The sequence below is a fragment of the Lycorma delicatula genome, chromosome 2 (genome assembly GCF_047948215.1).
Source record: "Lycorma delicatula isolate Av1 chromosome 2, ASM4794821v1, whole genome shotgun sequence".
Classification (NCBI taxonomy): Eukaryota; Metazoa; Arthropoda; class Insecta; order Hemiptera; family Fulgoridae; genus Lycorma; species Lycorma delicatula.
Genome location: NC_134456.1, coordinates 129528878 through 129600966, shown reverse-complemented (window position 1 = coordinate 129600966; position 72089 = coordinate 129528878).

Genomic DNA, 72089 nt, shown 5'->3' with positions numbered 1-72089 from the left:
AAGGTACAAAACGTTTGCTGCGGTTACTCTCCTACAGTGGAATGAAGAATACGATTTAGTGATTTTTGTCTGATTTATGTTTTTATTTTTTATTTATTATTGTCACTTGTCTATGTTTATTATTTATTGTTCCTGTTTCTTTATGGTTTATTTTGTTCTTTATATAATACTACATTTTAATATTACTGTAGTCGCTAATGACTATAATTGTTAATACGACTGTAAATAAAAACATTAAAAAAACAGAAGATTCTTAGATAAAAAACTGATTAGTACAATTAAAATTACTTTTAATCTGAAATTTATAAAACCTCTTAATAAAAAAATTACAGTTATAACCTTAAACCCCGAAATCCATTAAAAAATTTAATTTACCATTAATTTAAAATGCAATTAATCCAAAAACAATGAATAGAACTTGTTTTGTTGGTTTTTAGAGATATACAAACATTTTTAAACCAACAAAAAATTGATTTTTTATAATAGTATTTTTATTTAATAGTTTTATATTAGTATTAAATAGGAATAAGTAAAAATTCTTATCATTTCTCCATAAAATGTATTCATCAATCAATTTTCAGCACTGCTTGCTGCGTTTATTTATGATATTGTGTTCGAAATAAACATTATAATACAAGCTGAATTTATTTTTAAAAAAAACCTTAGTTGTAATTTAATGGTTTTACTATTAAAAGAACTGAACTATAGTTAAAAGTATATGACATAATGTATACGGCCCCAAGGGAAACTTTTACGGCATATATACGCTAAGAAACGTTTTTAAAAATCACAGCCTATCTGGACAAATGTTAGTGGTTAACGACTTTTAATTTATTAAATTCGCTACTTAAAACACAAAATAGTAAATAAATTAACGCAACATAGAAAGTTTGGTAATCAGTAATTATATTTTATGAAAAAATGACGAATATTCATTTAAATTTATTTTATAATTAAACACGGTTAATGAAAAAAAAAATACGCGCACTCTACTTTGTTCAAAAGACTTAGTTTTACAATCTGGTAAGAAATATATTAACAAATAATTTAAAGAATTCAGGATATAAACAAAGAAATATACAAGGTAAAACGAAATGTAAAAGTTATGTTAACAAACTATTCACATTAATAATTTACATAGGTCTATTTCCAAACCAACTTGCGTGAGAGCGAGTCTTCGTGGAAGCAAACACATACCAAAGAAAAAGAAACAAAATGCAATAAGCGTTTTTTTTATAAAATGTAATTTTTTATAAAATAGTTATAAGAAAATAAGTAAAACAACGCAAAAAGAAACAGAACAGAAAAAAATACTCGTAAAAATTCATACATTCAGATGATTTAAAAATTAAATAATTAAAAAGGAAATTTATAGTAAGACAAACACAGGCATTTAACTTACAAATGAATGAATTTATATATGAATGAGCAGACTTATTAATTTTTTTTTCTAACTTCCGGGACTACCGTTAGGTATTATTTCAGAGGTTGAAATGAATGAAATTTTTGTAGCGTGTGAAAATGCCAATATGCCAGCCCGGGATTCGAACCCGGGATCTCCGGATGAAAGGCCGAGACGCTACCACTCGCGCCACGGAGGGCGGCAAATTTATTTTATATTAAAACTATTTCTTTCTTTCTTTTTCCTGTTTAGCCTCCGGTAACTACAGTTTAGATAATTCTACAGAGGATGATAATATGTATGAGTGTAAATGAAGAGTATAGTCTTGTACATTCTCAGTTCGACCATTCCTGAGATGTGTGGTTAATTGAAACCCAACCACCAAAGAACACCGGTATCCACAATCTAGTATTCAAATCCGTGTAAAAATAACTGGCTTTACTAGGACTTGAACGCCGTAAGTCTCGACTTCCAAATCGGCTGATTTGGGAAAACGCGTTAACCACTACACCAACCCGGTGGGTTATATTAAAATTATTTAAAAACGCATAACATCACAATTACGTAATCAAAATATGAATATTTCAATACATTCACTAGTGATATTAATGTTTACATAAAAATCAAGTGTATAATAAAAAAGTGAACCTTTTAAAAGTTGTAATAAATAATATGATTTTATTATTTTCATTTAAGAATTCTTTTAGAAATACTTAACAGAATTACAATAGTAATAATAAAAACTATACATTTATAAATAGAATCAATCATACTTAGGAAAATAAGAAACTGTGAAGTTAATAAACCGGAAATGTAAAACGTGTCTATGATGAACATTTATACCACAATCAATATGCATTTCCTTCAAGCAATTATGTAGCAGTAATAATAATAATGGCTTACCAATAACAAACTACAATAGAAATTATAAAATTAAAATAACGTGATTAATTTACATAAGTAACTTGAATATAAAAAATTATATTACGAAGCAGGACCTGTGAGTTTGCAGATAAAAACAGTTAAATCTTACTTAACTGAGATTTAGCTCAACCCAATGCATAAATTTTTATTTTTTTATTAAATCTCCGGGACCACCGTTTGGTATTGCTTCAGAAAATGAAATGAATGATTAGTAGTGTGTGTGAAAATACCATGCCTGACCGGAATTCGAACCCGGGGACCTCCAGATGAAAGGCCGAGACGCTACCATTTGCTCCCACAGAGGACGGCTACCGAATGCATATACCGCAAAACGTTGAATACAACTAATTTTTAAAAAATAATGATAGTATACAAAAAATGTTCAATTTATCCATACGCGCGCGCACACACATACACACACACATATATATATAGATACATAATATTACAGTTTACAAGGGAAAAAATATAATGATGAACATTATTACAACTAATTATATTAGAAGGGATAAGTAGTCCAGTAATCCTACGCGCCCTACGAAAAGAAAGACTACAACTAGAATCACTATCCAATCGAACTATGTGTGTGGGATATTAGCACATAAATTGATACATTGTATTTATACGGTGAGAAAATTTCTACCGATTATTTTTTTTTTTAATTCCTACGCGTTCTATTTTCAAAAATAATAATAAAAGTAAATTAATTAACAAATTTATTTAAATTATTTTTTGATATTAATATATAAATATATAAAGATAAAGGGTAAAATTTAACAGTAGCATACAATTTAACTAATATTTTCTTTCTGAATATTTAATTTCACCAGTTTTATTATTATTATAAAAGTGGACAGAGGCTTCCCCAGAAGTTGGCAATAACAAGCGTTACAATTTGCTACAAAAGAAATTCTAAATCAATTGCTTTACGGTATTCAATAGATAATGTAAAAAAATAAAATAAAAAATTCTCTATTCATAAAATCTCACGATTATTTCTCTACTCGCAATGTAATTTAGATTTATATCTTTAAAATAACTCAGTCAATTCATTTAATTTTACAATGTAAAATTAAACCATATGAATAAAGGTACGTTAAATTGATAATACATGAAATTTATTGTAATGGAGAAAAATATAAAGCAATTAAAAAAAAACCATAAATACTGAAGAAAATAGAAATACTGTAATTACCAAATTACTTCGTAAAATTTGACTTTTCACCAAATCCCAGATTAAATAACATTAAATAAATTTAATCAAAACTTTTTTTATAATATGTTAAATCAATAAGTTTTAGTCAAAACCTAAAACTTCCAACAGAATTTGACCTTTACAAAAGTTGGCTTCGCTGTATGAATACTAAATAAAAATATATATATATATATATATATATATTACATCATGTCAACATCATCTATTGAAGCAAAGCCTCAACTTCATAACGCACACAGTAGATAAGCCTAAAGTAAAGTAACCAAGAATACTGTTGTTCCATGGAGAATGGAGGAAAAGATTTTCTTTTACAGAAAAATAATTATGAAATACAGAAAATCCGGACTCTCATTTACCATTGATTCTCGAAATATTAACCAGATTTTTCATGATTTAAGATATTCCTTAAGTTAATTGGACCAGTCTGAAGGAATTATAGTAGGATAAATAATAATAGAAATTTACTAAAGAATAAAAATGTAAACGATAATAACCAAAACGAAAATATTTTGATAACTACAACTTAAGAGTATTTATAAGTAAATAAGTAGAATAGAAACAGAAAATCTGCCTACAAAAAAAAACCTCCACATTCCATTTACTTTTGTTAAATTACGGCATGTTTATCAAAAACATAAATAAATTTGTTTCATTACAAAAAAATAAGAACATCGTAACAGAATAAAGATTACAATAGTGTAATTTTTAATATAAGAATGTCAACTTACGAACGGCATTTTACATTTTTCAAACTGTATGCATTTACCGATAATATCTTCAAAATTAATTGTCTGATAGCTTCTATGAAAATCAGTATAACCACTCTTTGTTGTAGGGATAGTTTTAATTCCTGTTTATAGCAGTATGAAAAAACAAACAATACTTCTGTAGTAGTCGGGTAAAAAAGTGAACTTCAAAAAGTACCATAACTGGTCCACCATCGTTATAGACGATCTTTTTTTTTTCTTTCCTGTTTAGCCTCCGGGAATCACCGTCAGGTATTACATCACAGGATGAAGGAGGATGATATGTATGACTGTAAGTGAAGTGTAGTCTTGTACAGTCTCAGGTCGACTATTTCTGAAATGTGTGGTTAATTGAAACCACACCACCAAACTACACCGATATCCACGATCTAGTATTCAAACTCCTATAACTGGTACCTTTACTAGGAATTGAACGTTGGAACTCACGGCTTCGAAATCAGCTGATTTGTGAAGACGCGTTCACCACTAGACCAACCCGGTGGGTTGTTATAGACGATCTGATATGAGTCAGTCACTCCTGAAAGTGACATAGCCTTTCTGAAAATAATAAGTGTCTCGCTAAGTAATAAATATGAAGAGGGAAGTAGTTGCCTTATTCACAGACACAAACTTGCTATTACATAACTCCGTGACAAGACAACCGAAATGCAAATGTTCGACTTCATTCTTCAAATCGAAACTACATTCTATTTACCACAGAGACTGAACTATATTATATACTGAACTAATATTACTCTCAGAAAAAAAAACTCTGATTATTATCTTTTACCTCAGGTGCTTTAAGTGCGCCACAGCCGTCACTAAAACAACAAATGACCCTTTACGTTGAGGAAAAATGCATTAAATATGCATCGCCTTTACTTTGTAGGAGAAAATAATTGATAATAGATAAATCAAATAGCGTTTTATTTATTTTTTATTTTTTATGACTATTCAGTCTTCTTTCGACTTAAAAAGGGCAGATTTGGGAGGATCGTTTTACCAGCTCTTACACATAAATATATTGTAACTTAACAACAGTGTTTATCATCAGGAATGTAATGTATAACCAAATCCTATGCTATTTGTAAAAACGTTTTAAATATATATAATAAATATCTGTTGCAAAAAATAATGAAATGAATGTAACAATTTAATCTTATTTAAATCAACTTGATTTTTTAACATAAAAAATTAACCCGCTAATTTTGAAAATGAAATGTTTTTATTTTTATTAAAAATATATTCAAATAGCAACATCATTACTTACATAACAAGTAGGAGGTCACGAGTTTAGGAACCACAGGGTTACATTTTATATTCTGAACAGATCTTCTGCTTAAATTCAATTCAAATAGAAAAAAACCAAGGAGAAAAGGAATTGAAAAATTCGAAGCGTTCGGATTGATGGGTTAAAAAAAAGAAAAAAGATTCGAGGTTTTTCAGTTAAAAATGTGTAGGAAGATAAGGTTGGTTAGATGGACGACGACAGACAATGAAATGTTCAGGTTAATTCGGCTAGATGAAGTGCTGTCTTGTACCTATCAGCTTTTCATTCACGGGATACAGTATGGATAAAAGCTTCGATACAATCCTCTTCTCTACCCTACACCACTACCGTACCACCCCTATACGGTTCTGTAATTTCCTTCCCTCTATTTTATTTTTTAGAATTATTCACAACCAATCCGAGGATTAGCAGATTGGAAGTTTCCTTTTAACTAAGTAATCATTATTCCTTTACACATGAACGTGAACATTTTCGTCCATTAGTATTAATCTGATTACAGTAAATAAAATGCAATTTTAAAAAGCTAATATAAAAATATTTTATTTTTACTTTTTAAATATAAATCATAATTGAAAAAAAGATATTAATTCCACGAATTGAAAAAATAAGATTATTAAAATCCTAAATGAAAAAAAAAAAAATTGAAAATAAAAATATAATAACACATGTGCTACTTTTAAAATCAACGTATTATATTAATCTATAATAATGTTTTTATTTTATCTTTTTACCTATCTTTAATAAAAGATTTTCTAATTTAATTTTTATTCAAATTATTTTAATAGCTATTATACAATTGTATAAAGATTGCAAATATATTTATATTTTATATAAAATAGAAATTGAAATTTACAATATAGTTTTATAAAATAAGTAATTATATTTATGTATAAGAATAAAACTAAATGAAATTACTTTAAACAGTTCATTTTAATAGTTGATTTTATGATCAGCGATAGAATTTTTCATCAATAATTATAATTTGAAGATAAGATCAATAATTAACCGAAAGTATTACGAAATGGATTTTTTTTTATAATAAGTTACTTTTAACTGGCTTGATTTACATTTCCTTGCCTTACTGTTCTGTGCTACTTTTACAATATTCAGACTTTTCTTACTTCCAATATCTTTCGTTGTCTGTTTAATGTATTCTAAATTTTCTTTCAAGAACTTTTATATTCGAAAATCCTGCTACTGAAAAACTAATTATATGACGTGTTTTAATATATGAAAAAACCTAAATTTTTTTCTTCAGACAAAACTCGAAAACGAGACTTTAGTTCTCAAAATCGTTTTAAAACTTCTTCAGTTTAAACTTTTTCAATCTACAGGATACGGCAAGAAAAATATATAGCAAGAATCACACGGTGCATGAGTTTTATCGTACAAGAATTTTTTTTTAATATTAATATTTCTTTAATAAGCAAGTTACTTATTAAAAATTAACTAATCAGATTATTAAACCTTAAAATATTAAATAAAAATATTAAACGCTCTATGAGAGTTCGAAAAAAATGAGGTGCGATTCCAAAATAAGACCGTGAACGTCATTTATATGGAAATTAAAATCCTTGAATTTACTAAAGTAAAAAACTATGTTTACTTTAGTTTAATTCAGATTTTAATTTCAACGTACATGACGTTCACGGTGTTATTTTGGAATCGCACCTCATTCTCTTCGAACTCCCACAGAGCGTTTAATATTTTCCATAAAATTCGGTTTAATAGTTTGGTTGGTTAATTTGTTTTTTTAACTCAACATACGCACATAAAAAAATGATAATAGAACAAAAATTAACATGCCAATTTTTTTCAAATACATTATATATATTTTAGGTTCAATTTTTTTAACATCTGGCACCGTTGATATTATACAATTTATAGAAAAACAAAGTATCCCCTTACCAATAATTGCGAGTATTGACTATCCCAGCCCTTTCGGATTATTCATAAAATATGATCTACAAAAACAAGGAGTCTTGAATGTGAAAATTGTGATTTGAAATATACTGGTATGACAATTCGTTCATTCTCAATAAGATTTAAAGAACATCAATTTAAAGATCACCAATTGCATAAATAAAAATAATAAAGATCAATCTAACTTTGCTAAACACATTATAGAGAATGGACATAATTAACGAATTTTTGAAATATTGGAATACATTAATAACAAATTCAGATTTGATAATGACATTTTATTCAAGCAAATTACACAATAATTATTAATTATTAGGTTGGCTAACTGATTCAATTTATACTGCGTAATAATTGTAAACATCTTACTGACGTTTTTCTTTTAACGTTGACTTATTTTAACTATTGGCATTCAACTGTTATGAACACAATTTTAAATTTTATTTTCATTTTAATTCCCATTTATAAAAATTTATAAGTACAACTATAAAATTCATAATTAATCAGTAATCCCTGATGAAGGAGGAATAATCTGAAAGCGCTTGGATAGTCAATGATCACAATTGTTGGTAAGTTGATACTTTATTTTTATATACATTATAAAAATTTATACATTTATACAAATCTATAAGTACAACTATAAAATTCATAATTAATCAGTAATCCCTGATGAAGTATGAATAATCCGAAAGCGCTTGGATAGTCAATGATCACAATTGTTGGTAAGTAGATACTTTATTTTTATATATATAAAACCTTTATTACGTGGATGTGCGCGATAAATCCTTAAACCATCGATGGAAAACTACCTGCTATTAATAATCTATAACTATTTTTTAAATAGACTACATATAATTACCCATTAACTTTTTTTTTAAATAAAATACAATATACCTGTATAATCAATATGCATATATATATGCAAATACCAGCAGATGTTTCCCAGGATGAAGGACGGTGTTTCGGCTTATAATTTTATTCTAACATTCGGGAAGTACTCGTATAGCGGTACAGCTGTCTCTCTTTTTCTCTCTATGCTTACATGCAAAATCTATTAGCAACTAAAACTTTTATGATACAAAATACGTTCAAATAAATTACAATACAAAAAAGGGATTAGAGTTTTCATGATGTTTGATATTTTTTAAACTGTACAATCATCTTTACGAAGCTTAGTATAAAACGTATAACATTCTACAACATTGGAAAATTTACTGATACTATATTTATAATCTTCCAATGAAATTCTAAATCGCTTTTTCATTTCTCACTTTATACTCCTGATCACGCCCTTTTATGAAGGTACAATATACAAAAACGTGAATTTGTAAGTATCAAAACAAACAAAAATACAGAAAAAACTATCCTTCAACAAAGTAAGAAACAAGTTTTATGACAAACAAGTTCATTATTAGTTAGAAGGAAAAGTTTATATGAATTTCATAACAGATTTATGTAACATAAAATATGGTATCTTTTAGATTAGAATTTCATACCCAAAATTTATTCTACGAAAAAAAATAAATTTATTATAAAAATTTATTTCGTTAAGATAAACGGCTCAACTTTTTTAGAACACCGATTATATTTGTTTTATTTTATATTTATAGCTTAATTTACTTTTTATATAAAGTCGTACATCAAAAAGAAATGCCTATTTGGAACAATAATATAGCGCGACCGAAAAAAAATTTTCCAGTACCACCGAGTTAAACGTCGTAACAAGAAACAGACACATTTTAAAAGAGGCGGAAGATATGTGTGTATTTTTTTTATTGCGCTGTTACGTTATACGTATAAGAATTGGGTGGATGTAAAAATCTTTTTTACGTTATATTCTCGATTTAGAGACCAACTCTGATTCCAACGCCCTATTTTGTATGCAACGTAGTTGCTGAGATGTAAAACCTTACCCCCCTCTCATCCTAAACAATGCCCCTGACTTTTATATTCAGATCTGTAATACAAAAACCAATAAGTCTGTGTACAGTTATAAAGACCATACTAGTAGCTACCCATACGAGCTACTAGCATCAGCTTTCTGAGATCCGTTCAACTACATCAGTTAATGTAAAATATTTCTCCGGTATCAAAGTTAAATATAATAAAAACTACATACGTATACAAAATTTATATCATAGACAGAAAGATATAAAATATTGTTACAAAAGAAAGAAAGATCGTATCTCCTCCAGCGATTTAAGAAATTTATTATACATTTCAACCTTCATATCTTTACCATCATTGCAACAAACCAACTAAATATTTAGAAAAAAGTAAGGGCATTAAACTTTCAGAAATAACAGGGACAAAATAATGTAATATAAACAAGAACCCCCATTTAGAAAACCCCTAATTAATATAAAATAAAACCAAGATAAATATAATTTAACAAAACTAAGAGTAAAAGAGAAAAATAGATTATTTTATTATTAAAAATAAACTATATGAATTTCATTTTATAAAATTTTCATCGTAGACCTCTTGTATCTAATTTAATGATGATGCTCTTTTCCTGTTAATGCGCGAACGGCATCTATCACTAAAAATTATTAAATTTTTTGTATTATTATTTTGTTATATATTATCGAAAACTTGTCTGTAAGGCCGATTATAATTCAGAATTTGATTTTTGTTCTATCATGGGCCTACAATTCCTTAATAGCAAGAACCTGAAAGAAGTGGTTAAATTAGACTGAAAAACTGATTTTGATAGCCATGTAACATAAATTAAACTACTTTTGTAAATCTAATCAAACAAATTTACAATTAAACATTTGAGGAGAATAACAGTTATTGGAATTACAGGAAATTGTTTTTCTCATTTTAGCGTGCCAGTCCATCGTCAGTTTATTCGGTTTGTAGAATTATAGTATAAGATACCAGTATTATCCACTTATTAAGTGGATGAGAGGCTATTTTGTGTGGTTTTTTTTTTGCCTGTATGATTTCACGTAAACTTAAGTGATGAAGCATTCTAAGCTAATCACTGAATGATTTTGTTGGCACGTAAGCTGATGAACTGTAACGTCTTTTTTATTAAAGCAATTGAAGCTTCATGCAATGAATGAAGATTTGTATAACCATTTACTTTACCTAGGTAAATTGTGATACATCGAAAATCATGTTTGTATTAATTTGATGTTATAATTTATAGGCTATTTCGTCTAGTTCTATATAATTAGTTTCTTTTTTTTTAATATTTAAAATATATATTTTTAAATATTCTTAATTAAATATTATTCTTTATAACTGATGAAATATGTAATTAAGCGCAGCTTATGTTAAACTGGAATATGTTACGTCCATATTAGCTATTTGCCAAAGCATATAAAATCATGTAATATTTAAAATATATTAGAAAAAACTAAGACTAATGGCTCTTCAGTGCGTAAATGTAGTATGATGCCCTTTTGTTCAACTGATTTTTAAAACAAGGTTCACGATGTAAGAGACTTTGGGTCTAAAATTGAGTTGGTTAAATTTAAAGAATCACTTTTTTGTCATCTAATGATTTGATTTGATTTAATAAGTGTATTTGATAAAAATTAAATATCTGAAACATTCGTGACATAGAATTGGAATACATTAGATGAAATATAAGGAGATTCATTGAATCGTGATGCACACTGAAGTATAGTTCATACAGGAAATACTGAACTAGTATTAACTGTATGATTATCTAAACTACGTAACTGGAAAATAACTACACTGGATTTGAACCAGGGTCCTGCATTTACACACAAGAGCAGTAGTAATCAACAAACAAAAAAATCACCCAAATGATGGGTTTGTAATATTCAGTTGAATTCATGCGAAACAGTAAATGGGGAGTCAAGAATATGATTTTAAATTATACTCATTTCAATGGTACAATATAAATCCTGTGTTTGAACAATTTTTTTTTTGTCATTTTTGTTAAGTCACAGATTTTTTTATGTGAACTTTTAAACTACGTAAAGACCAGCGCTGCATAACTGGTAATATCAGAATAAAGAAAAATACAGTAACTTTAATCCATTTCATTTATGTTTGGAATAGACGTAAACAAATCGATCCAGCAAAAGTTTTATTCTAAAATTATTTCTAACATGATCGATGCACATCTGTATGTATGTACGCCTCCTACACAACCAAACTTCAACAGCGATAAGAAAAATAGTCAATTTAAAAACATTTTTGATATTATAGGCCTGTATTACGGTAATAATTATAAATAATAATAATATTATATAATATAATATTATATGGAATATGTAAAACAAATTGCTAGGGATGTAGGATTTAAGGGGTATACTGAAATGAAACGACTAGCACTACATAGGGAATCTTGGAGAGCTGCATTAAACCAGTCAAATGACTGAAGACAAAAAAAAATATTATATCTAATAATATAGGAATATGCCGCGTTAACTATTTTCAGTGAATAAGAAGCAATCCACCAATCACCGAGTAAAGCGTTTGTTTACATCAGATTCAGACATAAAGTAGATTTACACATTTTTTAACAAAAGCTTATATATATATATACATATACGTGTGTGTGCATGTGTGCGTGCGTGCGTGCGCGCGCAGTTTCGAATTCTATTCTAATTTTAAAAAATTTACCGATCAAATTTAATGAATATTAATGTAATTAAGATATTCAAAAATTCTGATTAAAATGTTGTTAATAATGAGAAATGGTTAAAAAAGAAAAAAGAAAATTTATTATATTACAGCTAAAAGAACAAAATTGATTTCAATAAACAAAAGTAAACCATTTAAAGCTTATATTATTATATAAATTACTTAAAACGTTATACAGTGCAGCCATATTCTACCAGGTACTGTCTAAAAGTTACTTTTTTGCTCTCTTTGCAGCCACACGATGCTCATGTTTCATCACAAAATCCCCCTGAGCAATAAATTTTCATTTCTGCTAAAGGAAAATCCATTTACATTTTAGTTTTACTCTTTTTTTTATAGTATACAAGTTGATATATTCTTCAATGAATATAACGTCAAATTATAAGTGAACATAACATTAATGCAAAATATGAGTAATCTTAATAGAAAGTTTTTCATAATATTGCTTATTTTACCGAACTGCACATCATTTCATACATAGCATAACGAGCATAAAGTTCTATAATAATGAAATACATATTTAAAATGTAATAAAGTAACAAATTTTTAAATCTATCTGTAAACAGAAACTTACACTACATAATAATGAGTATTATCTTGTCTAAATCTTATCAGAAATGTGTTGTTTATGTTCTAATATTGAAAAAAAAAATCAAATATAAATTTTTATATTTTTAAAAAATTGATGAAAGTGAAGGCTAGTTAAATATTTTGAGACGTCTATAAAAATACAAACAAACGAAAATTACTGCTATCTAAATATTAAACGAGTATGTTAAGACCAAATAACTAAGTAAAACTGGACTAAATGATTCCAAGGAAAACAGTAAAATGATAAAATCTAATAGGCGTATTTTTGAAGACAATAACATAAGTTATTACTTAATTAAATTTAATTTAGTTATATTTATAAAAATAAAAAAATAAAAAAACAGATATTAACAAAATTAGACGTATAATACGTTATCGAAGAAGAAGAACACATATTCCATGGTCATTCTAAGAAATGTTAAATTATGTAATTGACGGGATAGAGAAGCTGGTGCGAGCTGATTGATTGCACGCATGCGTCGAACAATTACATTTACCTAAAAACAAACTCCTAAAAGTTTATGAGTGAGAATTTGTCTGCATGCGTACTTTTCATTGATTATCATCTATAATTTTTTTTATAACAAGTGTACTTTATCACAAGGAAAGATTGTCAGTTTATCTTACTCCGAAGAATATATATGACTTTTTCTGTTGGAATTCCTATAACTGTATGTTTATTACGGGACGTAAAATGAAATTTAAAAAAATAAAAATGTAGTGTTAAAATATGAAATTTAAAAAAAAATGTTGGAAAACATTATGAACTTTTCTTACACGGTAAAAAAATATAAATTTTTAAATAGATTATTTATTTTTATCAGTATTCATAGAAATAATTTGTTAGTTCAATCTTTCTTTCGGAATATTTACTATAGTACGGTCTAAATGAAGAAGTAACTCACTTTTTTATAATTTGTTTTTAATAAAATGTGAGCTATTGAAGATTCAATAGCTAAATAATTAAAATTATTGTCTTCAGATGAAGACAATAATTTACTTATGAAGTAGATGTAAAAATTTTTCATATGTTAGATGTCTGAACATGGAAGCTAATTGTTTATGCAAGCCACAGTTACTAAAATTATTATGGTGAACTATTAATACGTATTGCTGTTGTAGATCTTTTTTTATTCTCGTATAAGTCTTCAGCAGATTGCTATCTATAAACGGTCTTCTTAAAATAATAGGTTTCAATAAATTCCGAACGCTGTGACAAATCAGATAAATAAAATACAAAATTATTATTAATTAAATTAACAAAAATATTGACTCAAATGTAATTTTTCGAACGTTCAAATAAATAACTGCTCCAAAAAATCTTTTTAAGAACTACCCCAAAATTTCTATATAGCAGACGACCATCAACCAACCCTTAAAAAGTGAATAACATGCAGATAGTTGGAAGATAGAACACAAACATAAAAAAAGTTGACAACACAACACAGCTGTAGGACTTTACAGTCACGGGACTTTTTTTCTGATGTACGGCTTACACACACATACACGTACGACTTAATTAAAAATATTTATCATTTTATTTAAATACAATATTTTTTGTTTATTTGATTGAATGATTTTGAATTGTTTTTGAATGATAAAGCGCACGCGCATACCGGATTATATTTGGGAGGATGTGGCGGCACTAGCGGCCACTTTAAATACAATTTCATATTTTAAATATTATTAATTTATTTAATTCTACCGCTCACCTGTGACGTCACAACATAGCAGATGACTACAGCAGTAGGCCGGCCGCTAAGTAAGATATGGGGTGTGTAAGCAGGGTGGTTGGGTTAAGAGACCCCAACTTTGACGGGAAACAAATTTGTGGATCTAACGAGATGCTAATAGAAAAAAAAACTGCAACGAAAAAGACCCACTGTACTACCTTCTACAACGTTTCGAAATTATTACTGTCTTTAGAAGTTCAGGTGCAATTTAGCAAAAAAATTTTACACAAAAGATCTTTTTTATGTTCACAAAAATAATTTTAAAAATAATCAACGAAAATCACCCGTTGCCTTCTATAACTACTCAAAATTAAAACCATTTTTAGGGGGTGGGGGTGAAATTTAACTATTTTTTTGCAAAAGTTGTTTATTAATATTCATAAAAAATATATATATAGCCTTAATTATGCAAAATCTGGAGACGATTTCGTTTTTTCCCCCTGTAACCACCACCAACTGACTTTTGAAATGAAAATTTAATCGAATCAATGCTCCTACTATAGAAATATTGAAGACACGTTTGGTGAAAATCAGTCAAGCACTTCTGGCGTACAAGGCGATTTATACGCCCAACTACATACGTACATAAGTATGCACATTTTTTCACGGAAATTTCGATGACATTTTTCGATTTTATGGGGTACTTAGCGGTCAATTCTCAAGACTCGGTGAAGACCGGATATGCCCAATTTTTACCGATGCCATTTTTCGGTCTTCAGGGGTCCTTATAGGTCAATTCGTCAAGATTCGGTGAAAACCGAATATGTACAATTTTGACCGATCACCATACTTTCCCTTCTATATAACTATAGCTGCTATATAGACGGAAAAGTAAAACAGAGCAAGAGTATTCATTTTTTTAAATATTCCTTAAAGATTGATAGCATAATGAATTTATTCGGCAACTTATTACCATTTAATATTTTAACATTACCCATGAAATCAAAGAATTATTAAAAAAAAATTAACATACAGATGGCAAATAAAAATTGTAACACCTTTTTAGTTTTCTCTGACTCCTTATAGCTCAATTTATTCCACCATTGTGTTTACGTGTTATTATAAAGATAATGCTAATATATATATATATATATATATATATATATATAATAAAAATATTCGTTCATTTTTTGTACATTTTTTTTTTTTTTAAATACTTCATTCTAAAGCTTCAGTTTATAACAGATTAAGTAGTGAACATAAGGCGTTGCGCATTACAGTTTACCCAACCAGTTTAAATCAATGGTTCATTTCATTCAATTTAACACGATAAAAGAGATGTATTTTAATAACCGATTTACATCATTTCATAAGAAAATAAACGATATTTAAGGGAAGATAAAGATAGAAACAAAGTTTACCAAAAAGATCCTTTGATCTTACTTTCGTTTTGACTTTATAAATTTATAGTAAGGTCGATTAATTCTTGTACATCAAAAAGATTTCGCCATTAGGGTGCATGAGTTTATGCGTATATTCTTGTGTGTTTGTTTAACGTATCATTCAATTTATATATGCTATTCCACATTCTATTTAATTTTCTATAACGTAAAATTTTTTTAAAAGGGTTTTTTCCATAATTTTATTAATTTGTTTATCTAAAGAAGAAATGTTAAAATAAAATCAACTTTTATGTTAAACTGAAAGAATATAAATTTAATATACGTTTTCGGATAGATGAAAAGTGAATCCTAAGCTATGAAGATCTAAAAAAAAACAACAAAATTCGCTATTTGAAGGTAAAATTTTTATCTTTTTATTTTAAAACGAATTGTTTTTAACGAATGATAATTAAATTAGATTGTTATATTGCAGTAAATTAAATTAAATACGTCTTAGACAATTTTTTTTGTTAATAAAAAAAAATATTCATTTCATATCGTTGAAGTACTTAGAAAGGACTTTATTAAGCGAGAGAAGAAATTGCCATACGAATTGAAGTTCAGTTTCATTCAATTTTAATTTACTTTTAGTTTATTATATGCCAATAAAGCGGACCGTTAGCCGAATCATATTTTATCATAAATAATCTTTCTTTGATTCAAAATCTAACATTATGTGTCTTTCTAATTAATCTGTAACAGCCAAAGAACACAGCTAACATATATATTCAAATCAGTTTAAAATTAATTTTAATTTTATCTTGATTAGAACTCGAATAGCACTACAGAAGAGTTGTTAAAACTAATGATGCATAATGATCCTTACTTCTTACAAGATATCTATATTTTAAAGGGTCTTCGTAAATATTTACCAAAGCTCTGGATCGAAAATATTTAAATAAAATAATTTATAAATAAATCGAAATAAAACACCATTCACAGCACATACTGTAATAATTTATTGAATGATTATCACCAAAACTTAACGTAATAAACACAAATAAGCATCTATTTCAAAAGAAGACAGGAGATATCTCTTCATTAAATAATGAAAATTAGAAAAAAAATTGACAAAAATAAAAAAATGAAACATATTCTATTGTGCAAACCAGATGGATAGGAGAAAACATTGAGAGGGTTAGGAACAGGGGATGGAAACTAAGTCCCCTGTCATTTCCCCTCGAATTTGATGGATGATGCGAATGAAGGGACTAGTGATTTTTCACAACTCCTGTTTATTGAAACCTTCCAGTAGAATTGAAAAATTATCTAAAATTAATTACAACGCCAGTTAAATTATACTACACATTCTCTCTTTTTTATTTATTCATATCAACCTGAAATTTAAAAATGAATACATTTTTTAGACTATATAATTCATACTTTTAAAACCAATATAATCATAAACTTATAAACCATTTTAATATTATATTTATCCCTAAAATAAAGCTAAATTTATATTTATTCATACTTTACAATTTTTTAAATGCAGTAAATGGAAATTATATTTTTTTATCTTTCTTTTGAATTAAACAGCTTTGTTAATTCTGGTTAAATTTGTTAAGCTTTTCACTGTTGATCAGCTAATAACATATTATTTGCAAATTTTATTTAAGATTTTATTTTATTCTGTATAGGTAATATAGAGATGTATATTCAATAACGCGAAGTAAAGAGAAATAATGGATAAATAAGATAAGTGTATATGCGCGCAAATAACAAACACACACAAAGAGAGAGAGAGAGAGAGAGAGAGAGAAGACGAGAAAGAGATAGAGTGAAAAACAATCCTTTGCTGATTCATAATTATTTCCTCGAGATGTTCTCTAAGCATATTCCCGCTTCTGATTAATCACTACTGATTAAGTCATCACGTATGTAATATAAATCTAGGTGAAGAGGGTTTCAAGTACGGTATGCGTCATTAGCAGTTCAAATAGTAATGAACGCTTTATATTGACAGGTTATATGGAAGCAATATTGAATAAGACAACAAAAAACATTCCAATTAATAAGCTTTAGAAATCTAGAATAAATATTACTTTAAAAAATAAATAATTATACAAAAATCAAGTTAAAAGTAATAGAGACTCCATTATAAAAAAAAACTTGTACTTATTTGGCGTTATTAGTAAAAGTGTAACGTACAGATATTCTAAACAATTAAGAGTGTGTTCTAGAGGTGACTGGGATAAAAGACAAAGACTAGGATTTTTAAGGGGTTGCTAGTGTTTTACATAGATGGATTCGGGAATTCAAGAAATTAATCTATCAGGAAGTGCCTTCAACGAGACAAAGTTTTGGAATCGTACCGCAGTATTAAAAGCTTCGATTTCTTTTATTAAGCCTTTAAACTGTATAAAAACTTGCTCTGATGAATAGATCTCTTACTGGAATCATAGTACGCTATGAGTAAAGAAGATCACTGTCAGGGTTTTACTAGAAACCACCAGGAAATTCGCTAACCTTATAACACACATCTATAAGTCTTAACTCGTTTAATATTTTTGAATTTGAAACCCGTTTGAAATCATTGTATAATTTCCTCAATTATTCATTTCATCTCACATTTTATATCCTATAAATAACATCCGAACTCGATAACTAGATTACAACGGAATATGCGTTATTTCCTTTACAATATTTATGATTTTATTATTACAAATTGAAGGATGTCTAAGGATGTTTCCTTTTTGTTGTTATTATATATTATTTATTTATTTATTCATGGTAATTGTTGTAGATATATTAAAGACTGTCGTCATAAATGTGTCCACAATAAAATTATAGACAATTTTATATCCATCGAACAACAATAAAATTAGCATTAGAGAATAAATAAATAGGAAAATAAATATTAAAAACTGTTGTAGAACTTTTCTATAAAAGAATTTAATATAATTTTATTCAATAAAATAAATAAGAAAAAGAAATAAATAAATGTAATATTAAATTTATATATATATATATTATTTATGAATTTATACATAAATTCGGGATAAAATAAAAACCCTTCCTCGAATACTACAGAGTAGGTTGTAAGCGTAGGTCTGCAATGTAATGTTAAGTAAAAAAAAAAAAAAAAAACAACAGAAATCAAACACGTTCTTAATACAAACAATTTAACTACAATGAGACTATCATTAAAATATGTAAAAGTTGCTACTCAAAGTTTAATTTGATTAATTTACCATAAAACTTTAAACTAAAATTGATATAGATGATGATAATACCTTTATATATTTAAAAGTAACATTACAACATAAAATTAAATAGGAAGAAGGCATAATGGATTAATAAAATAATGCATCAAATACTTGACTACTATTTTGCGATAGATAAATGGTCACGTTCTTAAAAAGATCTTTCCCTGAATCTCGATTACGTATCTTTCATTTCTTGACTTTGTTTTTCATTTCTTTAACTTTTTAAACGACAAATTTGTAAATGAAAATACCAAGAAATATTAATTTTAGTACATGCAAATGAGGAATTCTTAGCGAGTTTTATCAGTGTGTAGATTCTGATGATATTACATAAAATGTAACGTAACAACATGAAACGACCGCTTATCAATTAAATGGCTATGTTTCATCTTAGAAGTTTTTTTTTCTAAATTATTTCAATCTATGACAAAATAAGTTCGTTCAAAAGTTCCAAAAACAATCTAACAGTCCACATTTTGAATTTCATCTTAATTAAAAATATATATAGTTAGTTATATTCTTTACTTAGGTTCGGTTTAAACGTTTTTAAGGTAAGTTTAATCAGTTTAACTTTATATTAACGCAGATTGTATAAATTTATAATCTTGCAGGTTATACAATACAAGAGTTAATAACAGTATCCACGAGAAAGCTTTTTATGTATTCGGTTAATACGAATGTACGTTGCAAAACACAATTATTTCAGTTGTAAACACCAACCGTTTTGTACGTACGTGGCCAAGTTACAGAACCAAATGATGAGAGGGTAAGGTGACTAGCTGAAGCGTAGTGACTAGCGTCGAGTGGTTCTTTAGCTCTGTAACAGGGTGGCAATAAATTACAGCGCTTTAATAAGAAGCGTTGTCGCCCAACGTCCAATTCTCGACCACAGCGTTATACCCTTCCCTGAATCACCCTGTAACCCCGTAGTACATGGGCTCGTTATGACCCTCAGATATACTTGTGGTAAATACGAGATGTCACCGTCTATCTTTAACCACAAACATTGACACACACACACATACAGTCGTATACGTACAAAGAGCAAAAGTTCCTTCACAAAATTGCCCGCATTTATCATTAAAAAAAAAAACTTAATAAAAATCTACTGATCCGTAGTAATTTAAAAAAATAATAAATGTGATATACTCCGTGGTAATTTAAGCAAATGATTTTTTTTTAATTACGAAAAATGTAGTTTACATAGCATTGTGCAATTATAAAGTTAATAAAACTTACCTGACTAAACAAATAATACAAAATATTATTAAAATTTCCATTATACTTATGTACACTAATAACAAACAACAAATTTTTTTTTTTTGTTCATTTAAAGATAATGCTCTGATGACAATTCCAAAGAATTTATTTCATGTAATAGAATGAAAAAATTAGAAAATTTAACGTGATTCTAAAACATATTGGATTTAGTACAATTAGAAAACTATAACTGTCCGTCCACACTATACTTCTACGCTCAATGCAATACTAGTATGTCGTCTATTTGATCAATGCTTGGCTCTTTCTTACAATTAATTTTTAGCTAAAAATGCCATTTACTTCCTTTAATGTTGTTTACAAGACTAAACTGACGCTCAAGATGAAATAAATACAAGGGATGAGCTTCAATAAATAGTTGTTAAAATAAAGTAGCAAAGATAAAAATTCAAGTCTTGATAAAATATAAATTAAAAATATACCATAAGATTACGCGCACATTTCGGATCTTAAACAATAATAATCAGTTGATACAGAAAAAGTAGAAATACAAATAAAAAAACATACAATAATTAAATATAAAATAAATAAGGTAAGGAATAAACAAAAGAAAAATTCAATAATTCTAAAACTCTATTAACACTATTAAAACCGTGCTTTAAATTGGATTTAAAAAAAAAAGACGTTATTTATAAAAAAATACCTGTCTGATTAGTTTTTTACTTTTGACCTGACCTATCAGTCGCCATATTGCTCAATTTCTATTTTCGGCTGATGTTTTCTTTCGCAAATATTGATTTTTTGATTTAATATTTTTAATTATTTTAACTAAATTTCAATAATAATTAGAAATTACACTTTGAGTTTTATAATTATTTTCTAAACAGTTAATATTTATTTTACAACTGCTTATTATTTTAGGTTGTTTCTGCATTAATATTTGCTTTTATTAATACCTCTTTATTTAACGAAGATAATAATTGTTATTAAATCGACTTATGGATGGATCTAATTTTATATTTTATTTTTTTATAAATGGTTCTTAACCGTTTTTCTTTGCGATTTTATATAAAATATACTTCTAAAGAAGTAATTAATTAAGAAAATTTATCGAATCTGAGTAAAAAGAACTCCTTTTTAAATTTTTTCCTTGTAATTTTACAATTTATAAATTGACATGATTTGAGTATAAATACTATAAATATTATCGATTAATTTAGTCCTAATGATTTATAAAACAAAATGAAAGACCATACATCAATTCCGTTTAATTTTTTTATTATTATCAAGTAAAGACACACCAACTAATCATTCCGATTGACCATTTACAAGTTTGTTCCACGTAATACCATATCACAATATGCATAACGACTAAACTGACGATAGAGCAAGATTTACTAAGAAAATAATACACCATTCACGTTCTGGGCATTCAACTAACTACTTAATTAAAAAATATATAAGCTAAACACCTATCGCTGGATAAAAGTTTACTATTAAAAATCTAAACCATTTGCAACTATTATATTTAGTAGCTTGTAAACCTACAAGTAAATTAATAAAGTAAAAGAAAAAATCCGAAGTGCATGATTATCAATTTTTTTTTTGTATAATTTCGAGTTTCTTTCCTTAGTATGACCGGTAACTAAACTAAATTTAATATTTATATTAAGGCGATAAACCACCAAAGACTTTTCTACTCAAAATTATATCGTTATATTTTTAAATGAAATAATATCGTCGGTAAATTCGTATAAAGTTGTTGAGTAAAGAGTTAATAACCGTGAGTAGTTATAAAAGGATACAGAAAGAAAATGAGAGAGAATGTGAGCGAGGGAAAGACAGAGACAGTGAGAATTGATTGACTGCTCATCACTTCGCTGTGCAGTCACGTTGACTGCAAAAAGAAAAAAAGGTGGATTAGAGGATGTGAGCAGGAACTTCGAGGGAAGGAAGAGGTTTCACGAGTGTTCGGCAAACTCTCATCAATCACAGCCAACGGACCAAGAAATCTGGAAGAGTGTGAAACTACGAAGTAAACTGGATTTTCACCGTCGCATACAGAATAAAACCTATACTACATACAAAAGCAAAGCAGCACATTTTCCTTTTTTAGTAAGAATTCGCTTAAAACTACGTTTGTATTCTACATGAGAAACTAACTTCACATTTAACCTTCTCAACAAGAAGCCTGTAAAGAGCTAAAGAAAAACTTAAATCATGTTTTTGCAACAATATAACGGTGGGTGACACAGAATCATTCGTCACATTTTCTACACAACATTTACAAGTTCCCTAATGCAAAGTTTATTCACAGTAAATTCAAACAGCAGTAGAATCTGAAGACTTACACTGTACGGACGATAGAATTAGGAACCATTCCTTTACATACAAAGACCTTAATATTGCATAAGATAATAAAAACTACTCGGTCCAAAAATCTTACTTAAAAATCAGATAAAGGAAATTCAATTAGCTTAACCATGTAACTGTAACGCTTCATCCCGACTCTATTCTTGTGCTATTTATACACGACATAAAATACTCATATCTTGTTATAAAAAAGGCAGTATTCAGTAATAAAAGTTATAAAAATTTTAAACTTTAAAATTATTTGAATTCAACTTCAAAAATTTTACAAGCTAAGCTATAAGCTAATTTCAAATAAAAGCTACCTTCACCATTAAAAAACATAAATATTAATTTTTTTTTAATACGGATGCCGTTAAATCTACGTCTTTTAAACGAATGCAATAATTCAAATTTGCTTTGATTTAAATTCTCAGAATGTACAATATTAACTCAAAACATTTTTTAAATCTTAAACATCTCTGAGCAGAACTGTATTTTGCTGTTAAAAATCTTTTTTTAAAATAATAGTTCAACTTTCCTTCACAAAGGTAGAAAGTTTACACAAAGTTCATCGCTTCACTAAATAAAGGGATGTATTATTTACACTATTCTCCTAGTAACTATTTTAGTTGTATAGCATATCTGTAACACAGTAGACAGGATCTAGTGTAAGTACTTTCTCAGAGAATTAATTACCATTTTAATATACTATCAGACAATGAAATGTAAAGAATAACGGTATCTCTAGGAGCTGAATTTAACCTTCATTTCAGCTGGTTTGTCTTGTCGATGCTCAACAGTACATTTGGCTAAGTACAAAAGACAACAAAACAATCCTTTACTGATTATTTTTTATAATATGCCTAAAATATTTTCAAGGAAAACTACGACTTCTACATCAAATTAGATCTTAAAAGCGTTGCGATTAAGTAGCATTACGAATGAAGTAAAAAAAACTCGATCGAAGAAATAAAAAAACGTAATAAAAAACGCTTCTTAATTTATCGCATGCAAAATTTGTAATATTTTTATATTATTTAAATGTAAAAACATACAATTCCACGAACGCAAGTTCGTGTTATTTTATAGTTAATTCCTAAATTTTTAAACTTATGAACTTAAACAGTAATACATTTATGTACTACAGCATTATGTACATTTTCGTATAAATGTATATTCTCAGTAATATGTTCACAGAAAATACTTTTCGATATTACAAGAGAATAATAAATGCAGGCTTTAATATAAAATGTACGACTTCTATAAAGTTAAAAAATATTAGATCTTCGACACATCCTTAATTAAAAAAAAATCATTTCGTAGTTTTTTATTGCAACGGAAGTATTCTGAAACATGATTGTTTTATAATAAAACTCCTATTTTACAATTTTATTAATGTCATATAAAAGGTCTGATAAATTATTTTAAAAAAGCAAAGAAATAAAATTGACATGTTTATAGTTAAAAATGTCAAGTGAAAAGTAGTAAACAAAAGAACGAACTTAAAACTAAAAAAAAAAAAAATGCAAGAATATGGAACATTTTAAACTAAGCAAGTGAAAAGAAGGAGAAAGAAAGAGTTGAATACCGCCCTAGAGGAAAGAAATTTAAGAGGCGAATATCTTTGTAGCAGCAACTACACCCCAATTCACACTTTCATAGTCGTAGTCGTAACCACAATCAAATTGATCGAATAAAAGAGTACAATGACAACACCCAAAAGTATAATTTTATTTAAGTCACCGTAGGAAAACACTAAAATATTTTAAAATAACGGACAATATGCTATTTTATGTTCAAAAAATTTATAATAATAAAAAAAGTAAATTCTTCAATTAAAAATTTCGTTCCAGAAGAGAATGTTTTCAAAAAAATATGATGATCAAAGTAATTTTATACATTACATTACAAACACACAATTAAAAACTAAACTAATTTTTACAGTTTTTTTTCAAACAATTTTACAGTTATGTGTTAAAAATAACACGTTAATAATATTACTTTAAGATCCGATTCCGATAATATTCACTTTAGATATGATACAAGAACTGACGAATACTGATTGACGTCTCTTGGTTAACAAAAATACGTACCATTAACAAAATGGTACGAAATTTTTCACTGAGAAAAACAGAATGTCTATCAGCATCAACAAAATTCAACAACTTTGTTATTAATCGTTACTAAAACTATGAAAATTCATCCCTAGTTATCAAATTAAAATCCTTTCACACATAACAGAGGTTAAAAATAATTAAAATTATATTATTTATAGCTCTTGATATTTTTTTCAGGAAAATCACCCTCATCGTTCACAGAATGTTGTATTACAGTTTACTCAAAACACAATGTGGAAACTTTATACAGCAAAATAAGGATTAGAAAACTAAACGTAGAAGAATTTCCGCTACTTAGTATGGTGTCATACAATTTGTATTATGACTTATTTGTAGCTATTTATTACTAACACACAAAATGGGGAAAAAGTATAAAAATTAAATTATAAAAAAACTCGGTCGATAAGATAAATTCTTTAATACTTAAAATACAAATATATCATACACCAAGCAATAATTCCTTTTTTTTATAGTAGGAAAAAATCAAAAACTAAATTTATCGAACCCTATTGTAGAAATATTAGAAATCAAACGATTTATAATGTACCCGAATGAATAATTTTAAGACTAAAAAAAATCTCATGCGACGAGCAATAAAGTAATTCTATGCAAGTAATAAGTGATTTTAATGGAATATCCATTCCCAATTCATTCTGCTTCTAAAGAAATTAAATAAAAATTATATAAATATTTATAAAATTAAATAAAATATATATACATCTTACAGATAAAAAGTAAAGGCACACCTTTATAAAAATACTAATACTATAAGTAACAAATATTTCACAAGGTTCACAATGAAGTGGTATTATATCGTAATAACTTTTTCTTTCAATTACAAAAATATAGGCCACATAAAATGGAGAATATGAAATAAAAAATATCGTTGGAAGATCAAGCCAATATCGACCTTAAATTGCGTTATATTTTTTCACTTAAGTTAGGTCTTTGTATATTTATGGAAATTGTCTGCATCAGGAACGGGAAGGTCGATGTTAAAACCCAAAATTTCCCTCTTTAAGCAGAGCCGTGATGCGGTTTTACCATCGTTCAATACTGCTGTGCCGAGAGAGAAAGACCGATAGAGGAAGAGAGACTGGTGAAACGTAGGAGGAAGGGATGGCTGAATGCATACGCGGTTATGAAGGGTGGGCATATAGACTACAGTACAGAACAGAACCCGTTCCTTCAGTAAGTTACAACCCCCTTTTGCAAAACTCCAATAGTTCAACGGAAGAGAAGAATTCGAAACGCCATTTACACATTCTTAGCTTCGCGTCGTCCATTCTGAAAACGAACAGAACAAAATGGCTGTTATTCTTGATATAGAAACTGCACAGCGCGAACCATTTAGCAGAAAATCTATGGTAACGAACGTCCTCCGTAATGTATTCCCCGCTTACAAAGTAAACCCATTAGCCCCATTGATTCTTCTTCGCTCTAAAAGTGCAAGTTTCCATTCAAAACTTAAATATACCGAAGTCGTTATATTGACTTTCCAATAACTCTTTTTAGACAGTTCTTGAAAAATAAATCGCCCTTACAGAACGTCGTAACATGTGTTGATTTATATTTATTATACAGTAACTGCCTTCCAAATAAAATCACTAATGTTATCAATAAGTATTTTTTCGCTTACAAAATGATATTAATAACAAAAACAAAATTCCTGTTGTACTTACATAAATAAATTAAAGAAAATTATACGTTATAAGATAAATATAACATCGAAAATTAGATCTAACCAAACACAATCAAAATATATTATAGTGATATACCTATAATATATAAATGTTAACTGACAGAACTATACATTAAATTAACTATAAATTAACACAGGATTTTAATGTAATTTAAGTTAAATTTTTAAACCGAACACTGAACTTTACAAATTTAACTTTAGAAATGAAAGTAATAAAGAATAAAAAATAAAGTTATAACAAAAATAAGCAAGTTTTATATTTTAAGTAATTAAAAATTTTATTGAATCTACGATTGTAAATTTTTAATAAAAATCATATTTCTAAAGATAAAAATCAGGAGAAAAATAAGACCACTCACTATTATTTTAAAGCGAGTTAAGTTCTGAGCTAATTTACAAAGACATAACGTGAAAATGGACTATAGTTAATTAATATTAAATCGTTTATTCATTAAAGTATCAGTGTTTCACAAACTAGATCAGAATTCCAATAGATTAGACTGCTATATATTTATAAGACAAATATTACCAGGAAAACTAACTGGGAAAAAAATATATATATACCATGCTTTACATAAACTTCAACGTAGTAAAATTTAACGTACACCATGTTTTATTATCTCAATAAAAAAAATTAACAATGGAACTCATTCATCACGTTAAATGGGATATTTCTGATGTATAGTTTCAGAATGCAACAATTTACATAACCTGAATTTAATATTTTCAAGCTTAGAATAAAATTTAACCGTTTACGAAAACATGAGCTTTATCAATACATAACTTAAAAACGCAGATCAGTCCACAATATCACAATGTTTGTCTAGACATTCCTGAAGAATACTTATGAGAAACGAAACGACAGTTTTGATTTTTAAGAAATTAAAATAGCTCTTACTTTGAGCAATAACGGTAGTAGAAAACTGTAGATCCAAAACTGTTCAAACTGGACGAAGACAATTAAGAAAGTTTAGTTATGATGTTGTTGATGATAAGGCATATTTTGTAAATTATACTGTACGTTAACAAGATGGTAAAACCTGGCTCTATTATAAAATAAAATAGTACCTTTCTTTATTTTCTTTTTTTTTTTAGAAAAAAATATATTAATCAAATGAAATAACAAAGGTTAACAGGAAATCAAGGTTATCGTGTTACGGGAGGGGGGGAAATAAAATCACTCACTATTATTTACCGTTATTTTTAAAGTGAGTTATTACGTTTTGAACTATTTTACAAAGCTATAACATGACTAGTGCACTATATTTAATTAATATTAAATCTTTGATTCATTAAAGTAACAGTGTTTCATAAAAAAAAGTCAGAATTCTCATAGATTAGATTGCATTTTTGTAAGACAAATATTATCAGAAATTATTTACAAAATACTATTTATCTAAAAACAGAGAATCCTTTGAAAAAATAGACTCACCAAACATTAACTTAATGTTATGAATGTTTAAATAATTAAAATCTTAGGATCAATTTACGGATAAAGACAGAATTCTGGAATATAAATAGTAATTAAAATTATAAAACAAACTACTACGTGTAATGAAATAAAATTGTAACACATCACATGTTTTATGTTTGTATTACGTGGTATTTTACTAAAAAAAATCTTTTAATAATAATTTTTATACTATTATTTTCTTTATTTACGTTAAAATAATTTTATTACGATACCAGCTATCGAATAAAAAACTAAATAATTATTTGACTACCATTGACAGAAAGAGTAGACCGTTACAAAAAGGTTATTAAATTATCAACTACATAATTTAACAAGAATATAAAAAAGACAGGTATTTTCTAAAAGATTTCTCATCCTTTGAGTGAAAAAAAGAAGAAAAATCGCTACTAGATGGCGGGAAATGAGATAGCCTGACGAGTGAGTACGCTGCAGTACAGTAAGTAAATGGTGGTAGGGTGTACAAAAAGAGGAAGGGAGTATAATCTCATTAACCAGGCGGACCAATTGCTTCCCCCTTTTTTCAGATTATTATCACACTAACGAACCTTCACAATAACAAGACATGATAAGCCCCCGTTCCTACTAATCTTCCCTTCCCCCTATCGTTTATGCCATCATTCATAACTACATAATCTTATAAACTTGTGATAACTTGACAAAAATTTTACTCCGTTCTTGACACATTGTTGTATGTTTTAAGTGCAATTAAGAAAGTTGTTGTTTGATAATAACATACGGTCGATAATCTGATAAAATAAGTTAATTATATAGAGGATATTATAACAGCAACATAAAGATAAATTAAATAAATAATTTATCGTTAACAGTTTTACACTAATTAAAATTTTAACTAAATTCAACAGTCAATCAAATAAACGATTAAGTTTAAGATCTTTGTTTAATTAATGTTAAATTAATTAAAACACAAATGTAGTTTACTGTTGATTTTTTTTATTAGACTATTGCGTATTTACAAAGTAAATAAAGTAAAATAAAAAAAAAAACCCAACTACTGAAAAGTATAAAACATTCACTAAACTAATCACGTTGTATTTTTTCCGATGAGTTTGGAATCTAATAAACCGTTTCGTAATTATAAAAAATTCAACATGATTATATTTATTCCAGAATTTTGATGATTTACTGAAAGCAATTATTGAAAGCATTAATAAACTGATTAAAAGTTACGTATATGCATATAGATTTTATGATGTCTTCAAAAAAAAAAAAAATTGAATAATAAAGGAAAACAACCCTTTATGTGGTCTTCTCCGCAGGTTTAAAAAAATCACGAAAATGGTATATTTGAATTGATAAGCTTATCAACTGGGTACAGTCAATTAGGCGTACAAAAATCGCCATAATTTGAGGAGATACAATGAGAGAAATTAAATTATTAAGCATTTAATAAGATTTTTTTTTTAATGCATTTTACAAGTTTAAATTCGAGTTAGGGAAAAAATCTCTTTAAATTTTGAAGAAATATTACTATAAATATATTGTTTATTTAAGTAGGAAAAAATGGTTAATTTTGTAATAAACATCTTAGATTTTTTTTACAGTTATAAATTGTATCATTTAACTTCAAACTTAACGGCAAAGGTATAAAAGATTACATTAAGTATACAAAAACTTTCAACAACTCTATAGAATGACAATAAAATATTTATTACGAAAGAGAAGGAAGACTTCTGATGGCGGGCGGGATTCTCTTAATTTTGGAAATGGTTACTAGAGGAGTCTTCACAGATACTAACTACATATTTTCAATAACATCGTTTTTAAAAATATGCATATCTCCACGTTAGATCAGCAAAGCTGTTTTGAAGTTAAAGTGCCATAAATATGCAGTACGACATTCAAGAAGCAATAAAGAGCAATAAGCAAAATTGTCAAATTAAACGGATTGTTACTTTACAATTTCGAATGTAAAAATAAAAATTTATTTTTTGAAATCAATTTTATAAGAAATTGAATTAATAAAATAGTGAAATCTACAAAGAAAAATTAGCTTATCAAATTATATAAGATTTTAGTTTTAAATATAAAATTTATAATTTTTTATAATTATAATTACTAAACATATAAATAGCTAAATAACAAACAAATATCGTAATGAACGATATCTTCCTTTATATCTCGTATGAACACCGTACATAAACACAATAGGAACTGGGCTTCTGTAATATTTTATGATGGTTTACGTTGAAAAATCATTTAAAATTAAAATCTTAATTAAATACGTAATCGTATAAAGTAATAAGTGACAATAATTAACTTACTGTAATACATGATTAAGTTAATAAAGTAGGATAAGTAAAGGGAAACTTAGCTTCTTCCAAAGTATTATTTTGGAAGAAGAGAGGAAGCTAAGAAGTAAACATTTTCTGCTTCGTAAAGACTAAAATTAAAAATCACTTATGAAAGAGAATCGAAAAAATAATAAAAAATATTTAGTCTTTATCCTACAAGAAAACTAGAGAAAATGTTATTAGGTTCTAATTCTTTTCAACTTGTTTTAAAGTGGACTATTTTGTAGGAATGTTATTACTCCAACCATTATTTCGTAAACCAGTTTTCCACAAAAATATTTCAAATTTAATTTTAATAATAAAAATATATATTTAGAATATGACTAATAAGGTTTTTGTTAAATAAACGGTATAAATAAATTTAGGACATTTTTATAAGACTAGTCCAAACGCTGAAGAAAAAAACAATAACCGCAGCGTCATAAAATTGATTTTTTTTAATGAATTGGCCAACATTACTCCGACAATTAAAAAACAACAGTAATAAAAAAAAGTAGATTGCCTACTATTACGTTTCGTCCCTTTAAAACGTAACGTTTCAATCAACTACAAATATGGATTCATGTATGCTAATAGCTGTGATTTTATCTGAAACAATCCCTGGGGAGTAATACCGTTCAAAATGCGCACAATGTAATAAATCCGAATCCAAAATTCTACCCTTAAAATATAGAATACGACTAAATTTGAAATCATTAATCCAACACAATACAGAACTCTTTCTGTAGGGAAAAACAATTTAAAAACCTTAACTAAAATGCAAATTAAGTTTAGATAGGATATAACATAGTAAACGTTATTCAACAGAAAATATTTTTTTCAGGTACATTATTTTCTAAAAATTTCAATTGAGCTATAGATATCCACAAAAAGATACTACTTAAAACAATTTGAATATATCTGCTAAAAACTAAAATCAAAATATATAAAAGATACACATACATTTCATTTTATGCTAGTGTAATTCTTATTAAAAATTAATCCCAGCAGAATTTATGTAATAGAAGAAAAATATTTTTTTATCAAATATAACTAAATCAAAATTTTATTCACACAGTTACAATCATTTGCAAATAATTAAAACGATATAAATAATAACAATTTTTAAATTAAGCTATCAACAATAAATAAAAAATACATTATTTATTATTAAGTCGTTTCTAAGTCGAAGGTTCGGAGGTTCAAATCTAATCACCAAAGTAAACCGTTAACCACTGTCAAATTTTTAAATCCGTAAAAAAAATGTAGTTTTTGAAAAACTACATTTTTTTATACGGATTTAAAAATTTGACAGTGGTTAACGGTTTACTTTGGTGATTAGCATTCAATTAACTACAAATATCAAGAATGTTCGACCTCTATTTGTACAAGACAAGTCCTCATTTATGTTATATATATAAAACATCTTTTGAAGGTGTTATATATATATAACATCTTTGTTATCTTTGTATATCAGTACTAGAAAAACTAGTACTGAGTTTAGACTCGCACAAGAGTCGATCTTTTAGAAACCCAATAAAAACAATGAGGAAGCTCTAAGTTAATTGGAGTTTATTAGCACTATATTTTACGAATATGCTTCAAAGAAGAAATGAATTACGTTATCACAAAGGGATGAACAATTATTATAATTTAATAATGTTAAGTTTAGCCGAAACAGCAAGAAGAAGCCAAAATTATTTCATCTACTGAAATTTGTGTAAAATTTAACTTTCTGGAGATTAAGTAGTAGACAACGTACTCTAACTGTTGGATCTAATTATTTTATTTATTTAAAGTTTCGGTTTTAAATGAAAGTATTATATAATCTAATGGAAATATTATTACTATTATTTTTAGATAGAAATAAATAATCAACCTTGACTTAACTTAAAATGTTATTAAAACCTAACTTGAAATTCTACAGTCTGCTTATAATTTATATCTAGTCAAAGTACAATATAAGATTCCATTTATTCTACTAAACGGTTGTGTAAAAAAAAATTACAACAAAGTATATTCCATGTTAAGTGAAACAGAGTCAAAATACTCATCAGACCATTTATTTTTACTGGTATATAAGATTGTAATCAATAGTTTACTACATCAGGAATTGAAAATCAGATATATTATCGTTCGGTTGTAACCTTATACAGTACCTTTAATTTGTAAAGTATTTATTTTATTAAATTTATAATGTTACCATACCACATTTATATTTAAATAAATTACAAAATTTCTATCCATTTTTGTAAAATCTGCCATTCACATAGAACTGTTGTATTTTAGTACATGAAAATGTTATTTCGATACAAACAATAATATCTGAAATAAAAATAAAACACTCCCGACGAATGAAATGTTTTAAGACAAAAAAGGCCGAGATCGAGATCGAGTAACATATGGTAGCATTTTTTCCGCTCAGTCTTTGCGTTCTTTTTTTTTAAGTTTATTGAGTTTCTTGTTCCGTTATTTTGTTTGTGTTGTTGGTTTATTAGTTTTTTATCATTTCGTTGTGTTCGTTTGAAATTTTTAGTGGTTTTTTTCATTATTTAGCTAATTTGATTTTTGTTCTGGTTGGCAGCCACGTTGTTCTAGGCTCTGGGAACCTGTTTTTGAGGTGTTCTGGTGTCTTGCCGTGTTTTTTGTTTAGACTTATCGGAGCATTCTTGGCAAGAATGGACTGTTATTTGGCGGTTCTTGGTATTAATTAATATTGAAGAAGTTATTTTTTGTAGTAATCCAGCGTTGCTAAGGTCTATATATATACGTAAACAAGTTTCTTTACATTAAGGTTGTAAGACGTACGATAACATTTAATTATCTTCAGTTTTGGAGTTTCGATTTCTTTCTGTATGATGACTAGAAAGAAGAATAAGGCGTTGGGAAAATTGGATGTCTTTTCGGGACGCCAGGCATAGTTGTTCGTCGAGCCTCGAGGTGAGTACCGGCGTGGCGGATCGTAGTTTGACCGACACCGATGCCTGCTGCTGGCCGTGGAGTTGGGCTCCTTGGAAGCCAGGGGAATATCTTGGTCAGGCTGGACGATTCCCTGTATCTTGCGACGAAAGGATGCAGCTGACTGAGGCTTCGGGTAAGAGAGCTATTGCACCAGCGCCTGCGGTGGGGCCGGAGGAGACCAATGTACCTCCTACAACTATTAGACCCCCCCAACCGTGAAGAAGAAGGGGGCCTGACGGCCATTTATTATAGCAGCAAATTCTATAGTTTTGTATGCGGTGCTTGCTTAGTTTTCGGCACTACACAGCAAGAGGAATGTGAAGATGATGAAATCACTGCAGAGAGGAATGAATTTAAGGATCGTGGTGGCGTACCGAACGGTATCGGCGGATGCGGCGGGAGTCCTGTCCGGGGTACCGCTGATCCACTTACGGACTATCCAAACGAAACGGCTCTATGAGTGCACAGACAGGGAAAATGCCACTAATCAATCTCTTGCTACAAGAATGCCAAGGGAAGTGAAACGCCGCTACAACGGGGATGTGGACAAAGAAGGTTATTCCTCAGATAGGACCGTGGCTGGGGAGGAAACACAACGACGTGGAGTATTACCTGTCACAATTCCTCTCTGGTCACGGAGGATTAGGTGTATACTTACACAGGTTTAGAAGAAGGGTATTCCTAAACTGTGTGTAGTGCGGTCAAGACTGCACTCCCTGCAACACCTTTTTGAATGTGCACGTTGGGAAGATCTAAAAGAAAGATATAACATACAAGAGATTAACCCGGCAACTACAGTAAAGTATATGCCGAGAGGTAAAGAGGAATAGCTGACAACAGAGAGATTCGTGGCTGAGGTTATACGAACAAAGGAAGTGGTTTACAAGAAATGGGAGGGATTACCTTAAGGAGAAAAAACAACCGAGACCCGGCTGCTAGGGCAGGGCCCGGGAATGGCATAGCCAGGCCCAGTGTTCCTGGCCTTAGCGGTTAAATACAGAGGCAAGATGAAAATAAGGAAAAGATCCGGAACCGGTGAGCCGACCTGCCATGCCGGACGTACTGCCGGTAGGCGGGGAGGCTCTTTAGAGTCGCAAGGACACTCTCCCATGGGCTGATCCATACATGATTGTTGAAGGGAAAATAGTCCGGTCAGCTCAGTCACAAATGAAAACCATATACTTTCTGCTAGCTCTGAAATAATTTTTTAACATAAAATTATTTTTAATAAACTGTTCACAGTTGCAAAGTTTCCATACAGGTAGATATAACTGATAACAGAAACCATAGAAATAAGTTACTACTACAAATGCAAAACTTCTATAAACAGTTCCCCGTACACATTCACACATCAATATCAGTTAATATGGAATTTATAGTGAGACAGTTTTCACTTTTCCTTTATCTAGAAAAACACCTGTTTTTGCGACACCACGTGACTTCCTTGTCTGTGCCTATTAAATTACATATAAACTTTTTTTTAAAATGAAAACTACATAAAATTTTATTTCATTAATAACGTATGATATTTTTTCGTATTTTTTTTATTGTTATTATTGAATTATTATTTATTGTAAAAGTTTTTTACAATCAGAGGTTAATAATTATTAATAAATTAATATATTTAAATTTAAAAAAAAGTTTTAAAAAAATAAGGAGGTGAAATCTGATTCGAACCGATGTGCTTTCCCTTATAAGATCCAAATACTTCATTAATTAGTTTTATTTGGCTATAACTTTGGAACCAATGAAAATAAGTACCACTTATGATATATCGTTGAAACGCTCTCTACGAGGGCTTATTACTGCAGTTAAGAAAATGTAAAAAATCAAAGTCTTTTAAATTCTGGCCTTTTTTGGACACTTTTGATCCGGTCGATTGCAATAATGAAAAGGAGAGAGTGCAGAACTAGATGTTACAACAGTCCTAGATCCAAAATTTCAACATCCTACGGCTAATTGTTTTTTTGAGTTATGAGTGATAAATACGTACGTATAGACGTCACAACGAAACTAGTCAAAATGGATTCAGGGATGGTCAAAATGGATATTTCCGTTGAAATCTGAAAACCGACATTTTTCGCGATCACAAAACCTCCTTTACTTCGTACAACAGAGTAAAAATGGAATCAAAATCAAAAACAATGAATAGAATTGAAGGTTTATTCATTAAATACATTATGAAGAATATGTAAAAATAAATAAACATAAATATTTTACCTAAATTAGATAATTTTTTTTAAAAATAATTAATACGGACTAATTGTTTTAATATACATAAATAATATTCTTTTTACATAATAAAGTAGAGAATGGTATACAGTATTAATATCTTTTTTAATTTAATTAAATTATTATTAATATTTCTGTTAAAATACCTAAACCAAATTAATTATTATGCAAATTACTTCAGTATAATTAATAAATTTAATAAATCAGAGTTTTTTAATAAATCCATGAGGTAAAAATTAATACGATTAAAGTATAATACGTGTTTTAAAAGGAGGATAATATTTAAACAAAGATTACGTATTTCAGTTTAAAATTCATAAAAAGTACGGTTACTTACTAACAAGTATATTAACTGGATAAGCATAAGTGGTATTAAGGTGTGAAAAATGTTTAATAAATTCAATAAATCTTTGACGGATATGTGAGTTATATTATCTTATTAAGTATAAAAAGAGTTGCTCATGAAAATCCTATATAATCTCCTCGGCGTATTTCACCTCCGTTGTGAAATTGGCATCAGCTGATCCAATAAACCAAGCATCCCTGCACCCCGTACAGCATCTCTTTACCGAGTAAAGGTACCATCAACAGAGACGCAGTGCTCAGTTTTGACATTTCCTCATTTACATAAGCCCCTTTATCAGGCAAACAAAGTAAGCGACTTCAAAACAAAGTCAGCAAGGTCTTCTGCTTATTATATATAAAATTCATTTCACCATACAGTGTACTCTTTCATTTTCCGACAATGTTCGTCGTTTTTGTACCGCATATTGTATTCAGTAATGTTATGCATTATTCAGAATTTAATTACATCGTAGTTCAAACACTTTTAAATAAATTTTATGAATATGTACAGCAATCACACTTTTTAATAACTAATCGCAATGAAAAAATATCAAAATTAAAGTTCAAGAAATATAACTAAACGTCAAAAATAATTAAGCATACAACTTTAAGAAATATTATTAAATTACAAACATATAACTAAAGATCATTCTGAATAACAATTTTACAAGATAAAAATTAGTATAAACAATACATCGATATATAAAAAATATCTATATAATAGGAAAAATATAAAAAAATTATAACTTAAAATTTTTATGAAACGTTACGTACTATATTATATCTTTTATAATTTTTTTACACAACTATCAATAAAACTTTGGTCAGTATCATTAATATAACATCTACATTACTTAAGTCATAAAATAATTTATTAAAATTAAATTCCGTTAATAAAAAATGTTTTTTATAACGCCAATACAATATAAACTGTAATACAATATAGATTATACATAAATATAATTTACTGACCATATTTACAAAATTGTAATCTAGAATTTCCAAAAACACAAATGTAACAGAAATATGCTGCATTACTAAGCCTGAATAAATATAACAAGAAAAATTGTTCATGTTTGTTTTTCTATTACAAAAGATATGCGACACAGGTTTCAGATGAGCTGCTTTTTTATAGAACCAGATTTTTTATTTCAATTCAGATTTTAATTATTAATTTTGTAATCTTTACAGAACTTAATAGTCCTTATTTTTCTCATTAGCCGCTACAATTTTTTCCCGTACATCTGTCATGAATGATATATGCACTCTTTAGCTTTGGAATAGAATTTTACAATTTTTTCCTTAAAATTATATTTTAAGGTGGTCAAATTATTTTTTTATAAATCTGTTTTCTTCCCCTTTAATTGTATGATCGCCTAATGCATAATAGAGACAAAGTTACCGTGAAGTAGTAAGAAAAATAATCGTAAAAATCTGCTATTGGCTGAAACTTGATTTTTCATATTAATTAAACGTTAACTCGATCAATCGAATAAACTCCCAATTTATTTACGAAATAAAATAAAGAATAAATGTAATAATGCTTGTAATTCCTCATATTTTATTACCTAATAATTCTATTATTTGTCAAATTTTATATATATATATATATATAAATATATATATATATATAAATGAATATTTGTTTGTCCCGTATGCGTTCCGATACCCTTCCTCCGATTGCGATGAAACTTTGGCGAGTTGGGTGCAAGCCCGCGAAGGTTTTTGAATAAGTTTGGACCTGCTAGGTGTCTCTGGGGTCCAGATATTACGAAACATTGTATTTATGGTCCGATTTGGATCATATTCCGAATAAAAATTAGTTACGTCGAAAGAGTTATTTTTGTAAAAATTATACCCGCTAGGTGGCGCCGATGTCGAGATATTTACGAAACAAAAAAAGAAATATACAAATAGACCTTCTTTTTATATATATATATATATATATATATATAAAAAAAAAAAAAAAAAAAAAAAAAAAAAAATTGTTTACTTATATATATATATATATATATATATAAAAGGTAATGTTTGTATTTGTGTCCGCTATACATTAAAAAACTACTGGACCGATTTACGCGCAGAAAAAAAACGGAAAAAGGTAAATAGAGAAACAGGGAAAAGGAGGAAAGTAAAAAAGGAAATTCAGATAATGAGAAGAAGGGGAAAAGGTAAAAAGAGTAATAGGAAAAAAGGGAAGAAGGTAAAAAAGAGATAAAGCGAATGGTTAAATGTTGTGAAATTCCTAATGTTCATTTTTGTAATGTTTTATCAAACTTTCAATTGTGTTCATTTAATCTATATACGAGTATACACTCAAATCTAGCAATAGCGAAGCATTGTCGGGTCTGCTTTTTTATAAATTTTGTTAATCTTTTTTCTGTTTTTTAAATGTTTCTCTAGTTTTAGTGATAAAAACTGCTGATATATTAGTGAGTTAATTAGAAAATATTCTATCATTTAATGAAATTTATTTAGATAAATGTATAATAAAATTCTGTTTCGATTATTAGTTTTTCGATTATACGTAAATAAAAATAATCAAACTTTTAGCAATTAATTACATTTTAGATTTTCTCTCGTTTTCACTAATTACATGTTATAACGATGCTATTACTTATCAAATATTACTGGAGTCGTTCCTTTCAAATTATATTTCTAACCTAAAACTTTTCTTCTACCTCTTTTAACGATTTCTTTCTTATGTTTTTTAAGCCTCGACCACAATAAAAACAAAAAAAAACTTATGAACTTATACTTTTAAACAAAAAAAAGTTACATAAAATGAAAAAAAAACTCCTTAAAAAAACCATCGTACATACCCATTTATTATGCACGCCCAGATTTGAAAAAGAAAAAAAGTATTACTTTTTTTTGTATTTTAATAACAAAATCACCAAAGAACATTGAACGCAGAAAACAAATTTCATCATGTTAGTAATACTATCTATACTGTAAATATTTAATTAAAAGGATACAAATTGAAGTAGGTAATTAACATAATTACTGTCATCAGTGTTCGAGTTTTCGTCATCCGTAGAATTGCAATTATCTTCGTAATCATTTAACTACAAATAATCGTTCTCATTTCCATCATGTGCGTTCAAAATACAACATTTTACGAACGATTTTTTAATCAAATCATCCATATTTCTGACCAAGCCGCAATAATCCATTCACAAAGCAAAGATAATTTCTTAATTTTACCAGATGATGTAGTCTTGTGCTGGCTATCAGATTTTTAGAGTACTTATGGAATATGGTTTTAAACGGTCGGTTAAGCCAGATATCTAGATGTTGAAGAATAAATGTAATTTCGCAAAGTATAATTATAACCTGATCATACTTTCCAGCGATAAGTTTTCACTTTATATCATCGGTCGTACGACCCCTAAAACTGTCCGTTACAAATATGGAAGGTTTTCGTAATAAATCTCCTGGTCGACGCTCCAAGACGCATTTAACCCGATCCAGTACTAATTCATTATTCATCCATCCCTTTTCTTGTACTCGAACGACAATATCAGGTAGAAATTTTTCACCTTTCGATGGATATTTTCTTTTAAAATTTGCATACGCTGTTAATTTTTTCTCGTCCAAAAGTATTGTCAACATCACCAAATAAAGCTGTTTTCCGTAACCGGCAGTTCGTATCTGCATAATCTTTTGTATTTACAGTTTCATATTGTCGATGGTACTTTGAAAGTCTGTCTGGTCCGCATTCCCGATTTTATCTGAAGAATAACTGTTTCTTTTTCAAAAATTTATCATATATCTTTGTAACTTTATCATTTTATCTAACTGACAAAGTATGCTTCTGTTAGCCGCTGTGCTATTGTGTTCTTCTTCGAATAGAAAAAATATGTCGGCAAAGAAATCGGTGTATTAAGTTTAAACATTTAATTCATATAATAATAACTCATTTTAAATGCATCCCTACCGATATTAAATTCACCGGTGACTTTCAGAGCTTTCGTCTGACACATTTCTGTTGAAATCAAATATTAAATACGAAGAATATTCCAGATAAGCGCTCCAAATTTTCTTCTGTTTCCAGATTATTAAATGTTAAAATAAAATTTTAATTTTTTAATACCGATAATTACAGCCAAGTTTTTAGTTTTATTTAAATAATTTTATTTCACTGGAAGTAGGTTTGAAATTTAAAAAAAACAGTTTATATTAAAATTATGTTTGGATTGATTAATATGTATCAGTGAATATTATCACGAATATTAAACCTTAAAATCCATGTATGACAAGCAAGTTATTTTTACAACGATCATTCCAGAAATAATGGTGCACGGGATACATGAGTATATACGGTAAATATAAAATATTTCGAATACGATATTCATTATAAAATATGAAGACGTTTAGAGCAGAATCACTGATATAGCTAGTTGAAGAAATTGTGTTAATAAAATAATTTTTCATAATTTGAACTGGAGCATATGAATTGGATTACAGAATTTCATATGTACATAAAAAATATAATGTAGTGTAATATTTTGCAAGAAGCAGTAAAAACAATGAAAACATAGGACGTGAGAAGGCGACAGCTAGGCTATTATTAATAGATAAGACAATAGTCACATCGCTCCTGACTTCCGTTTATCATGCTTGTATATTCTTTCTTTAAACTAATCCTGGAGAATAGTGAGTTTTTGTAAAATCTTACTTTCTTATTCATCACTGTCATCACTATGTTAGGTGGTTTTCATCACTATCATAACAAAAATAAATAATTTTCAAAATTTGTTTAAACATTTATGTGTTTTTGTTTTAAATAAGCCAGTTTTTTCAGATTCATAAGCTAGAATCGGTTATATTATATATATATATATATATATATATATATATATATATATATATATATATATATATATATTATATATATATATTCTTTCCATACTAATCTCCTCGTACAAATTATCACCAAGGTTTAAAGTTAGCTATAGTATTAAAGTTAACTATAATCCTACACATTTATAGTAAAAATACTGGAGTGTAAGCCACCTTTCTTGAAAACATTCTGGTTTTTTTACCGATTATCATAGCCCTACACGGTTGAGTTTTAATTTCAATACTCCTCACGAGACATATTCCGTATCGACCATATTATTTCCACGAAAGAGTATATATATATCATCTGCCAAAAAAAATTATTCCACAATTTTTTCGAAACCTTATTTTATTAACTACTTTCTTTTAGAAAGGTAGTTAAATATGAAAGGTTAACAACCAACATATTCTTCATGTCGGTGGATCTCCTAAAAGGTTCTGATTGCGACAGTGTTATTTAAACCGTGGTTTAAATAACTTGAATTTTGTCTGATTTTATTGCTCGTATATTATAAATTTTTCTTTAGTTCACTACTGCAATTTTGGCTACTGATAAATCGATTATTAATACGATATATCGATTAGCACAATTTTAATCACAACAAAAGTACCAGAGATAATTAGTTTTTAATAAATTTAAACTTCCAAACAACTATTGCAATGTCATCTTTAAACTTAAATAGTCTTGACAAAAAGAGTCTACTCCGGAGCCTTTTATCATTTTTTTTTTTATTAATAAAATAAAAAGGTTTAAGATAAATGAATACGATCCCCTTGAGTAACGCATAAGGCATAAGGATACAGTATACAAGTGTATTACTCAAGAATTTGCGAAATGTAGGCACGGTGAAGGGTTGAGAGTTAGTGCCCAAGGTGTTAGATAACACTGATCGATGCGAAAAGAAGGCTATACTTCGCCCCTATCCATCAACAGTTTCTTGTGCCCGGTATACAAGTATACGAATAGCCTATCTACCCGCCTAGATGCGGCTCGCCTTTCTTTTCCTTGAACAACAAACTAAACTTTTACTTTTATTCCTATACTAAACTTACTTTGTTTTAATGTTTATCTTATCTTAACCGAAATCAAAATTCAAACAATGCTAGACAGTATTTATTTTCTTCGATAAAATATTCATCCTAACGACGCAATTCGTAGGTATAAATTAAATTATCAGAGAACAGAATAAAAATAAGAGATTTCATAATTCACAGTTTAAATTAATAGAAAATTTAGGACAAATTAATTAAATTTAAAATGAGATATCAATTAACTTTTTAATAGTCAATAAATTAATATAGCGACATAAGAGATTTGAAGAAATTAAATTAGTAATTCCCAAATATTTTACTGATATCCTTATAAAGTAAAAATTTTTTTAGAGACGAGATAAGTCTAGGAAATGAGAAAAATAATTATTAATTCACCTGTAATAAAAAATAAAAAAAATAAATAAATTGCACAAATGTCATCATCATCATATGTTAAAAGTATAAAGTAAACATTTATTGTGATATACAAATATTTATTTGTGATCTACTATAACCAAATGTATAAATAATGATCACGAAGAGACCTCAAATTCTATACATAAACTAAATAAATGTCAATATACATTTTTAGAAATGAAAATAGATTTTATTTTTTATTTTTATAAGTTATATTTTATAATAAAGAGAAGCTCTGAAATAAAGTTTACTTGAAAGCTAATTTTTTGAAAAAATTATTGAAAATTAAGTAGTTTTTTGTGGTTTATTATTTAAATTATCAAAACGAATGTATCAGGTACAATTGAAACGATGATTGGTGACCTAACATTAGACACCAATCACTTCCGAAAATAGAAAAAACCATTCCCCAAGAATACCAAGATGCCATGGCAGGCTTTCGCAGAAAAATGAGAAACTGCATCGCTTTACTTTTTTCACCGAGAGAAATATAGACTGCAGTTGGATATCAGTGCGCAAAATTTATTGTGATGGGGTGATAATCAACCCTACAAGAAATGATACCCTCACTATGTTCATTACAGGGCGTCAGGGCGTTTGAATACCGAGCATCATTATTTTTATTAAAATAATTCTGGCTAAAGTTTACCGATGCTTTACTTGTATCACAGACTTAACAGCACTATGGTGGAGTTATGTAAAGTAACAAATTCATATACATTTTCTGTTGGAAATAATGCATGTCATTTACTTTTATAACAACCAGAACAGTTTGAGGCTGTATAACAGTTGTCAATAGATAATAATGAATTTTATAGTTTGAGACTCTGTAACAGTTAAATGAAGGATAATGATTTTTGTTGCGTGTGAAAAAATTGTATGCCTGACCATGACTCGAACCCGGAACCTCCGGATGAAAGGCAGAATCTCTGGAGATAAGCTTTACTGAAAATATAAAATTACATACTTAAATTATATAACACGTATATAAAATTAATAATTCATAATAACAGGTGAAACTAGAAGCTTCTGATGAGGGAATAATGTAACAACGCATATGTAAAATAAACTTAATGATAGCCATTAACGCGTGCTAAATAACTTACGATGTGAGACTTGGCGACTGTCGCAAATTTCGCAAGAGTGCAATAATGACCATTAAAGAGAGTTACTTACCGTACTTTTTCTATGGCTGAGAGAATATTTGGATTATTGATTTAAATCAATGAAAGAGTACGTTTTTACGGAATAATTTTTAATTTAAAAAAATATATATATTAAACAATACATTTCTGTGGGAGTAGGTTTTAAGTTCTGAATTTCTTTAATATCGATTAGTTTAAAGACATTTCTTCTTCAATATCCGACATAATTAACATTAATTAATTTTTTTAGTGTAATATAGAAACTTAAGTTACATTGGTGTACTTTCAAATTAGCCTCTGTTTGCTAACTATTAAATCGGTTTAAAATCAAAGTAAAAAAAAAAAGCTGATACATTAAACAATACTCGCTTCTGATTGGTCCGTGGTTGAAAAGAGTAGGCTTTTGATTGGTTAAACACCAGTATCATAATGCATAATAATACTGTTAGGTAAGCTCACTAGGAGCTATTAGATTATTGGTCGCTAAACTGTTTTTGAGGCACAGTAGCAGTTTTTGGCACGGACATTTGGTCATATGCTCTAGGGCGACCCAATAGGGTGGTGGCGGGAGAAATGCCAGTTAATCAACACCTTCACCCTTTAAAAAAAAAAAAAACAGTAGGCTTTTGATTGGTTGAACACCAGTATCATAATGACCCTAATTATGATACAGATTCCAGCCGCGTAATTCAAACGTTATAATATAGCCGTAGAAAAAATATTTTAATTTAAATTAGACGCTCAACTTCAAATACATCCTTCGCTTTTGCCAATCAGTGTCTTAGGTCATCAAGTTCTCCGCATGGGGGATAGTGCTCAATTTGGGAATTTTTGCATTAAATCAGTAAAGTTAAATTAAAATTTAGTAGGAAAATTATAAATGACAAAAAAATTCATTCTTTGTTTAACATTATACCAAGAAAGTGATATAATTATAATAATAATCTATTTAAATATATGTAACAGAAATATTATAAAGGTAAACTTACAAAAAAAATGTAGGCTAAATACAAGTAATTTATCTAGAAGTAAATTTATTCACAAGGCTTTCATCGGTTACGTAATTCATATTGAAAAATAAATAACAAGAAATTTTAGAGTAAATTAGAGGAAATTTTTGTTTTATGCAATGAAAGTTTACGAATAAAAAAATTTAAACGATGAATATTAATTTTATTAAGAGAAATTACGATTTCCTGTAAGTGATGAAAAATAAAGAGAAAAATAAAACTAACAAGTCGTCTACCGCGTTGCTATATTAAATGTATATATAGAAATGTAAAATTAAATTCTGAATTATTTACAATATTAGGTATCGATATTTGTACCGTGATATCGCAATCAGCAAAACCATTGTAGGGGGAGGTACATCCTCCTATCTCATTCCCTAACGTTTATGCCGGCAGGTTCGACCATTTTCCACCACGTTATGGTATGCATGATATGTGTTCTGTGAATGTAGGCCCGGAGGACAAAACAAACAGATATTCAATTAACATACTCTGCTATCATATCCTATCGAGTGCAGGGTTCTCCGATAACTCGTGAACCACCGCCTCTTAGTATCAGGGAACAACCGATATAGGGCGAGCAGAACACAACTCCCTGCTCCGCCGTCGTCATATCCCACCTAACACCCTAACATCTGGCTAATAATCTTTGAATAAATGAGAACATTCCCCTACCCGCTCCACAAAACCACACTACTTGAAGTTAATAGTCACCGACTACTCTTCTTTATGTAGATGACGTAATATCTTCAATAATATATAAATACGGTACAGAGTACGTCTATCGTATTTATCATACGTAAACTTTAATCCAACCCGATCGTTTTTATTTTTTATTTCTCCTCCTCTTCAACTTACTACAAGTTGAAAATTGTGTTTATTATTTTAAATTATAAAATTTCTCTCCCAGTTTCTTAGGATATTAATTCCTAATAAAAGTAAACAAACAGAAAAACAGACCAGAATATCCGGGAATAAAATTATTTCTTAGAAGCCTAAAAGAAAGATCACCCACCGAAGATTAATTATATAAAATTTCCAGTATAAAAATAATTTAAAATAAAAGCATAAATAAAGATTGTTATCCGATGTAGTGACCTGTTAAGTACAACAAAAAATTTTCAAGATTATAAATCATAAAATATAACAGTAACGCATCAGCGGAATTAAGTGAAAGCGAGAAAATTATTTTCTACAGTACAACTGACTTACTTGGACAGAAAATTGATTTTAAGAATGAATTACAAAAGAAATGAAGAAAGAGAAAATTTTAAATGAAGTAATGAAAAATCTAATGACAACAAAGTTTAGAAAACAAAAGCATAAAAAATCTAATTAATAAATGAACTAATAAAGATATCTTATATCATTAAGTATTAAAAGTGTACGTTTACATCTTAAAACAACAGCAACATAAACAGTTTTTACCTAAATAAAATCATATTTGTTTGTTACTATGTAGGATACATAAAAGTAAAAATATATAAGGATATAAAAATAAAAACATTTACGGTGAGTTGTGGATAAATATTTAATTTAAAATAAACTCCCATCATATTTATTCAGCTTCATTAAAAAAAATTTAACTTCACATAATTATACGCATTTATAATTTTCTTAATATAGTTAAAATGAAAATAAAATCCTACGTAACAAATCAACCTCAACAGAAAGATTTTAGTTTAAATACTCAAAATTAAATGATATGATACAATTTTAGATGGGAATAGCTTTTTTTTACGCACAGCTTAAAGGATTATTAATTTCTATTCTTCAAGAGCGTATTAAACAGTCAATTTTTGGCGTCTTCTTAAGTATACAAAGTGCATTTGGGAAAAGCACGTGATTTATGCCTCAGTTATACTCAACCAAATTTTACTTATAACACAGAATTTTAAATGCCATGTACACAAATTTCCCAGTTTTTTTTTTTGCTTAGATTGCAATTCTGGGTAGCGCTCTGCTCACTTAGTAATTACGTCTAATGATTCTCTCACTTTGTATCCAATTTGAGAGTATAATACAATTTTTTATCCATGCAGTACCAAGTGGTAAGGGGGCCAGTACCCGTGTGTGGGGCCAAAAATATATTTAAAAATAAATATTTGAATACTTCGTACTAATAAACGATTAAAAACGTAAGAAAATATGAAAGAATGGTGCAAAAAAATATTTTTATATTAGCCATGATAACTTGACGAGTGCACTTCGACCGTTTGTGTGTCTTTAAAATACTTCCATAAAAAAAAGAAGTTTTGAGCGATCCGCGCAGTTTATTGGTTACTCTATACAGTGTACGAATGTATGTGTAGCTTAACGGGGGAATAAGTACTAGAATTCACTTCTGTAGAAATTCTTGTAGATCGATTTTGATTTCGTATTTGAATACATTTTTGGAACTTAATCAGTATGAAGCCCCTGCGATCGAGTTGTCTAATATCTCCAGATTGTAAACCAGTACTTACCCAGTAGCCTGATCAGAAATTGATTTTTTTTTAAAATGATTATGTTACAAATTCATCCATTTGTTAAGAATATGTGTAGAATATAGTCAACATTAAACCTTTATCGACTTTTGTTAGCTTAAAAATCTTGTTAAAATTATAATACAAAAACAGACTAGCTAATGAATTCAGCTAAGGTTTATGATTATATCAACAAATATCTTTAACACAATCTACCCTGCAACTGAGCTGAAATCCTACTGTCATAAATATATTATTTATTTAGTTAATGATTGCCAGCAGTTTGATATCTTCCCTGCGATCAAAATAACTACTTGGCTTCTAATACTAGGTCAAAACAACTCGCATGCGTTGTTTTGTTGTGCGGTATACACTGCAATCCAGGTTTACTACGCTGTAGCGACATAAAGTCAGACTCATTTTATAGAAATATCAACTACACTCCAAGAACAAGAAACGACCATCATTTTAATCATTTTACATATCCTTATCACAAGGTCGTAATAATTCAATTAAAACCGAAAAATAAATGCCAAGATAAAACGTCTGACACCCATATATTCCTGTGGATAGCAAAATAAATATTGAATTATTAATTAATAAAACATTTTTTAGCAACAATTTACACTAATCTCAAAGTGTGAAAAATATTTATTTTATGATCTAAATAAAATAACTAAATAGATGGGCAAGAATTAATTTTTTTTTAAATTTAAACATAATAATGTACTAAAAACGACCTACCTGTAAATTAATTACCTCTCTAAAATAATAATCATTTTCATTTCCTTAAAAAACTATTTATTTCCTTTCCTTACATATCTGTTCTAAAATAGAAGCTTGTAACCTGTGATTGCATATAGTAATAAAACATTTTCGCCTATTCACTTATTACTAATTACAGGAAATAATAAAAACGGTTGATATATTTTTTGATATAATAATGAAAAAGAAAATAGAACAAGTAAACAAACGTATTTATTTTTTTTCCAATAGAATAAATGTATAATTTAAAAGAAATCGTTCAATTAAAAATTATTTTAAAAACAACTTAAGACGTGCTGTTGGCGCTGGAAGACATAAAATCACTAAGCTTAGACGATGACAAGTTTTGACTAGCCATAAACAAAGAGAGGGAAAAATCAATTGACTAAATGAATAAAAATTAATGGCTTCCCGTTGACAACAGCTCTATTTTTTTATTATTTTCAAACGACCAAAAGCTGTCACTTCATGATGTCGTAAATGTATACCTAATAAATTCATCTACGATGAAAACACGACCGCCGTCACTCAAAATAACCTTAGAAAAAAAGTTAAATATTTGCAAATTAAAATAAATAAAAAGGTTGTAGGCTGTTGTTTTATTTATTATTATTTTTTTTTTTTTACTAAAAGAATAGCTACAGAAATAGTTGATAGAATAAAGGATCTGCACGAAAAGAATGCAAATTTATGGGCTCCATTCTGACGGAAGCTTCCGTCTTTCTATCGCACTATTATTTGGAAAAAGAAGCAATACATCGTATAAGGATTTCGCATCAATAACTTCGGCAATTTTAAAATCGCAGAATACAGAAATAAATAACTTAAACCTTATTACAGTATTCTACAATAAAAAATAAAAACACTTTTAGAATTTGAACAAAAATTATAGCCTATCTTATAACATTTTTCAGAATTGTTCATTTATAATTAATGTTTTGGAATGAATTAAGAAAGAATTTATATAGCTTGTATTGATTTTAACTGTATACGATTACGGAAAGAAACAATATGTAATTTCTATTCGATGATAAACAACTTTTGAAAACAATCCAATTACAAAAGTTTCTCTAAATATTTTTCATAAAACTCATTCATATTTTACGAATCGAATAGAATAAAAACATAAAGCACAACAAATGTTATAATTGGAAATATAAATTTAACTCAAATTCCATTATTTTTAACATGGCTTTTACTTTCAAAATTATTAATAAAATCTAAAATTATTCGTGAATCAAATAACAGTAGTCAATAGCAGAAGACCAAGTTCACCTTCAGAAGAAAATTAATAAACAAAAAAACGTTGAACCGATTTAAAAAAAAATTATTTTAATAAATATTTTTAAAATATTCTTTACATTGCGGCTTTTTGAAGTCAGTAGCAAATAACAAACTAACGGCAAACCCTACACTATAGTAAGTGCATGCATCATTTTTTCATCTCGATTTTATTTTATTTACGTTTATGTTATAATTTTTAATTTTATTTACCGTTTTACTTTACTGTTTATTTATTTAACAGGTTATCAATTAAAAACGGTTAAATATAAAAAAAACCTTTCCAAATGAGGTCACAAAAAAAGTAAAAGGTAGATGAGAATCTTGATAAAAAATAAGGAAATCAACGAAGACAAACGATGTAAAGAAATAATTAACCTAACGTGAGCATAGCTCTCCAAAAATGAAAAAAAAAAATGAATTTATTCATCTTAAGTTTTCAGACTAATTTTCTTGAATTTTCATGCCAAAATACTTGAACGTCAAAATGTGGCTGACTATATTGTTAATAAAGGCTATACATCGCTTTGCAATAACAACAATTTAATACTAACAGCAATAAAAAACATAATAGTTTTTTTATAAAATAATCTTTTAGTTACGTTATCTTTGAAAAAAATTACTAAATAACCAACAGAGGACCTTCCTCTGTACAAAATGAGAATCGTCGAAATCGGTCGAGTTTTTCAAATATAAGGTTTGAATATACGTAAAAAAAAAAATTCAGTTGAACAGGATTTGTTTTTCCTCATTGAAGTCGAATGCATAAAATAAATAATTGCGATAAAGCTTTTTAACATAGATTTAATGGAAGACGGTTGTAGCACTTAGAAAATTATTCACATAGTTAAATATCTTCAAAACTAATTATAGAAATTTTAACTTTATTAGATTGAATACTAAATCATATTATTCCGGTAAATAATTAAAATAAAACTAATTTTGTATTCTACACCACAATATATCTGAAATCTTGTGACGATTCAGCATAAATAAAAACTGTTGTAGTAATCTAAAAAATAATTAGTGAAACATGAATGATATTACTAAACAATTTAAAAAATTGAAACAAATTACTCAGTAAATTCCTACGGACAAAAATTTATCATTAATTATTTGGATAATACTAATGGCTAGTTATTCAGATCTAATAATACACTGTACATTATTTAAATTGCAATTTATATTAAAAAAAAATAAATTGATGCGAGTACTTGCTTTTATAATAAATATAATTGCTTTAATCTTCAGAAACTTTCTTTTTCTCTTTGGCCTCCGGTAATTACCTTTCAGATAATACTTCAGAGGATAAATGAGGATGGTATGTATGAGTGTAGTCTTGTAGTCTCAGTTCGACCATTCCTGAGATGTGTGGTTAATTGAAACCCAACCACCAAAAGAACACCTGTATCCACGATCTAGTATTCAAATTCAAGTAAAAATAACCAACTTTACTAGGACTTGAACGCTGGAACTCTCGACTTCCAAATCAGCTGAAATGGAAAGACGCGTTCACCACTAGACTAACCCGGTGGATTTAATCTTCAGAAACTAAAACGTATATAAATCTATAGAAAAAAAATCGGTGAAGTGAAACGTTATGACCAAAACAAAAGTCAGTCGTTAAAAATATAAACTGTATACTTCTTTTTCTTGTTTAGCCTCCGGTAACTACCGTTCAGATAATACTTCAGAGGATGAATGAGGATGATATGTATGAGTGTAAATGAAGTGTAGTCTTGTACAGTCTCAGTTCGACCATTCCTGAGATGTGCGGTTAATTGAAATCCAACCACCACCAAAGAACACCGGTATCCACGATCTAGTATTCAAATCCGTGTAAAAATAACTATCCTTACTAGGACTCGAACGCTGGAACACTCGACTTCCAAATCAACTGATTTGGGAAGACGCGTTTACCAATAGACCAACCCGGTGGGTTATAAACTGCATACTAAATTTATTTTTCTTAACAAAAGTTGTCTAATTATTTACAACATAAATTTATGGCAGTAAGGAATTTTTATAATAAAATGAAAGATACTGATAGTCAATGACGCAATTAGAAACAACGTACAAATTGAGAGTGAAATCTGTAACAAATTAAAAAAGCCTATCAAATATAAATAAGAAATCTAACGGAATTATTAGAAAGTTGATTAAAATATACGGTATAATTTAGTTACAGGTATCGGTAAATTACTTTTAGTAGTTATATACTTTATTGGCAATATTATAGTTACATTTATTTTTAATTCAAAAGAACAAAAAAATCAGTGTAATTATTTATTTCTTTAAAGATACACAATCCAAAATAAAAATCCAATGTGAGGAGTAAGTAATGTAATTAGACATAAAATATTACAAAACGAAAGCGGTTACTCCTTAAAAAAACCTCTTCATGAAAAACTATAAAATTCACACTTTTTTGTGAACTGTAACTTATACAAATATTATTTTTTAAACAAAATATTACATTACCAGTTGGTATTACGTTATAGAATAAGATAATAATATTTAAGAACATCATATTACATTAGATAGTCTAACACTGTATGGCTTCTTAATAAACAATCACTAACGGTAAACTAATATAAAAAATGTTAAAGCAAAATAAAAACCAGATATGCTAAAGATATTCAACACTAGAAAATTTATCTTCCTAAACACAAGAATGAATTTTTGAATTGTAATATTTTATGATAAATCTCAGAAAATATGAGTCGATAAAAAAGCTGACAACACAGTTGTAGGACTTTCCCGCCACACAGTTTCTTTCGATGCACGGCTTACGCACACATACAAACAAACACAACTTAACATATTTATCATTTTATTTAAATATAATATTTATTGTATATTTAATTCAATGATTCTAACTAAAGCGCGCGCGCATACCGTATTTCATTCGCGCGGGTGTGGCGGTACTAGCGGCCACTTTAAATATTTTTTACAGTTTAAATATTATTCGTTTATTTAATTCTACCGCTCACCTGTGACGTTACAACATAACAGACTACTATAGCACTTTATTCTATATGGATTTGAATACTAGATTATGAACACCGGTGTACTTGGTGGATGGGTTTCAATTAACCACATATCTCAGGAATGGCCGACCTAAGAATGTGCAAGAGTACGTTTCATCTAGATTCATCCTATGAAGTAATATCTTACGGGAGTTCTGGAGGCTAAATAGAGATAGAGAAAGAATATTACAGCAGCTGTACTTCAGTGCTACACTAGCGCTCATTGTGGTGAGAGGATGAACTAATGACACACTATACACACTAGTTTATTTGGAGCATTTTTTGGTGTGGGGGTGCGATTTTGCAAAAAAATGTTTTTTTGGAAATATTTTTTATTTGTTAACAAGTGTGCCTAAGAGAAATAAGACCTTAATTAGGCAAAAGGTCTAATTAAGGTGAATAGTAAAGAGGTAATAATTTAGGTCTAATTAAGGTGATATCGAGACTGAGGGAGTACTTGCTCTACAGCCTCACCTCCTTGACCTTTTAAGTTGAAAATTTAATGGAATCAATGCCCCGTATATAGAAGTAATCTGCCCAAGTTTGTTCAAAATCAGTGTAGTTCTGGAGGTATAAGGTTACTAAGGGTGTGACACCTAATATCGAATACACGTACATACGAACATCCGGAAAATTTCCATACGTGTCAAAACGTAAAGATCCGGTGAAAACCGCATATGCCCAAATAAAACTATAAAAACGGGAAAGTAAAACTATTTTGCTAATCTTATAATACTGTAAATACAACATACGAATAAATTTTAAGGACGTTTTCGTTGATCGTCTTAAATTCATTTCTTTTGATAATATTAAATGCTCTTAAAATAGAAACCAAAACCAAGCCCTACGGTACATCAACAAATTCCAAGGTTTTTTTTTCTGAACTAACATAACTTGATTCCTTAACAACAGGATAAACATTCCATGCTATTATTTGAATAATTGAGTATATCTATTTTTTTGAGCACATTCTTTTTTTTGAGGAAGAAAAGATTCAGGAAATAAAATAAAACCACCCTTGAATTTGTTTTGAACAAATACATATTTTTTTCTTGTGTTATCCACTTTCTTTTTTCCTCTGTAAAAATAGAAACTTAAAAATCATAAAAACAACTTCTTACTTTCTAAAGGCTATTAATAAAAATTTCACGCTTCAAAAGTGCTATCAATTTCTGCTATTAGATAACTTTTCCTTTTAGAAAAAATTATTTATTTCATGATGAAAATAAAAAAATTAAATTATAAAATTATTATAAATATTTAACTGGAGATAACATAACTATTATTATGAAAAAAAAAAAAAAATATGAAAAATAAAGTAAGTTTTTTGGATTTCTATAACAAGAAAAAAATTAAGGAATTGTTAAGAGGGAAACGACCTCTTCGGAAATTCGTATTTTTTTAAGTTGACATAATGCAAAAAAAAATCAACAGGAAACAAATAAATCACCTACACACATCTTTACAAACGCTGCAGTTTCATTCAGTATGACAAATAGACAGGAAATCGAGAAGTACTTATCATTCAGCAAATACTATGCACGTAGGCAATGACCAACAAAAATGTTTAAGTACACGTAATTTTTCGAAGGAAGTCACACGAACCCTCACTTCCTTTTTAATTTATTCTCGATCAGATTAAATACCACTATGTAAACATAAAATTTTTATGTAAAAGACAAATAAAGAACAGCAATAAACTCATTCATTCAAATTATAAGAAAACAATAAATACCGTATAATTCGAAATATATGTAGGCCTACTAAGATAAACCAACCCACGCATGAACATCTGATTAAATCACATAAACTTATTTGATGAATAATGTTTTTGTGTAAGATCGCAATACTGAATAAACTAATTAAAAGTATTAACCCAATTAATCAATTATTACATAACTAGAAATTTATTATAATTGTGTATAATAACACACATTTGTTACCTACATATATTAATTATATTTAAGCCTATATATATTAATTTGCAACTTTTTCCATAAAACATAACAAAATAAGTAACATTTGTCGTTGAGACTAGATGTTTCGTCCACAAGGAGTAGTCAAATAGTAATTCTAAAATTAGAAATGAAATTAAGTTTTAACAAAAAGTATAACTCAAGTACAAAAAGTAATTATTTAGTTTACAGTACTTATTAATTTCACCTAACGTATACGGGAATGTACACTATGTAGATAAAATAGATTACTTCAGATAATTTCTAGAATTTTCTTAATTCTACGCAATCATTTTCGTTATTGGTTTGCATGACATTCCTTCCGCCACTATCCCATTCGGTCGCCCTAAAGTATAAGACCGAATGACTAAGCCACAAACGGCTACTGAGCCTCGAAACAGTTAAGCGACCAGTCCTAACTAGCTTCTGGAGCTAACCCAATTACGTGAGCGAACTAAGCGTGGTGCCACACACTACTCGTTTTGTCCCACCGCAAAAAAAAAAATGGGAAGGCACACTCCGTCAACTAATAAAATATATGACACTCAATAAATGAATTTGCATCGTCAAGACAGCAATTCGCCGCCACGCCTAGGTCTCTGAATGCCAGCAAGTACCTGTCCACCATATTAAAGCGCTTGGAGCTTTATTGGCTAGTGGCCAGCCATCACTGTCGGGTAGCTTCCCACAGGAGCACGGTAGGAGTCATTTTTCCCCGAAAAACTACTGATGCCGATTGAACAACGCAACGGCATCAAGGAACACCCACACGGTCCGACAATGAGGCTCTCGCCACATTGACTCGCCGCTTATGAGTGGCCAATTTTCCCCTTGAACTCTAAGTTCCAGGTTGACCTGAATTCTGCCCAAGAGCTGGGCAGTCGAACATCATATGTTCGTTCGACTGGACCTTCCCGCAGACGCACAGCTCAATCAGCTGCCAGGCGGAACCGAAACAAATATTGGCTCCAAGTTCGCGTGGTTGGAGAGCACCTGGCCACCGGTTGCCCTTAAAAACAAATGACTAACCGTTCATTATATATCAACTACTAATCAAAGAATTGGTTCATATGGCCTTTTCTGACTTTAAATTTGGTCAGGTTATGATTCTACGATTACGTGGCCGTCCAGTGTGCTCACTAGTAAAATATCGTGAAATTAGTCTATATAATACTATTTTCCATTACGTTAGGGAATTCTATCCAATCATGACGATTTTCATTTTTCTATCATACATAATTACATATTCTATACTTTTTAAATCCTTTTAACACAACATGATGAAATAAATTATTTGATCCCATTTATAACGCGGCAAAGGAAATTTAAATATAATTATTTACAGATCCGAAAATTGTAGTTTGTGATTATCACAGAAATTAATTAAATCATATCTATTTACACATTTTACGTTGTTTTAAACGTAACGTAAAGAATGAGTAATGTAGAGTCTTTCGTTAACTCTACGCTTCATTTAATACCTTAGAAACATTATTTGGATAAAAGAAGAACGATCGAAATTACTTGAATTTAATTACCTACAGCAGGAAAATATTACGAAATTCCTTTCAAATTCCTTTTAACTAAAAGAGATATGTATAAAAACACTCTCTACTTCTCCACTGTCTCTCACTCTTTCTCCCTAACTCTACCTCGCGCGCGCCCGCATCTCATATGCAGCATTCCAGCACCCATATACAAGAACACATCACTCATTACTTAAATCAAATGATTGTTTTAAGTCAAGTTTGATTCAAACTTACTTGTTAAACAAACCGTCAATTAATAGGTGTTCATTCATAATCATGAAGAGAGTAATTAGTTATTTCAAACACACAAACACACAGTCACAGTCATCTGAGAATTTAAGGGAGGAAAAGGAGTGAACTACACGTATCTACATCTTGTATAAAAAAAAATGCTAAAGAAGTTGTTCACTATAAACTGCATGCAGCATTTAACCCTATAAGATAAAGTTTACTGAACTACTGCAATTACATTTTACAACTAAATCCGTTAAATTTTTATTTGTTTTGTTAATCATGCAATAAAACACAAAAATACCATTAGATCTCTCAGTTATAGTGAGATTAAAATCTCACTTTAAAAAAACCCAAAACATAAAAAAAAAGACTTAGGACATAATACTGAATAAGCTGTATGACATGGCCATGAAGAAATGGACCTTAACATTTCGTTATTCAGTACATTTCTGTTCAACGACAACTTGTGAAAGCTGGAACTGTTTCATCTAGAGAATCTCACAGAATTATTTGTTAAAACTTGAAAACCATAAGCTCATATTTATTGATTGAGGTTTAGGCTGCTTGCATTGGCCTGGATTTTCAAAAGTAGCCATTTACACAAAAATAATATAATAGGAGCAATAAAGGAGTAGTTACACTTAATTTTGTAATTTAATATACCAAATATTACGTGAGCCGGGGCATTATAAATAATAAAATGCTAATATTTTAATAGATACTGCGTTATAAATTAAATAAGCAATTAAATAACAAAAATTCACATTAGCTAATCATATTAAAATTAAAAAAAAAAAAATTTAATTAAATAAATAGGTATTAACACTACAATTGGATATAATTTTTATACGCTAGAATTTTCAATATGAATAATATACCGGCAATCAGCTATAATAAAAACATGTACGAGCAAACAATAAAATTTAGAAAAAACCCCTATTTGCATTTTATGATCGAAATCAAGTGCGGCAGAGATGTAATTTAAAAACGACTGTCAGTTTTTAGTGTAACAAGCTCGAATCTTTATTTGTATAACTTTTATAGCGTTACCACTACAATTTTAAATAAAACAAAAAATACAAGTACTGCGGAGTAGGTATGAATGCGCACGCTAAATTACAACATTTTAACAACTATTTTTGTCTCTGTTCTTTTTAAGAGATGAAAACAAGATGGACCAGTTTAAAACAACACAACTATTACCAGTTCATTCACATAAAATAAACCAGTTAAACAAGATAATATTATATTTAATATTATAAAATATGTAACTGATGTATAATTATAGAGCTGAAACAAAACAAAGGCAAAATAAATAAAAGTATTTATTGTTAAGTGCAATTATATTACATTCTGTGATGAATGAAGTGATCATGAAAAAAGTTGCGAAAGGAAAGGATGATAAATTAGTATCTGCGTAATAAATAATAACTTATTTCAAATTTAACGATTTAAATGTCAACAGAAACCAATAAAATTGAGATATTGGAAACTTTTAGCGTTCCATGAGACATACTGGTTCGCTAGATGTACTGCATTATTTCGTTTCCTATAAAAAAAGATAGAATATGCATCTATTTCGTTAATAAATAATGGATTTAATAAGATACATATTTTAAGTATTTCTCCCTAACATTCATTATGATTATAGTTGTTTTATCGTAAAATAAATAAAAGGATTATACTTTTTACGGGAATTAAACATAATAAAAAAAAACTCACTATCCTTCCATTTAGTGTATTTATTTGTATAAATTTCTATTCACTAAGGGGATCGAAGAAACGACACAGGTATAACATCAATCTACATTACTACTGATAATACAGTATCATTCGAAAAAAATGAAACGTTTTTATTGTTTTAACCAAATATTTTCACCACAAATTTTAATGTCTAAAACCCTACAAGAAGTAAAATTGAAAATTAACAAGAAAATAAACGATGTTGATGGGAAAGAGAAAAAAATGTTGATGGAAAAGCTAATACAAAACGTAACAATACATTCTTGAACCGGCTTGAAAGTTTTTGGTGTTACGGAATGTCATGGTTTTAATGAAAATATATATATAGCAGATATTCATTAGAAAAAAATAGCACTAGCTAAAAGTCGTTCCAAAATAAAAAGAATAAACTAATATAATTAATCATTAAGCTTGGAGTTTAGGGAAATGATAGCAAAAGCACTTTATGTGAAAAGTGTTAACGTACGGATTTGAAACATGGAAAACATAAAGAAAGAAGCTTGATGCGATGGAAGTGAAGATCTGAAGGTAACTAAAGAGGAAATATGAATAGATAGAAAAGATAACGAATGTATTCTAGAAGAGGCGAATGATAACCTATCGCTTTTAAACTTGATTGGACAAGAAAGTTAAAATTGGTGGACATGTGGTGCGACATTATTATTACTAAAAAAATATATTTAAAGTAAAAAACTGGTATTACTTTCCCGCTACGCCGATCAAGTTATACAATTTATTTTTCTGGCGCAGCCAGAAACTTTTACAATTCAATCAGTTTAAGTTCTTTATGATAAATAAATATCTAACGATAAAATAATTCCTTTTTATTAAAAAAAAATATAACCAAAGTGAGTAATACCCTTTTTACATTTTTATGTAAAAACATTTATTTCTAATTTTAAGATAAATACTTAGATAAATAAATAGGAAAAACTGATTACTTCTATAATTGTGGAGGACTTGACGAAAGTTGAACGGTTTTGTGTTAGATTAGAAAAAAATTGAATCCAAATTTTAATGCTAACTTTACTGTTATATCAATATTTTAAAATATTTTTTAAAAAATTACAAAGTTTCAATCGCAAGAAACATATTTTATCCAGTTTACTTATCATTTATAGTCTCCTCTAAAAATCTCCAAATCATGTTATAATTTGATGGCATAAAAGACTTAAAAAACAATTTACTGCAACAATGGATAAGTATATTTTATGATGGTAAAATATTTCATGTATAATGACGATTTGAATCAATTCTATCTTAAAAAATGGATTTCAAAATGTTTATCTAAATTGTGTGTTAGAAATATTAAAACATTTCACAGAGTTCTATTATATGTCTTGGAAAAAACTGGAACAGGAAATTTATGATCAAAATAAAACATTCACATAAAATATTGAAAGAAATAATGTATTATAAATGTTTTTAAAAAGCTCAAAAATGTAAACTTTAATAGCAAGGAGAAAGAAAAAATACAAGGTACGAATGTGTTACAAAATATCAACCAAAAATGTTCAGTTAGCCAGATTCAGTTATTTCTTCATCTACAAATTAAAAAACAAAACATGTAATAGATTTTAATGTTATTGATTTTTTTTAAATTATTAAATATAAAATTACTTGTTTGATTACATCTAAATCTTTTAACTGTAATTTTTGAAGCATAGATGTTCAACAAAATAAAGCAATTAATACAATTTTTAACATTAATTCATTAGCTTAACAATTTCGAAGAACATATTTTCGACTTTTTGAAAATTTGGGGGTTCATAAATTAGAGGAATTTTTTTTAATAATTAAAATATTAACTAAAATTTATTTTAAATAAATTAAAATCAAAATTTAAAGAAAAATTTGGAAGCTAACCCACCAGAGGATGGATATTAAGCTATTTTGTAGAGTTTATTGTTTAACAAGATACTTTAGGAGGATTAAAGATTTGCAATAGAAAAAAAAAAATTAGTTTTTCATTTTGAAAGCTCCCATTCTTAAGGAGAAACATTCGGGTTAAATTAATTTTTAAGAAAATAATCCGTAAGTGGTGATGAATTTAAAAAGATAAGTTAATAAAATTGTTTAAAAAATACAGCCTTAATTCTAAGTTAATGAAATTGTAATTTTTTGGGAAGGGGCCGAACATTTTTGGCTATTTTTTTTTTTTTTAAGAAATATTAAAGAAAAAATAATTAAGATTTTTAGATATTAAATGCAATCAGTAACTTGAAAGGTAGAATTAATTTTTTTTAATAAACCTTTCTAATTAAAAAATACTTTTTGTTACCACAAATCATTGGAGTGGTATGAGGAAAAAATTTGTAGTGGTTTGAAGGCCTATCGATGCAAAAGATATAGATGAAAAAACTCCCATTAACTCCTTTTTGTGGAACAAGATGTAGCTAAAAAGTAATTTTTTAAAAAGGAGCAAGTATTAAATTAAAATGCTTGCTAATTTGTGATCTTGATAAAAAAAAATTCAAGTTTTATGAGAAGTACTTTTTACTAAAGTTCTGCTAAAGACATAATTTAATAAAGATTTAATTTAGTAAATTTTTGTTAAGTATTTCGACCAAAACATCCCCACCACTTTTACCAATTTTTGAAAATATGTAATACATTCTTTCTCCCTGAAAGTAATACCTTTCCACTAAGTTGGAAGAAAATCGGTCAACTGTCCAGAATTATAAGGCCGGATAAACACCAACATACATACGCACAAACGTTCGTCTGACAAAAATAGATTTTTCTGGTTTAGAAAGCATCGGAAAAGACTTTTTTCGCAGATTACTGATAATCTATTTAAATTAATTTTTTCCGTTAAACATTTTTTAATGTCTCCTTAAAGCACAGAACTTAAAAAAATACTAACTTTTAGATTTTATTTTAACCGATTTATATACTTTCTCGTTATAACTATAACTAAATATATTGCTATAGCCGGAAAAGTAATAGTGTAAAAGAAACCAAGGGGACGTTCCAGAACTGCATTCTTTAAGAACATAGAGAGGAAGATGTACTTCATGTCTTACAGAAGCTTGACGATGGCAACGATGGACACAGACTATGGCTACGTCGACAAGGAATCTACGAATAATTTTAAAGCGTAAAGTAATTAGTTTTCTAAATGATAATCTAAAAATAAACGTATATATTTTTAATATTTAAATATGCAAAACAAAATGAGCACTAATATATTATTTAAAAATTTTATATTTACTCCCGCGCGCAATAAAAGGGAAAAAAAATTAAAATTTAAATACATAAATAATAAATAAAAGTACTTTTTAAATAATACGTAATCAGTTAAATGCAGATTTAAGTTAAATGTGAGTGGTAAATAATTAGCCCGCTTCAATTCCGGGTACAACGTATATATGAAATACTAACCATGACAACTATTAAAAAATGTAGCATTTAATTACAGTGTCATTATTATTTGGAAAAAAACCTGTAGAAGCAGAAAAAACAACTTTTAAATTTATTAACGTGTGTAATTAAGTAAAATATGTTTTATTAATTCTACAACAAACTCATTCCATTCTATTATTAGATGTTAATTTAATTATTGAAAAAACATTAAGTTATCAATGAATGAATAGATTTATTTAAAAGAATAACTCGCGCCCATATTTCAAAATGTAAAAATAAAAACTCTGTCATCCATCAAAGAATTATATTATCATGACGTATTTTTTCGATGAGTTTGGAATTAAATAAATGGAGACAGTAAACTAGTATCCAATCACCGTTCTGTTATCCATGTGCTTTAATTTATTTCTAGAAGTGAAGAAAACTTTTAAAAAAGTACCATTTTTATTATCTTTAGTTTAACTTATAAAAATTTGTATCTAATGATAATAAGGAAGTGTTTAAATTACTATGGAGAGGAATGTTGAATGAAATTACTAAGGAACTAAAATACTGGAAAGTTTAAAAAATGACTACAGCAGGATTTTCTAAAAGTGCAAGTTATAAAAAAACTTCATCTTCATCTGGACTAGATTTCGCTCAATAATTACGAGCACATTTACGACTGCCTTGTGTTTTAATTGGGATTTTAAGATCTGCATTCTTTATATGACGTGTTCCAAGAGTATGAGTGATTTAAATCTGTTTGTGCATTTCGTTTTGAATAATTCGAGTTGCTAAAGTGTTTCAAGTTTGTGTCTTATGTTGTTTATACCCAAGCTTTTCATACTGACGAACGACTCGTTTCGTTTCTGCTCGTTTCGACTCGTGGGAAGAACTCAAAAAGAGTTCTTCCCACGAATTATTGAATTCACGAAGAGCAATATCTTCTTCATATTTTCTTTTTGAAGTAGATGGCTTACTTAAAGATGTAATATGAGAAAAATTTAAACTACCAGTAAATGACTACTGTGCAGGTTACGCAAGATAACACAACGGCTAGTTGTCAGAGCTGTTGGGCACCCATGTTACTGGCATCGTTTACAGAGTTACCTGGGGAAACTGTAAAACAACGAAAATATAACAATCCAAAGGAAATAAAACTGATAGATACCGGCGACTCGTAAGTGTTAACTTTATAATCAGTCGCAACTAAAGAATGTTTATATTAAATATAGTCTGAATACTCGTATATTCTGTTGAAAACAAAGTGACTGTAGAATACTAATTATAGTTTTGGTTTTGTTTTCAAATTATGGCAATTTTTTTTTTTTAATAAAGTTGACATACCAAAACCGTTTTCATTTCTATATCAACCGCAGGACACTCACCGTGACCTTTCGTGCCACAAGTGGCACGTGGGACGCGGGTTAGATATCTAAAGACAAACTATTTTAGTGAAATGATAATGTAATGCCATCTAAAATGCTGCTACTGCGAACAGTTGCTCGTAATACAAGGCGCCAACTGATCATTTTCCAGTGAAAATTACTGAAAATATCCGTACTAAAGCAAAATATTTAATTACAATTTTATTTAAACAATCACATCACATCACATCTGTAACGTAATTAAAATTTGTTGTTTATTACTACTAAAATTTCCCAACTCGGTATAAGCCTACCAATCGAACATACTACTACTTTTAATTTCTAGAAATATTTTTTCGTTATCAAAATACCTATTACTTGTACGGTGTTGATACTTTACCAGAAAGAAAATGGATAATAAAATAAAACTAATCTCGACTTATAGTCTTTATGAAGCACAAAAAAAAATTACTAGTATAGTGAACAACAATTAGAAATCAAGAATTATATTTAGTTATATTTCTTGTTTGCACATTGATTGTTACACACACGGTTTGCTAACCCAGGATGTGTTGTTAATTAAAACGAAATGACAAATGGTGGCCTGAACACGGATCCGAAAAATAGATAGCTTTAAATTTAACTTCAATTGATATGTCTCGATCTGTAAACAAACGCGTAACCTCGGCCCAACTCCGACATCTTTGACATTCATAAATATTAATATAACTATTTTGAGTTTCTTTAGACTGAAATATTATTAAATAACTGTTCCACACAGTTAGGTATTTCAAACGATAAAAACTATGTTGAAGTACATACAGTTTTTCATACTAGTTACTATTCATAAAGTTAATCCAATTTTTCAACCGCAGAAGCTCTCAGTAAGTCTATCTGACAAATCTAATTTAATTTTAAAAAATATATTTAACTGAAGTTTAAAAATATTAGAGTGAAATATGTTTAGGTTAATCAAATTTTCATTACTTTTCTGCTGAAGGTAAAATAATTGTAAATCCAGGAGGATAAAAGTTTCATCCAAGAAAACAATTTTGTTTAAAAATTGTAAAAGGAAAGTTTAGATAAATGTTTATTCTAAAAATAAAAAGAAGCACATTAATATATAATTTGTCTAAAGGTATTACGAATATTAAAAAGAAAACAAAAAGAAAATAATACCATAATTTATACAATCAATCATAATACGTAAATTAAAGGGCTTTAATAAATTCGTTTACTTCCGCATACCTATAATGCATATATAATTTCGATGTTCTCACAGAATAAAAATTTGGTTAATGATAAAAACGCTGAATTAGAACAAATAGTGTCTAGAGATATATTTTCTATCCTTCACTTAACATTTAGCAGCAGTGTAATGCTATACGAAAATTTAGTTATTTACTGAAATAAAGTAAGATTTGATACAAGTTAACGAGTAATTTTATTATATTTATATTTTATTACAATTAACGAGTATAACCAACCGGCCTTTGATTAGGTATGGTTGCCTGGCTTGCTCTAAAAATAAAACTTCCTAAACCCTACTACCTTGTATTACGGAATTATCTTGAGGGGCGTTTCTCTCAGGTCAGATGTAATGATGAGCTATCGAAATCCTTCCAGCCCTGGAAGACTTCATCGTCGCCACATCTGCCGATGACACTGCTATCCTTGCCGTTAACGAAGACCTTGGCCTACCCTCGCGGGAGCCGTAAATGGTATTAGACCTTGTCTGCACGTGGCAGAAAAACGGAAGATTAAAGTTGAAAAATCAGACCATGTCACATTCGCCATGCGAATGAGTGACTGTCCCAGTGTGTATATGGATGGTATCTTGATTCCACAAACTGTGCTGTTCGGTTGTGCGGAGTGTGCTGTGAGCTACCTAGGACTTCACCTAGATCGGCGTTTGATCTGGAAGTGTCACATGAGGATGAAAAGAAAACAACTAAACGCGAAGTATAGTATAGGGAACTGCATTGGCTGCTACGGAGAAACTCACGCCTTACTTTGTCCAATAAAGTACTCATTTACAAGGTTATCCTACCACCAATCTGGACTTATGGCGTGGATCGGTGGGGAACAGCGAGTAGTAATAACATAGATATGTTATTTGGAAGCACAACGCTTCCAAAACAAAGTAAGAAGAACAATTGCAGAGGCACCATGGTTCACAGGGAATGATGAAATTCATGAATATCTAGAGCTTTGGATGGTTCGTGAGGCTGTGAGGCAGCGCAATTAAATACCTGGAACGACTTGAAAATCACGTCAACCACTTAGCAATCAATCTGCTTGGTAACAGCAGGGACGTCCGAAGGTTGAAACATCTCCATGTGCTTGACTTAAGGGCTACTGCATGACAGTTGGAAAATTACAACGTCAAATCTAGTAATATTATTCTTGTTTGAGTATTATTTTTCTTAGGTTTGACTATTTATTTGCTTATTGGTTTTTTTTATTTATTAATATTTTGTTGTTATGGACTATGAAGTGTTGGCAGAAACATTTTTTCTTTAAGATTACCGATAAGTATTATTAAGAATTGCTTATTATGGGAATTCCTTAAGAACCGCTTATCAGGTGCTTTTATCAAGCGACTTACTTATGATTCCACTTAAGGAGCTGATTGTTAATATACTGGTTGTAGAAAAAAAAAATTGACAAATATTTTATAACAAGTTAACGAGAATTAAAAAATCTTTAAACATTTAAATTCGTTGCGCTAAATGTTTTATCAATGAATCCTTTACACGTAAAAGGAAATATCAAACACAGTTATATTATTTTAACAGGCAATTATGAACGTAGCAGTTGAAAACTCTTATTCTGAAAACGAAATTTATCACACAAAAATTTGATGAGGCAAAAAACGAGGATGAAATTTTGCTTACTGTCTTAAATCATTTAAACAATTTCCGTTAAAATACAATTAATTTTTAATCACTTTTCTTTTTATTAATATTAAAGAAAATTATTTGAGGAAAACAACTTTACTTGAATGTCATTTAAATACATAAATAAAAAAATTAAATATGAAAAACGAATAATAATTTCATAAAATTAAAAAAGAATTGCAAGTAAACAAAATTAGATTTATTTGGAAGGAGCCATAACGGTTCATAATAAAAAATTTTGTTTAGAGGAAAAAGTAATTTTATACAAGAGAGATAATGATATCATATCTTATTAATAAAGGATCAAAGTAGGCTTTTGCAAATGGAAATGAGTTTTATATAAAGTGAAAAAGGTGATGACGGTAGTGGTGGATTTAAAGGGGCTTGCTTTGTAAAATGAATAAAAAGACATCTTTTTCAAGTATCCGCCCACAACTCTATCCGGAAAAGAGAAACTCTCCTTCTTTTCTGTCTCTTTTTTTGGTCCTACGACTGTACACAGGAATTCTTAGTCCTTACTATACTTGTGATTTACTTTATTTAATAACAAGTTCTTACCTAAATGCAAATAATTTTCAATCTAATGAATTTTCTTAAAAGTAATTCACAAGATTTAATTGAATATGGAAATTAATTCTCCTGTATAACCTGCAATTTGATTTAAGAAAGAGGAATAATTTCATCTTTTAAACTGGTAACTCAACTACTCTTTTCGCGTTCACCAATCTGACTCACACGCTTGAACTACGTAAACAATTCAGTAACTGCTTACTCTCAACAATAAATATTCAAGATGAAACTCACAGAAACAGTTAGGTTTGTTCACGAGTTATGAAAAAAGCATAAAATTAAGCTATATATCATAAATCGGTAATCAAACTCAAACCCTATAATATAAACTACGCATACGCGTATAAAAAAAACAAGCTTGTTTGTTAACATAACAGGAATAAAAAATTAAGCAACCTTTTCGCAATGTCCTAAATAAAAGATATTGCAAGTAATGCAGACTTTCCTTCTGTTTAAAAGTTAAATACTCATTTTGTCTAACATCCGGACTAGAGATGCAGGTAAATTTTTTATTAAAACAAAAACATGGAAACTTTGTCTTTAAATTCTTAATCCAGTTTTTTGTTAAGAGCTAGACGGAACAAGAAAATAATAAAAGAAACATTAAAGGTGCGATGAAAAACTGAAAACTATAATATAACAAATCGGAAAACTTTGTTCTATTAAATCTTTTTATTGTTTTACTAAAAAAAAAATTATATCTTTTTTTTATAAATTTATAAAACTAAAACCTAACTTTAATCTCTTAAAATTTTCTGAAATGTTGAGTGTGAAAAATAATCCTGTCGACATAAGTGTTTAAAAGAATTAGATAAAATAAAGAGACAAGATGATAATATTTTATACCAAAAAGTTAATTAATCAAAATTATCTACGTCACAAAGAGTCTCTATTAATCGAATAATTTAAACACCCTAGTCATTCTGTACCTTTGACAATGAATTTAAACTCGCTCCATCAAAACGGAAAAATGTAGGTTTATTGTTTTATTTCCCAAACACTTTCTGCTACCTACGGATTACGTATTTTAGTAATAAAATTTATTTTAAAAATACAAGAAAACTAAAGAAACGCGCACTCTGATTCTGATCAACTTTAAACCAGTTTCATACACGTAAAGCTAATATAATGAATACGAATATAATGAAACCTCTCCTACCGACACCTCCTTAACATGACTACCCCCTAAACGACCAAATAAAATTAGGAACTATGGAATTTTGTATACCTATTTATGTTAATATTTATCTTCCCGAAAACGACCACTCTCCAAACCGACCGAGAGCGACCACATAATTTGGATCAGATGCCATACAAAGCGACCACTTTCTTGGAATTTTAACATCAGTCGTAGAATGAATTATACGCATGTAGAAGCAATTATCGTAAACACAGGAATTTATCGAATTAAGCCGGCAGACTGTCGTCACCATCTGCGATAAGGCGATGAATCGCGTATACAAATTGTTGCATATATTCCTTCGTTTCTCTTCAATGAACTTGTTTGCAAATGTATTTCCTGTCGATAAAATTATACTGTAGTAAATTTGTTGTTATGAATGAACAGTGTTATTGTACAGCTTAATGTTGAAGTTCAGTGTAAAACCTTAACACCGAATGTGGTCGGTCGATTTGTAAAATTCTGGTGCTGTGCTGTGTTACCAGGTAGTAATTTTGTTATAATACACTTAACTATTTTAAAATGTCACAAAAGGGTTTTAAACAGTCTATTTTAATGCTGGAGGCGCGAATTAATCTGATAAAGAACGGTGAAAAAGGACTTTTCCAACAATGTTTAGTCAGTAAATACATATGTGAAAAAACTCAGATTGAACAAATTTCAAAAATAAAGAACATATTAAAGAAAAGTGATTTAAGAACGGAAATAAAGACTCAAAAAGGGAATATTCACAAGAATTTAAACAAATTAATGAGTTTACTTTTGCATGGTTTAATGAAGCACGCGCTAGAGCATTATCGATAAGCAGGCGGCCGGTGATACAACAAAAATATTTGTTGAAAAGATTTGCGAAATCTTTAAATAATGAGCAATTTAAAGCTTGTAATGGTTGGCTTGTAAAGTTAAAAAGCTTGTAAAGTTTTGTACTCGAAACAATTTTTTTTTCGTGCGGTAAGTAAAGAAAAAGCCTGCGTAGGTGAAACTGATGTTAATAACTGGACATTAAAAATACCAGACGACATAATCAAAGATTATGATTTACACAACGTATTTAATCTGGACGCAACAGATCTCTTTTTCCGTGACAAAACCTTAGCAGTTAAAGATTCAAAGTGCATCGGTAGGAAGCTAAGTAAAGAAGGTATAACGTAATGTTTTACGTGAACACTGTCGGCGAAAAAGAAGGACCACTTGTAATAAGCAATGCCCTTAGATCAAGGTGTTTTTCAAAGACAGACATGTCAACAGTAGGTGTGTACTGGTATGCAAATAGGGGAGCTCCTTGTTCGCACGTTGCCGGTGATTCTTGGTCCTTTGATTAAAGTTTTTAATAGGATGCTTTTTGCTTGATATTTCCCAGCGTTTTGGAAAAGTGGTTTGTTGAAATCGCTCTTCAAAGGTGGCGACAAGGATCCCACTGTAAGTTCTTCTTAGCGTCTTCTGACGCTCTTGCCTGTAATAGGTAAAGTTTTCGAGAAGGTCTTGTACCTCTGCATTAATTGTAGGTTGACTTCTAACCATACGCTGAAGGACGACCAGTATGGTTTTCTTCGCGGCAAGGGCAGAGAGTATAGAATTCTTAGAATAATGGATCTGGTTTCGTCCAGCAAGTGCAAATATGTGCTTGGCGTCTTTTTGGACACATCCAGGCCAATCAACAACTTTTGGTGACCCTCTGCCTTGTTTCAACTTCAGCAGCGTGGCTACACACTAAATGAGATTAGAACTCTCTTGAGCTACTTCAGCGACAGAATCGTCAACCTTCGTGACGGCGAAGAAGGAAAGACCCTGTCAAAAGTTTGTCCGCAGGGCAGTGTTTTAGGTCAACTCGTCTGGGTCGTTGAGTTCGCCTTTTTCATGCGGTTGCGGATGCCCAGTGGCTGCCGCACCGTCACGTATGCCGACGATGGTTTTCTGCTGGTCGAGGGTAACTCGTGTGCCGAGATAGAGCTCAGAGCGACACAGGCATTTCTTGTTCACCAAGGAAACTAGGACTAAATTTCGTTGTTGCGAACAACATTTTTGGTGGTATGTTGTTAATTTCCCTTGAATTTCAAGACATTTACTAGAAATTGGCTCAATATAAGTAGAACTAGGCGCGGGGTTCGTGCTTCCGTGAGCACGGTTAGCTAGTTCAGAGGGCAACGATGTAGGACATTCGAGAGGTCCGGACGAGGCCTACAGCGAAGGCAACAGCTGAGTTTAAAAATCACCGATGTAAATGTTTACCGGGGCATTTACATCGGTGATGTAAATCACCGATATAAATATATCGGTGATTTTAATTTTCAAAGATTGGCTTAATAAATTCAATGAAAAAATGAAACGCGAAGACAGAAGAACTATTATTCTTTTAGATAACGCAACAAGTCAGAAATCTAACTCCGAATTATCGCATGTAAAACTTGTGATTTTTCCTCCTAACACTTCAAACAAGCTACAATCCTTAGATCATTTGATGTAAGGATTTGATCATGAGATCAATTATTCGATCAATCAAGCTCTTTTATCGTCGCCGTATTCTCTCAGCCGTGGTTGCAAGAATAGACGAGTCTGATAATGTGAAAGACCTAACTAAACATATTGATGCATCTGACGCAGTAAACTGGATACAATTGTTATTGGATTTGGTAAGAACATCAACAATCATTAAGTGTTCCAAAAAAAATGCATTGATCCGCCTTTAACTACCACAACTGAAACATTACCGGATGAGTGCGCTGAAAAAATAGAGAAAGTACTGCAACTCAGAAAGGGTGCAGGAATTGATGTTGTTACTGATATTACAGACATTCTAACAACCTCGGAGCATTATGATAACTGGGAACAAAATTTGATAGCAACAGCAAATGAAATTGTTGATATCGAAAACTCAGATGAAAATAATGATGAAGATACAGAAGATACGACCGTTTAAAACAAATGGCGTCTGAATTAAACTATAATATACTAATGGATTTATTTGAAAAGACTGAAAATCAAATCGAAAATCTCGTAATAAAAAAGGTAACACTAGCAGAGAAACAAACCAAAATTAGCAACTACTTTAAAAAAAAATTATTTTCTTATTTTTAACCGGTAAACACTATTTTAAACATGTTAAATGTAAATTAACAAATAATAATTAAGTAAACGATATACTGTATTAAACACTATTTTAAATTTTCATAATGCACTTTATTGAACAATACATTTAACTGCATTAGGAGCATTCCATAGAAGCTAGCTTCCTCAAATAATCCTTAACTTTTACACTACATATAAAACATTCTGCATGTGTGTTACAGGCCTACCAACGCAATACCGTATACATATTTTAAGGTTACTACTCAAAATGACCATCTCCCAAAGCGACCACTATTTAACCAAACCGTGAATGTCGTTAGGATTGTTTTCACTGTCCTAAAGTTATACGTATATTAATCAAATTTAAACATTATTACAACGGGGAAAGAGAGTTATTTAAAAGAAATCTTTCAACATACTACCACTTTAACCGAAAGAAAAGAACTGCAAAATTCATGCAGCATAGGTGGCGTTGTGGACTCCTTATAAAACAAGGGCTGCCTAAACCTTTTCATTTTTTTGAGATGGTAGAATAAATTGTCAAAATATTTAACCGCATTTTTATTTATAAATAAAAACTTATTTTTCTAATTTTCTTAACAAAACGAATTTACCAGTTCGTAAGATTATATTTTGCAGTTTGCAAAGAATATTTTCAGAATTTTTTTATGCGTTTGGTACAGGAATAAAGGTAGAGTTAAATTAAAATGAAGTAAAAAAAATTACTTCTTTTTCCATTTTGAAAACAAATAAAAGTAATAAAATAATATTTCGCCAACGAAATGAAATAAATAAAACAAAGGTTAAGAGATAAATCATTCGAGAGTAGAATAAAACCATTGACCTTTTACCATTTTTATTACGGAGCGAATTATTAAATTTCAAACGCGTTGGCAAAGATATAATGCGAGTATAATATTAAAATAGAATAACAATCGTAACTACTAATATAAAGTATCTAAGTTACTGAGGATTTTAGACGGTAATTTATTATTTATAAATACGAAACCATTTCAGAATTATTATACAATTTATTGAATTTCACGCTATTATGACAAGCAAACTGGAAGTTAATGCGCAAATTAACAGTACTGGAAATTTAATTAACAGAATAAATACACCACTTATGAGTGTATGTATAAATGATAAACATATAATTAGTGAAATTAATTACATTTTATAATGCATATAAGAACATATGTAACATTCCCCTTGATACAAGCTAAGCCTACAGAGCGTAACTGGCAATAATTATATAAAGAAAAAATAATCAAAATCATTAGCCCATAAACGATTTTTACATGCTGAATGAGCATGAAATATTTAATTTATGAACGTAATACATTTTTATGTTTAAAATCTGATTAATATTATAAAATTATTCTCTCGCATAAAAAAGCAAATTAGAATATTAGTTACAAAACTATCTATAATTTGGGGGACACTATGCTTAAATATATTCCATACACTGAAAAAAAAAAATGTTTAACATGAATTTATTTTACTTGTAAATAATCTTTGCCAAAAATTGTCCAATACCATAAATTGTTAAAACTTTTGAATGAAATAGAACCAGCTAATAATAGACCGATCGAAATAATTCATTTAGAGGGAAAAAGAAATTGTTACCTGGACTTTTATAAGTGGAAGTGGTAAAGGACCTTATAATAACCGTAAAAAAATAAATACGTGAGCGGAGATGGTGGAGGGTTGATTTGGGGGATTGAAAAATGGTATTATCGCGATTTCCGGCGAAAGTTGACGTAAAAAAAAATTTGTTATTATTTAAGATACAGAAAGGTATACTTTCATCAAGTTCGTCAAAATTAAATTAATTTTTGCGGAAATGTAAAATAAAAAAAGGAAAAAAAGACTTTTCGCATTTTTCTCGGAAATTTTGAGGTTATGTTAAAAAGTGATTACAAAAGTTGCAGATCATATAAAAATCTACAACTTTTGTACTGACATTTTTTTCAACCCCCAACTCTCCAAATCACCCCCTACCACCTTCGCTCACGCATTTATTTTTTTTACGTTTAATATATAAGCCCCTTTACCATTTCCAGGTAAAAAACTTTTTTTAAAAGTATAATTTGGTTGGACTACAACAGAATTCAAAAGGAATTTTTTTACATTACAAGGGCTATTATTTATAAGATTTCAAAGACAAATAACTGAAAATTTGTTCAATCAATTTTGGAATAATCTAATTACGTTTACTGATAGAATTAATTTTTTAAATATATTTTTACTTACTAAAAAAATTTTCCTTTTTTTATTATTTTTTTATTGAAAAATAAATATTCCCTGAAAATTATAACTTAATAATTTTAATGTTTTTAAACATTTTACACGATTACTTTGGTTAGGATAAAAAAATGTTTGTATATTTTCACCATTTCATAAATTGAAACTAAGAATCAATATTTGATCGTTTCGGCAGCTATTTTTGAAATATTTGTTAAGACTATACAAT